Raw genomic sequence first — 72,089 nt, 5'->3', positions numbered from 1 at the left:
CGTGGTTAATTGGGTTATTTTTATGTGTTATTTGCATCGAAACTGTTTTTTCAGTGTTAAGAACCATGGAAAACTCACCATGGAAAACAATATCGTTCGATATTGCAAACGCTCGATACTCATACTCTACCTTAGCGTTTTGCTCTTTTTGAATACAGCTTTTGAGCTACCACTGTAATGATTACACACGGCAATTAGTTCTACTATGCGTTGAAGTTCATGTGCATATATTCAAGCACGGTAGTTATTTCTAGTGCAGTCTGAATCTTACTGAATCATTAACACCGCTAGAAAAGCTGATGTTAGCTGTTCGACCCTCATTCTGATGCGTATTCGAGAAATTTCGATATACTGTTAGCTCAACTGATCCGGTAATTCAGTGCGCTTTCCTTCCCCCAACCATGGAAAAACTTTACCCTTTATTTGCCAGCTCCGGCAGGCACCAGTCACCAGGAATCAATTAATGGACTGGTTTCACATGAATATAACTGAAAATAATTATGAATATTGGTTGGTATGCTTCCACAGCTCCCTCACGAGTATAATTTTGTCAACATTTGCGCACGCCTCGATTTATCATTATTATTGCTCTCCAATCATTTTTTAAAAAGTTGATGAAGTATTTGGGCATATGACTTGATTCAAGTCTTCGTTTTTCTAATCACTTCTACTACATCTGTACTAAACTTCGCGAAGTCGTCTCTTGACTGTGCCGTATCACAATGTTTTTGCCTTTGACTCTCAGGATACTGCTGGTTCATTCGTTAGCCTACAGTGCACTCAGGTATGGAATTACAACATTTATTCGTTGTTTATTATCTGGCATCAAAGTGTAAATAGGTTACCAAAATGTACGTTAAAGAGGGCTACTTATAACTTGCAACTTCACAAGATGTCAATCTTTTTCAGATAATCTTTGTCCAAGTTTCGATAGCTTTTGGTTCTGACAGTAGTAAACAATTATTTCTGCGGCGATATATTTCAACTTCCGATTGTGATTTGAAGACTTTTACTTCATGCACCAGTATTTACAGTTCCTCATGGCCGTACCACATGTGACAAATATACTCTAGGCTATTATGTAACAAACGTATTTAATGCTCCTCCTCACAAATTATTACTGGGATTCCATATGTCTTAAGTGCAGAAAAAGTAAACTAGTTATACTTGGAGTTATGGGCTGCATATTTTCTTTTCGGTGTTATGAAAATTGTATTCTGTTTCTACGTTTTTATGCTTTGTATATTTATTGCTCGCAAATAGCTTGGTTTCAATGCCGTTCGTTTTTTCTATAAATTGGTCAATTTTTGTGTAACGTTTCGCGTGACGAGCCAGTGTGATCGCTTAAGCGAGCCCAATTTTTTAGTTGCACTTCTAGGTGTGTGAATAAAGTTATTGTTATTGTTAGTAATTATTTACTAGCCATTAGCCATCTTTGATATTGCGTATTATGTAGTTTTTCTGTTTTGTCTTGCATTGTGGTTTGTTGTGTTACTGCATTATCTTTGCTGTATTGTTGTATTTTTGTTGCTATAATTTTGCTTTTTTTGAACCTGCCCTTCCTGCTTGGACCTAACCATGGTCTGCAGTATGTACATAAATAAAATAAATAAATATTATGAACTAAAATTATTATTGTAAGAGTTTTGTAAGTTTCAGTTTATGATATGGATCTTATTTACTGTGTTTTGCAGTCCTCCCGTATAATTTTATGAAGGATGCGGAAGAACGACTGGCCATGGCAATGTATCACACATACTTCAAGCAGAGATAAAGCAGCAAGGGGGCTCATCCAGCAAGCAGATGTTGCGGGTCCTTGACACCCATGAAGGCCGTGTTGCTGTAATGGCACACTGGCGCTCATTTGGTGTCAATTGCACTGGCCAAACTTTAAGAACGCGCTTTCAGACTTTTAAGTCGTGAACACGAAAAGGGGGGGGGGGGGGGGGGGGGGGGCGAGATGCAATGTTGCATTTTCGGCCTCTGCTGAACAAATTTTTCAGAACTTCGTTCTATGTGTCAAGGCATAAATGACGCTCCATTTCACGCGTCGTGCTTATGTGGAGGTGTTCACCTGTAGTACTGAAACTGAGGTGGTCTCTTAGTGTTCGACATAGACATTAGTTTCAATTGCGCACATATTGTATATATGGTGCTTCAGTGCATTAGAAGGCAATATAGGAATTATTTATGCGGATGGTACAGATTTTTGGCCGATGCTGGAAAGGTGCAAGGCAATTATTTTCCCCTTGCGATACGATGTAAAAATGAATAAAAGCCCCAGTGCATGACCTTTAGAGACAAAATATCATGGCTGTAGGAACACTTTGCCTCAAGGTTGTTTGGAGCGCAGAAGCCAGCTCTTTGAGAGGGCGTAAAGGTCCTATAAATATTGGAGGGGACAGTTAATCTCCGCCTTAAGGGCCTGACGCGATAGCATAATGGGTTAATCACCATATATGCAAAAGGTAATTCTTTACATTCGCAGACCTGGGAGATCCCTGGGCGCTGTGGTGCAGCGGTTGAGCGATGTGCCACTGCCCTGCGATGGCAGGTGCTCCCAGCACTGGGCTTTGTGCGCCTCAGGTTGCTCTTCCCGAGCAACCAGTCATCAACTGCCACCTGCCACGGTGGGCAGTTTGCTCCCTCTTCGGTGGGAAGTTGTGATGTCGCCACAAGGTCACGTGCCATAGGTGGCCCACCTTCCGCTGGGGACCATCTGCCGGAGCCATGCTCATGATCTTTCGTTTACTAACGCCGACGTCAACAAATCAGACACCGGACTGTTTGGTGAAAGGGGCCTTCAATGCTATCACGTTAAAACGAGGAAATATCCACTCAGGTGTTGTTTTACAAGTCATTTCCGAGTTTTTCAGAATGGGAGCGGTGTGGTACTGTAAGACAAACACGGTTCTTTCGAAGTAAATGCCAGTGTTAGGACTTGGGACTCCTCTATGCGGACCTGTGTTCTGTCCATCGGCTTTAAGATAGCTAATAGCTATGCGGTAAAACCTAGGATAGCTGCAAACAAGGGATGGCAACTCGGAGCCAGAGCACATCACTCCCCAGGTTGGTTCAGTCCCTTTGGCGTCAGGCTGCTGGTCCGAAGGGCGGGATTTCGGTTGCGGCCACGGTGGTCGTATTTCGATGAAAGCGAAATGAAAAATGACGGTGTGATATGCGATGTCAGCGCACGTTAAGAAAACCCAGGTGCGATAAATTAATCAGGAGAAGTTCACTTGGGCGGCCTTCATAGGGCGATCATGTCTGCTTCGGAACGTTAAAGACAATCAAGTGTAGCACTAAGTTAAGCTGCACTAATAAATGCTAGCGTCACCCGATAGCATATATGTAACTGGTCCCAAAAACCGAGCACTGATAAGCCAGAAATGTGCGGAAAATTAATGCACGTACGCCTCATCACTGCCGCATTCCTCAGCTGCGCCTGGCCACGAAGTGTTCGCTTTCTCGCACAGCGCTATTTCGGCGGCAATGCGCAAGTACTCCCGGAGAACCTACCGCGTCTTATTACCAGACCACTTTTACATTTTTTTTCTTAAACGCGTTGAGCGAGCGGTTGGTATGAAGATGAGAAAGCATGCCCCAAGATGATGCCTTTCAGAGAATATACATACGCGCTGTCCGTACCACGAAATAGTGCTTCGCCACACTGAAATACGGCAGAAAAAGATTTTTTTTTTCAAAAAAACCTGATAGCTTAAAAAAGCCAGCCCAAGGCGACAGGTCACGTTAAAGTATTAGCGCGTGTACGCCGACCTCGAAACAGCTGCATTTCACTACTAATCGCTGTTCATACGTTTCCGTTACTCTTTAGTCAATGATATGCACAGCGCGAAGAACGAGAGGAGCGTCACAACAACAACCACAAAAAAGGGCAACCATAGGTAACCCCCCCCCCCCTCCAAATTGATCACGTTACCAAGTAATAGACATAAACAAATATGCACCGGCAGCAGTGCAAGGAGCGACTAAATTTATTCCCGTTTTTCTTCTCAAAGGGAACAAAATATTCTCGTCCGCGACGAACGGACAAGCACGGCGTACTCTTCTTGCACCTCACTGTACGATTGAAAACGATCTTATGTTGTTTCCAAAACAGGCACAGAACAATATTCACTCGGACGGGATGTATACATAAAAACATTCGCAACTTTAGGTTTTCTGGAATTTCCTTTAGCACATGAATGCGTGTGACGCGGGCTGAGACAAGATAAGGGACGCAGACAGGCTGCAGCCCCCCCCCCCCCCCCTCCCCACCTACACTTTTTTATTTCACGATTTTTGTTTTCCCGCCCCAGGAAGCTCTTGTATCCGGATCATGGATTCAGGTTCCGCACCACTGCAGGGTTTGCACTCCTGTATCTTTTTTAAAGTTTAGTGAAGAAGCAATGACGCGCACAAGCGCTCAAATTCCTGGGCTCGATGCGAAAACATGTCGAAGTACAAATCACTTCACTCGCTCTCTGTACGGTCTCCCTTGCTGAAAAAAGCAATGAGAGAGCATTCAAAGACACAATGCACACTAAATGGTTCATTGCAAAGACTCCACTCTCGGCAAGTCACGCTGAACGAAAAAGTAAAAAATTCAGAAAAGTGTTTCCCTGCTGTCCTTTGACGTTGAATTAGGCCTACTTCAAATCTCTCCGCTCACTTTCTGTGCGGCTTTCGACGTCCGAAGCGCCAACCCGGTTGCGTGCACATGTGCAAGGGACACTTGTTCATCGATGAAAAACCCGCACTACTGGTGCAGCATGCCTAAACACGAATAAACGCCAATTACGCGACACATTGACACATGCTACGAAATGCGACCCAGCTGATATATGGAGTCTCCATGAACCCCGGGTGCACCTATCTATTTCGGGAATTAATAAGAAATCTGATTTATCATTGCCTGCTCTCAAGCAACTGGCACTGCATCATTTGCATTTTAACCATAAACACCGCATACATGTCTACACCGATGGCTCGGTGACTTCAACAAGCTCTGCTGGGTCTGTGGTGATACCGGCCAGGTCTATTTTAATGAAGATGAGGACTACCTATCTCACCTGTTCAACTGGTGCAGAACTAGCTGCCCTACGAGCTGCAGTTCAGTGCATCAGTCAGGAATCTGCATATGACTGGACAGTTTTCACCGACTCTAAAGCAGCCCTTCAAGGCCTGCAAACTGCTTTACGCCGTGGGTCATACGAACAACTCGTTGCCGAAATCCGCAAGCTGTACCATGACGCCACATTGAAAGGACATGACATAATTTTCCAGTGGCTGCCGGGCCACTGCGGCATTCATGCAATCACCAGGCTGACGAAGCTGCCCGTTCTGCCCACAATGACGGAATCCCCTTAATATCCCCGTAACGAGAGCTGACGCAGAGTGTGGGCTTCGTTCCTTGAGACTGGAGCTCACACTTTCAGCGTGAAACACTGGAGAGTTGTGCAACCGTCGCCTCAGGACATTGGACCCTGAACTGTGCCTCCATCTTCCGCGTGATGTAGCGCGTCGTGAAGCAGCATTACTGTGTCGTCTATGGCTCGGTGTTGCCTTCACGAATAAGTATGCTTTCCGGATCGCGATGGCCGACAGCCCTTCTTATGTGAACTGCGCCTGTGATGAGACAATCACTCATCTCTTTTGTGAGTGCCCTGCCTTTGTGGCCGAAAGACATAAGCTGCTCTGTGCTCTGGACCGCCTGGATCCTCGCCCTTTCACAGAGGCCAAGATCCTCGGTCCGTGGCCACAACAGTCAACTACCATCAAGGCTTACAAGGCACTCTTTTGTTTTTTGAGAGACTGCCTTGACTGACAGATTGTGACTGTGTTTCCCGTTCCTTCTCTCTTCCCTCTTTAATCCCCTCATTCCCTTCCGCTGTGCAGGGTAGCCAACCGGAATCCTTCCTGGTTAACATCCCTGCATTTCCCTCTCTCTGTATCTATCTATCTTGAGTGTGTGTTTGTCTTTTGCTTTTTTTTGTGAATGTGCATATTGATACATGCATTCGAAGAGACAGAAGTAGTGCATGCACTAGAAGAGGAAGAAGTTAGTTGGCACGGGGGGGTCCGCCGCAGGTTTTTCGTCTCTGCGCTGGTGTTCTTTTTGGCGTTGCACGCTACAGTTTGGTGGAGCAGTGCTGGGTACGCTTCCCGACCTGCACACTCCGTACAGCGTCACTACGAACCTCACACCGGTTCGCGTGTTCGCCAAATGCAGCCGGTACAGCCAGCGATGACAGCGCCGCCCACCGGCAGGTAGCAGCCACCATTAAGGCTGGTTATAAATATTCATTCAGAACGACGGCTTGACATCGCCGCTATGGCGCAGTGGATTAGAGGCACGTGTTGCGTATGGAAGGTCGGCCGTTCGACTCCGCTCTCTGTACTGTAATTTTGTTTTTTTTTTTAAATTCCTTTTCATAATTTATTTCCCTTTTAGGTCGCAAATCGTGATGCTTAGTGGCATATAACGCCGTTTAAGATTTTCAGAACATTTTCTGCATACTTTAACACAGATTATTCACAGCGCTGGAATATCAGTTTTGATTTTAAACTAAACATAAGATGGTTAGTAACAATAGGTTGGTATAGAATTTTAAGCATTATTTAGGGAATAATTATCCATTTTAGGTAAGCCGTTGTGACAATCTTCAGTCACCGTGATCAATTCACCGTGGGTTCAAACCTTGTGGCTGTACAGGCTGCAGTTGGCGAATACGCCACCGGTTCACCAGCGACCCAGCCGCCGTCTCCGCGGAGAGTCGCCTGAATTTGGGCCCCTTCCCCCGCCAACAAGGACGACGCAGCCTCGACCGCCATCATCATCATCATCATCATCATCATCATCATCATCATTTATTTTACCCTTAAAGGCCTCTGTTGAGGCATTACATAACGGGGGGGGGACAAAGCAAATGCAACTGAGAATAATACGTTAATACAACAAAACATAATGCAATACAATAAAATGAAAAAAGATACATCACAATACAACGTTGGTCAATAATGAAGGGCGCAAGGCTGAATTGGGCGGTAACAACAACAACAACAACAAGAAAAAGAATAAGTGTAACTGGGTGAAGTTTGTGAAGTGTCTTTTATTCAGTACAGTGATTAATTAATGCCTGTCGAAATTTAGTAGCGTCGCGCTCGTTAACAATGTAGTCGGGTAGCATGTTCCAATTTTCTATTGCAGTCCAACTGACATGGCCACTCACCAGGACCCCGCCGCCCATCCAGCCTCTACCGTCGAGTCCAACTGCCATCGCCGCTGACACCAGGCCCCTGGCGCCGATCCTTTGCCACCCACCGCGAATACCGCCATCTTTTCACGGTGACGTGTTCGAAGACGCTGAGGACTGGCTGGAGCCTTCGAGCGGGTCGCACGCTACAACGGTTTGTGCGACGAGCGCAAGCTCAATAACATCTGCTTTGCCCTGGAAGAGTCTGCTCGGACGTGGTTTGAAAACCACGAGGCTACCCTTCCCACCTGGGAGACGTTCTGCCGGAGTCTCCTGGCTACGTACCCCAACGCTGACCGCCGGGAGAAGGCCTAAGCTGCGCTGCACTCCCAAAATCAGCGCACGAACAAAAGCGTGCGCATGTACACCGAAGATATGGCCCGTCTTTTCAAGCGCGCCGACCCCAACATGACAGAGGAGGAGAAGCTACGCCATCTCATGCGTGGGGTTAAGCAGGAGCTGTTCGCGGGCCTCGTGCGCAGCCCACCCCGCACGGTGGCGGAATTTCTAACCGAGACGCCCACGATGGAGACGACGCTGCAACAACGGGCCCGCCAGTACAACCGGGACATCAACTGCACGGTGCCCGAAGGCTTTTCGTCGTGTCTCGGCGGCAGTGCAGACGCCTTGCGCGAACTAATTCGCTCAGTTGTCCGGGAGGAACTTCAACGGATCCATCTGCCCCAGGTTACACCTGCGCCGCTGGCAGCGCTGACTGAAGTCGTCAGGGACGAGGTGCGACAGGCTGCGCAGGCACCTCCTGTCCCCGAAGCGCCGTCCCGGTTCGATGACAGACCCACGTACGCATCCGTTGTACGTCGCACGACAGGCTACGGTCCCATTACCCCAACGCCTGGCGTGAGCAACATCGGCACATGTCACACAAGCGTGCCTGGCTACGGTATGGCCCCGACGACCCCCGTGAGTAACATCGCCGCATATTCCGCAACCGCATCTGCTACAATAATAATAATAATAATCTTTATTCAACATAATCTGAACATACAAAAAAAAACGGAAGCGCCGAAGCCACAAGTGGGCTTGTGCAGCGACAACCGGCAGCTGGGCCACGCCCTCGCAAGTCGGATTTGTGGCGTACACCGGACCGCAGGCCTCTGCTACCACTGTGGGGAGCCCGGTCACCTCTACCGAGCATGTCCGTACCGCCAAGTGGGCCTTCGCGGTTTCCATCCCGACGCACCCTGCCCTCAGAACGGCGAACGACCGCATGAGATTGCGCAGCATCTCTGGGCATGTCAGAACCCTGCCTACTCTGGAAGGCGCGAGTCCCGTTCCCCTTCGCCTCTCCGTTATCGCTCTTCCAGCCCTGCCCGCCAGAGTAGCTCTGCTGGCCGTCGCTCGCCAAGTCCGCGTCGGGAAAACTAACACCAGCGACATCTGGAGGCAAGGCCGCTGACGTCGGGACGTGTCAAGATCCTCCATCGCGAAACCCTCGAGCCGACGATACCTGGACAGAGAGAGGCAGCGACAGTATCAGAAACGCTGCTTCCGATTTGCGTGTGACAATTGATGTCAGTGAGATTACCGCGCTGCTCGATACCGGTGCTGATTATTATGTTATGAGCCGTGTCTTTGCTGGAGAACTTCAGAAAGTTCTGACACCGTGGACGGGGACCCCCATTCGCACCGCTGGTGGCCACCTAATTTCCCCTGTGGGCAAGTGCACGGCTAGAGTTGGGAGGAGTGGTTTCGTGTACGTTGGTGAATTTGTCGCACTCCCCGAGTGTTCCAGAGACTTGATTCTGGGCATCGACTTCCAGCAGTCGAACGGCGCTGTGATTGACTTTCAGGAGCCAGAAGCCAACAGCCACGTGTCACGTTCTCGACCAAACAGGCCGCGGCGCGCTTTGACTCCCGCGATCCCTGCAGCAACGCCCTGCGCATTGTCGAGAACGACGTTACGGTGCCGCCGCGGTGCAGTGTTCTGGTGCTCGTGCGGAATGACCTCTTTCACGACTACGAGGGCCTAGCGGACAGCCATAGTCCACTGCTGCTTAAGCGGGGACTTGTCGTTGCAAGAGGTCTCGTCCAACTACGGGACGGCCGCACCCACGTCATCCTGACTAAGTCTGCCAACGAATATCAGCACCTGGCCAAAGGCATGGCTATTGCCTTCCTCCACGACGTTGCTGAGGTTCCAGGTTTGTGCACCGTGGGAGGATCCACTCCGGAGTATGCTGGCCCACATCACGTTCTTCAGTCAGTCAGAATAAATCCTGCCCTGCCGTCGGTTCACAGGGATCTTCTGTCGGACCTCTTGGCAGACTTTGCGGACTGTTTCGCTACGTGCTCGAAGGTCGGCTGAACTCCACTCGCCAAGCATCGTATCATCACTGATGAGACTACGCGACCCGTCTGCCAGCGCCCATATCGTGTTTCCCCGGTGGAGAGAGAAGCCATTCAGAACCAGGTTCCCGAGATGCTTGCAGACGATGTCATTCAGCCGTCCACCAGTCCGTGGGCATCGCCTGTGGTTCTTGTAAAAAAAAAGGACAATACTCTGCGTTTCTGCGTGGACTACAGGAAACTTAACAACGTGACCAAAAAGGACGTTTACCCGCTGCCCAGGATAGATGACGCGCTCGACCGATTGCGGAATGCCCTATACTTCTCGTCATTAGATCTTAAAAGCTGGTACTGGCAAATCGAAGTGGACGAGCGAGACCGGGAGAAGACGGCTTTCGTGACGCCTGACGGCCTCTATGAGTTTAAAGTGCTTCCATTTGGTCTGTGCTCAGCACCGGCCACGTTCCAACGCATGATGGACACTGTTCTCTCCGGCTTGAAATGGCAATCCTGCTTGGTGTACCTGGACGATGTCGTTATATTTTCGACCACCTTTGACCAACACTTGGAGCGGTTTCGCATTGTGCTACAAGCGCTCAAATCCGCGCAACTCACCATCAAAGCCGAGAAATGCCATTTTGGCTTTGAGGAACTTCGCTTTCTTGGTCCCGTTGTCAGCGCACAAGGTGTTCGCCCGGACCCTGAGAAGACCGCTGCCGTCTCAGGTTTTCCACGCCCAACTGACAAGAAGGCCGTTCGCCGGTTTTTAGGCCTGTGCTCCTATTATAGGCGCTTCATTCAAGATTTCTCGAAAATCGCGGAACCGCTGAACGCACTGACCCGTGACGACACGCCCTTCCTGTGGGGGACCGACGAAGAGGCTGCATTTATCGAGCTTCGCAGCCGTCTGCAAAGCATTCCGATACTCGGCCATTTCGACGAGCATGCTGCTACGGACATCCACACTGACGCCAGCAATGTTGGCCTTGGTGCAGTACTGATCCAGTGGCAAGACGGTGCAGAACGGGTCATCAGTTATGCTAGTCGAACACTTACGCGCTCCGAGACCAATTATTCTACGACGGAGAAAGAATGTCTTGCAGTGATATGGGCCATCTGCAAGTTCCGACCGTACCTCTACGGACGACCCTTCCGTGTGGTAAGCGACCACCACTCCTTATGCTGGCTGGCGAGCCTCAAAGACCCCTCAGGACGCTTGGCTAGAGGGAGCTTACGCTTGCAAGAATACGACTTAACAGTAGTTTACAAGTCTGGCCTAAGCATCAGGATGCGGACTGTCTGTCGCGCGCGCCTATCCCAATCAATACCGAAGAAACCACCGATGATTTTCCTTTCCTGGGCTCTGATAGTACCACCCAAATGGCGCAGCTTCAGAGGGCGGACTCGGAGTTGGCGCCGCTCATCGATTACCTCGAAGGCAGTGAAGCTCCCATTCCGCGTGTTTTTCTTCGAGGGCTTCACACCTTCACTTTACGGTCTGGTGTTCTCTACAAGCGCAACTTTGCCAGCAGCGAAGAAGTGTTCCTACTTGTCGTAACATCACAGCTGCGGTCTGAGATCTTGAGTGCCTGTCATGATGCACCATCCGCCGGCCACCTTGGAGTCACCCGTACACTCGGCCGGATTAGACAAAAGTATTATTGGCCCAGGTTACTCCCATAGGTGCGGGCCTACGTAAAAACATGCCGTGAATGCCAACGTCGGGAGAAGGGTTGGTAGAGCGACTCAACCGCACACTAGCCGACATGCTATCAATGTACGTTGACGTCGAGCATCGGACTTGGGACACCATTCTGCCGTACGTAACGTTTGCGTACAACACCGCCCTGCAGGAAACAACCCGACTGACCCCCTTTCAGCTTGTCTTCGGTCGCCAGGTGACCACTCCGTTGGATGCTATGTTGCCCGTCGACCCTTACTGCGACTCTGACGCTGACCTCGACGTAGATACCTTCGTTCAGCGTGCTGAGGAAGCGCGTCAACTGGCCCGCCTGCGAATCCACCGTCAACAGGAGACGACACCGCTAGGTACAACTTTGGGCGCTGTTTCGTCAATTATGCGCCCGGCGACCTTGTGTGGATTTGGATACCTATTCGTTACTGCGGGCTCTCTGAAAAGCTGCTGCGCCGATACTTCGGCCCTTACGAAGTAGTGCGCCGCATCAGTGATGTGACTTATGCAGTTGCTCGCGCCCCGACAGCTTGTTCATCGCGCCGGTTGCACCGAACTGAAGTCTTACACGTTGTTCGCATGAAGCCTTACCACGACCGGCTACTTAACTGAACGGCGCTCCACTGCAGCTGTGTTCCACTCTTTCGCTGACTTTTCTCTCCTAGCCGCATCGTGTCGATGCTGCAGAAGAGGGGGGGCAGTGATTCATGCATTCGGAGAGACAGAAGTAGTGCATGCACTAGAAGAGGAAGAAGTTAGTTGGCTCTCGCGCACGCGCTCGAACCACGGGGGGGGGGGGGGGGGGGTCCGCCGCAGGTTTTTCGTCTCTGCGCTGGTGTTCTTTTTTGCGTTGCACGCTACAATATTATTAAATATTTTGTTTATTGTTAATTATTATGTATTATATTCGGTCATTAACTATTTTTTATTCTGATCATGTTTGCTCATTGTTTTTAATCTTTTGTCCATTCGGCCCCAGTTTCCATGATGTGTTGATCGGGGTGTAGGCCTTGTCAGGAGGCATGCTTGGTCTACCTCTTTTAGCCTCACCTCGAGGGCATATTGTATATAATATGGCCAAATAAACATACTACTACTACTACTACTACTACCCAGAAACATTTTTTGGAAGTTGACGCATCATACTTGGAGCAGACAGGAAATGCAACGCCCGGACGCATGGCAAGCATTTCCTGGTTTTGAGTGTGGTTTACATTTCTATTTGTATTGGCGAAAACCGCTTTTGCTAGAGCAGGTCCTAAAAAAAATTGAGCAGCCACTCGAATGTCTCACAAACTGCTATCGAGAAAGGCTAAGAGAAAATAAGCAAGCTATGAACGACTATAGTGATATAAAACGCATTGAGGTAATCACAAATACAAAATTAGCCTGCTGGAATTGCCTGCAGCGCAATCGAAACAAATGTGTGTAGGATTGAAGAAAGTGGAACAGCTTAGCGTAGGTCGCTTAGTTTATTGCGTAGTATATCAGTTAAAAAAATCCTGTAATGAGAGTCGTCGCTTGACGTGGCAACAATTGCGCTGTAGTGAAAAATGTCGCCGTGAAGCAGAAGTGCTGGTCATGAATTGTGCGTGCTAACCGCAAGAGTGTGGATGAGGGGCGACATGTCACCGCCGGGACACGTTCCTTCAAAGTCGTCCAGGTCGATGTCATACACCACGATTGGCACGTCGCCCATGCCGTCATTGTAGGCGTTGCGAATCCGCGTGCGTAGTTCTTCTGGCCCCGCGAATGTTGCAACCTGGACGGAAAGTGAACAGGTGTCCCTTATGATGCTGAAATACTGCACCTAAGCGCCCTTTGCTTCAACAGTTCGCTCACCTTCCGCTTTGTCTGGAAACCAATAAATATTTTCATTTATCACCGCGAAGGTTTACCACATTACGTGAAAACAACAAAGAAACTAAAAGAGCTAGCGGTAATGAAGTATAATATCACTGTCTCAGCTCTCGAAAGGTAGGCCCATTGTTTAACCTATGCTGACTGAACTGGCTAGTTCAACAAAAACTGGAAGTGCATGACAACCCGATAACCGCACTATGTATTACAGGAACTAGGTTCCACTGGGTGATGGTAATCAAAAGTTGAGTAAAAGTTTTCTTTTAGTCTTAGCCTCTTCGGAAATTTTGTAGAGGCTACGATCTCCGGACTGTTCGCAGAAACTGCGAAAGTTGAAATGCCCCACGGGCAGCTGGGTGCCATTGCTAGCCGCGGCTCATGTTTCTGCTGCCGCCGTTACCAGCACAAGCAGAACAGTGAAATCAAGTTTTCCATGAGAAATTCGTTTTCTTTCTTCACTGCTATGAAAATGCACTCAAACACAGCGATTATAAAAGCTGAATATTTGGTTTTTATTATAAGGTGTTAAAACTGTCGCCGATAATATTTCGCCCCACTAACCAGAACCATCATCCTTCTAAGTGATGTTTCAAGCAGCTTCAGTTGTATAGTCTTAAGTTATATTGAGGCAATAAACTGAAATTGTTATAGAGAAACGTCATTAAATCAGGCTTTTCGCGCAGGAGTCATGTGTTGGAGCCGTCACGCCGTTTCATAAGCGTAACAAAGGCGCTGATGAAACAAGTTTTAGACCACTGCTTGGTGCTGCGGACGGTAGAATAGGCTAGATGCGAAATTCACAGCGCCATCTCTTGGCGCTCTGAGAACTACGCCCGCCATGTTGGTTCCGTCAAGAAAACGAAACAGCTGCCTATGCACCGTTCGGTTAAAACGACTGCGCTTTGAAACGTGAGATGCGATGTATTGTTCCCCTACGCTGGGCACTCTGCGAGGGTGCCACGATGCATGCGGGAACCAGGTATGTTTCACGTTCTCGCTCTTCATTTGTTTGCTCTATGGAAACGTTTTAATAACACCAAATGCCACGCGGGGTATCATGTGTCAGCATGCAGACCAGTGCACAGGTTTTGTTAGCTGCGCTGATTTGTCACAAAGCTACATCAGTTATTTGCGTTTAAACTATGACACGGATCGGAGTCTTTCTTGTGTGCGATCAAAATTAGGAGCCGATTTCAAATTCAATTCAATTTTATTTCTTTCTATGTAAAGAGGAGCTGAGGCAAAAGGCTGACTTGCCTGACGAAGGCCTCAGCACCCATACACGGTTAGCAATGCAGTGGCAAAAAGTAAAACATTTGAAAAAATCTTACTTATAATACAAGTTAGGAAAAAAAAAGAGGACGCATATGCAGGTTGTAACACAATAATGCGCAAAAAACAATTTGCAACACACTTTTCTACATAAAGTTCACAGAGCAGGCAACACAACTAACTCTCTGATCACTCATGTAGTCGGCCGGACGTGAACATATCGATGCGCACTTGAGCAGCAATCTAGTGGAGGGAATTTTTTCTGCCGTCCTACGCCTGTGTTGCTCAAGCACGTAGTCCAGTGGCGAAGAAGCGCTTTCATTAATTCGCTGGCAAATCGTGGCCATTGGCACCAGGTGCGCTTCTTCTACAAACCTCGATCGCTCGTGCTGGGGTGAGGTGAGTGCACTCAAGGAAAGATACGCCGATTACTGCTTCGTTTGCTACTTGTTCAGTTGAGTTTTCCCCTCGTTCCGTCGTTTTTAGAAAGGCTAGAGAGCTCTCGGGACCGTGGAGTTGTTGCAAGGGGCCACGCACTTCTTTCTTCTTAATGTAATGCCAACGCGCCCTATACCCACTATGTACGAAAAGTGAGGAACGATTGTTTTACGCTTTCAGGAATCCTAAATTTTACAATCGATATCGGCGGCAAAAAATTCTGTTCAAAAGGGAATAACGTAGCTACCTTATAATGAGCGTGGGATGCATTTCAAAGTTACAAAGTAGGACAGTGTGCTGAAAGGGTTTCAGGCCGTCTTCATTTAGTATCGCTGTGGCAAGCTGCGGCAGCTTGCTCCACGACAAAACCATTTGTCTAACTTTGGGAGCAATCCAATCAAAAACCGGAAGCAACCAAAGCATACGATTTTCACACCTGCGCAAATAGCTTGACCAGCGTATCGACTACGTACTTTGCAAATTCCTCTGGCGAGATTCATCAAAGCTTCACCGGTATAAAGAACGCACGCATAGGAAACGACGCCCCAGCTCGACGAATTCGGCGGAACCAAGATGGAAACCGTAAGCTGCCGGCGCGGTGTTGCCAGACGGCCAAGCTGTTTCGCATATCGTCTATTGGAGCCCAGCGAAAGCGAAAGCGTGAGGTGGAGGGTTAGCACAACTGAAAGGGTGTAGCGCTTGCTTAGCGCTACATTCGGCTACTTAGCCAAAGGTAACAAGATGTAATCCCGAGCTCGGCGGTCAGAATTTCTATGGAGGCGGAATGTAAAACGTTCCGCTTGCCGAGTGATTGCAGCGCAACTTATGAATCCCAGGTGGTCTGAATTAGCCTTGATGGCTTTATTACGGGGTTCTCCATAGCCATGCTGCGCAAAGGGGCGCACAAGCCCACACACCACTTACGAATCAAATGAGAAGCAATGAACGGAAAACGTAGCGGTGACATCCCGACATTAATGCTAGGGAATAGGGACACCAGGGGGCTCTGTGCGCTAGCTTTCGCTGGCGTAGTTTCTTGAAAAAAGAAAAAAAAAACAGATGCCTCTTTGCTTTGATTCGTCGTGATATGGCGCTTGCCGCTCGATTTTCGCAGCAACCAGGGGATTTATTAAGAATTTGTGAAGAATATTCTGAGGGCAAGCATTTACAACGTCCCCGTGGATTGGCAAGCTAGTTTTATGTAGCGGGAGCTATGGAAGTTAAGGAATAAGACATAGCTCGAAGAGAAGTAGCATTCCTGTATTGAAGAACTTTTACCTTAAACGACTCTGTAAACTAACGCGTGGAGCAGACAAGTTGCACGCCACTCAGGCGTGCACATCGCTACTGCGGCGAGCTGTGGCTGTTTATTTCAGCGGCGCACCTTGAAGCCTTGGCCGTCGATTGCGTGCGCTATGGCACACTCGGGATGCTGTGGGGATCGGGTGGCGTTCATTTGGCAGACAGCTGCGTAGTGGGTCTTCGCCGACTGCCTGGTGGTGGTGTCCCAGGACGAGGGACCAGAGCTGACGGCGCCCAGGCTCGCGTACCTCGCCGTGAATGTGTCCGCAGCGACCTGCGTTGTAGGGCGCGCAACCCGTGGCGCATCCTGTACATCGGGGTGTTTGGTTAATGGGAACAACAAAGAGACGAGCTCGCGGAAAGTCTCCCCACTGATTATGATAAATGACGCCTCCACTGACGAGTTTTCGCTGCTGCTTATCTTAATGCGACAAGGCCACTAAGCGCTCAGATATGGCACCTCGGTGTCGGATTGGTGGTGATACGAGGTGGGCAAAAAGTGCTTCCATCTCGTATAAACGGGCCATAAGCAAGCGGGGGACGTGAACAGGCCACTGCAGTCGGGCCTTTGCGTCGCATGAACATTTCATGTACAAATGAATTCTAGGTTTCCACCTCACACTTTTCGCCTTCGCGTCCATATTGTGAGGCCCGCCCATCGGTTAAATTTCGGTTCATCGGTCCAATCATCAGTGAAGCAGTATTTTTGTATATTTTCACTTTCTGTGGTTGGTAACACCACTGCTTAACAATGATGGTTTGGTTTGGTTTATGGGGTTTAACGTCCCAAAGCAACTGAGGCTATGAGAGACGCCGTAGTGGAGGGCTCCGGAAATTTCGACCACCTGGGGTTCTTTAGCGACGTTTCGACAGGTCCCAATATGCTTTAAACGCGGAACCTAATTTAGTACTGTCATTGTGAAAAAGAGTGTGAAATTGGGATTGTGGAAATAAATTTTTGGCGACTGCCTTGTATAAGTTTACGGAAAGCGGATGGTTTTGGCGTCACTTTCCCGAAAAAAGATTTCATCAGGTGCGACACGCTGTAGCAAAAGGCCGCCAAGCGCTTCGAAGCGCCTCCCGGTAGCTCTTAGTGCGCCTTTGTCGGGTTATAAGCAGGTAAAAGGAAAGCGTTGTAGCAAAACGTCCTACAGTAGGTGAACACCTGCTTCACCGTAGGAAAAGCTAAGTTTGGGAAAGCCGCTGTGATGGCTAAGTGGTTATGGCGCTCGGCTGCTGACCCGGAAGACGCGGGTTCTATCCCGGCCGCGGCGGTCGAATTTCAGTTGAGGCGAAATTCTAGAGGCCCGTGTACTGTGCGATATCAGTGCACGTTAAAGAACTCTAGGTGGTCGACATTTCCCGACGCTTCACTACAGCGTCCCTCATAGCCTGAGTCGCTTTGGGACGTTAAACACTCATAAACCGTGCACGTTCTTGAAGCCACTGTATAATACAAGTGTTCAGATAGATGCTCTTCCATGGTTTGCATTTCTTTATGAGGGACGTTGGGGCAGTGAGCACATTATAGTCAAGCATTAAATTCTAATTCAGCTCACCCATACAATTTTTTTCATCGTGTTGGATTGGACTCATTCAATTTTTTTGTTTGGTTCCGAAGCATGCCTTGCATTTCACTTATTATAAATCGAAAGGTTGGGTCTGGTTTGGTTTGGTTTTATGGGGTTTAACGTCCCAAAGCGGCTAAGGTTATGAGAGACGCCGTAGTGGAGGGCTCCGGAAATTTCGGGCAGGTTGCATGTAATCACGTGAAAACGTTGTTGCTCGCCGTTATTAACACATCGCTATGACATCGAAACACTGCTGGCCCAGGATTAAGGTCCACCCCTCCCCGAATTAGCACCTCTAAGTACTCCTTTTTCCCCAGAACGATTACAGACTGGAATAATCTAACTAATGATGCAGTAACCCAAACTTCACTAAAAAGGTTTGAAAGACACCTTTAACTTTTTTATAATGTCGTACCACTACATTTCTTTGTTCCGTTTGTACTTTTTGAAATTGTGTTCTTGATCTTAAATTGTTGATCAATTGTTCTTGTATTGTTTGCTTGTTCATGAGGTCGTTTTTGTTGTTTCCAGAATTTATGTATTGTGTGCCCACCCTGCGAAGGTCTTGTAAAAGATCGCAGTATCAATAAATAAAAAATAAATAAAAAAAAGATCCACTCTTCGCCTCACCGAGACCGAGTAAGCGAGCTTGTCCCACTGGGGTCGCGGTATGGAGCGCCGGATGTCTTCGAACGCACGCGCTGCGTATTCGCGCGCACCGCTGCAGTGCACGACCTCGCTGAGCCGAAGCGTGTGCGTCTTCACCACCAAGTAGTCGAGCAGCGGTAGGACCCGCGGTAGTTCGTAGAAGCGCAGGAGTGCTGGTATGGGGGGCACGGCGAGCACCACGGACATGTTGACGTCCTTCAGCTTGTGGATGAAGTCGACCAGGTTGTCGCCGTCGTTGGCGGTTCCACACGAGTCACCCGGGTGGCTCCAGTCCAGGTAGACGCCCTGTTGAGTGTAGAGAGCATTGTCGGGAGCGTGCCTACGAATATGAGTGTTCGGTTTTCTGCCCCGCCCTACTCGCTGACTGCCTGTCCCGGATTTGATTCTCTCGGGCTGCCACAAAGGTCCAGCCAACGTACTGACACGCTTCTGTTCGACCGCTGGTAGGCCGTGCGCCACATAGGGCTGGTAGGACGTTCATGCTCTAGTAGTTAGTGAATTGCCGTAGCTAGAGCGCAACAGACTAATGAACGAAGAGAGAGACAACGCAGTTTGTCAGTTAGTGGAGTGATGGGCATTGTTGTGAACATCCTCACTGTTGCTCTGCACCTATGCTTAACCCGAAGCAACGCGCTCGAAACTTTGTTTAGCTAACCGATGCCGGCTGATGGAAAGTGGCCCATTGGAAGGGGCGGCCAACTTAAACTAGATTCGCTGTGCATCTGCGCACGTTTCGTGCCTCTGCCAGATGATATTGGACGTTGAGCGTTCACAAGCTTCGTGTCTGCTCTTCCAGCTCCATCCTAGATTGCTTACGCACTTACTTATTACATATTTCTTTAAAAATCCCAGTACACTGCCAAACAAGCTGCTTCCCTGTACTGTCGAGAAGCTGCTCTGTTCTTTCGGCTGCTGTTTTCAAGATACGTTATTTTGAGCTTGGTAATTTATCGGCGAATTTCATCGTAAGCAAGCATTGCAAATACGGATGCTCGTGGGCTGGAGCCGCTACCTTATGTCCGAACTGGCGATTCGTGTTCTTCCCTGTGTGGTACATGTGGTTCTTTTGATGTCGCACTCCATGGTTGCGTAGTAAGCTGGTTAGCTGGGCTAGTTGGAGCACAGGCCCTGCTGGGATAATCAGCATGGCAGGACGCCTTTCCAGCGAGCTTTATTTCATTATAATGTATCACCCCAGGAATGTCACGCATCATTTGTCCCTTTGGAATATAAAATAGAGAAAGCAAGTTCCCGTGCACCTGATCATAGCGCGTTTTCGTCCGATGCGCTGAGAGACTGGGCTTCTCCGGAGGCGACGGCACGCTGGCTGCATTATATATTTCTTGCTCAAAGAATGCGCACCGCAAGTGGTAAATCTGCGCTCCAGCTTTCGAAATACAACGCGGTTCAAGCAAGCAAACACTGACATGAACATATGGCTAAACCAGTGTTAGGTGGGTGCAGGAAAACTACCTTTGGCTCCTTCGTTGTCATGACGACGAACGGCTTGTGCTTTTGCACAGGCACGAAAGAAGCGCGTGCAAAGTAACTGTCAACACATGTCACTAACCTGTACCGCACCATTCTTCACGACATACATGCAACTAAGTTTACAGCCAGATGGGTTGAACATAAGAAATGCTAACAAGAGAGGCAAGGCGGGACGAGCCATAGCTTTCAACGGAGGTTTATTCGAGTAGCAAATAATCATGCACACTTTGCTAGCCTAGGCATTGGAGGGTTGCAAAAAAACTGGTAAGAATGTTGAGAGGAAAGTTGGGCGAGTAGGTGTTGACCCATGGTCAAACCGCGCAAAAAAGAAGTCACCACAGCCTAAACATCACGCCTTATTTTGCCCGCACGGACACTTTTAAATACAGTTTTTTTCCGCGTGCAATCGAAAATTGGAATTGCTTACCCGGTTCTACTCGCTCTCTTCCTTTAGAGCTGTTTTTAGTGGCTATTGAATAGTTTTTCCGTTTTTCTTGTTTTCACTCATACTGTTTCAGATGTTTCGGACATTTGCCATTGTTGTGCTTCATGTTTTCCTACATTGTTGTTCACACCCACCCCTGCAATAGCCCAATAGGGCTGCAGTATGTATAAATAAATAAATAATAAATAAAAGCTAAAAAGAAAACACTACGAGTGCTCGTGGTGACTTCTTGTCGTTGGAGTCGTCGTTTTTTCGCACATTTTTATAACAGACACCAAAGAAGGTCTGTCTGACGTACGATTGATACAGCCTGCTTCTTTTTTCTTGATTAAATGTGCTTAGAGTAGTTCTTGTGCTTTTTCATCACTGCACCTGGGGAAAATCTGGAATGGTTTTTGCAGAGGCTGACATTTGTGTACAAACAATGCGCTAGTAGGTAACATCACTTCTAGTTTCCAACTATAGTTACCTGTTCGCCAGTGTGAACTCTGATACACCGGCCAAGTTCCCCACGTAGGCAATGCCAGAATGCAGTATGCGCAGGGCGCATTTTGTTTTACGACGCAACCACGTTCCTATTTGCTGGCACCTCTTCCAATACGCTTTTATAAACGATTCAGCTTAGAAGGCGCCGAGAATGGCAGCGGGCAGCCATGCTTGTGTGCTACTTGATTCAGATGATGTGCAGTTCATTAGGCACGAAGAATTACTGCTCCCCTGTTAGTTTTCTGAGCTATTTATGTGCGTGCTTTAGCAGATAACTTTAACTGCCTTACCTGCATTTAAGAAACCTCCACGATCACCACATAAAGAAAACCAGACACCTTCAACTCTGAAATCAAGAAATCTTTGGAGGCCTGCATGGAATGTGGACAGAGTTTTGGTAGAGCATTCTAGACACTCTGTATCGAAATCACCTTTCATTAGATTTAGAATGAGAAGAATCACAGCGAAATACGTGGTTTCTTGTACGGCGCTGAAGGACCAAGAAACACGGCCATGACAGAAGGTTAGCGTAAGCTGCGACAATTGCAGGCAGTTAATCATGCAGAAGTACAGAAGTTTGGTCTAGTTGGTGTCGATGCATAATACAGAAATCTGTCACAGCGCGAACGAAACGGGGGCCACAAGAGAGAACAAACACGACAGGACGAGTGCTGCTTGTCGTGTTTGTTCTCTGTTGTTGTCTTTGTGTCGTTCGGTCTGCGACAGATTTCTGTATTGTGTAGTTATTCATGATAGAGAGTTTTGGTTTGGGGTTGGGTATGAGGGCGAAACGGAAGGCAGACAGCCCCGCCGCGGTGGCTCAGTGGTTATGGCACTCGGTTGCTGACCCGAAAGACGCGGGTTCGATCCCGGCCGCGGCGCCCGAATTTCGATGAAGGCGAAATTCTGGAGGCCCGTGTACTGTGCAGTGTCAGTGCTCGTTAAAGAACCCCAGGTGGTCGAAATTTCCGGAGCCCTTTACTACGGCGTCCCTTAAAGCCTGAGTTGTTTTCGGACGTTAAACCCAATAAACCAACCAACCAACACGGAAAGGCAGACAGGACTGGCGCTAAGTGTTGTCTGCCTTTCGTGCTCTTGTTCGTTTTTTGGCGCCGCTTGGCCTGATTATTGATGATAATCATGTTGATTTTTAATGAAGGAAAGGCAGGATTAGCCAAAGAACGCCATTGCACACGAGATTTTTATTACACCACATTGCCATCTCAACGCACATAAGCCGAGCACCAGGCGAACGAAAAGCTTGTACACGACGGCACTGGGACTGGCTGTTCCTGACTGGGAGGTGATTGGTGAAAGTTAAACCCCAAGCGTTACGTCGGAAGGAATTTAAAACTTTAGCGAAAGCATCGTCATACATATAGTGGCGCCATTTCTTTAATAGCAGAGTAAGATCTTTAAAATATCTAGAAAGTTGCGCTCCTCCCGTCTTTCATTTCTTGTGAACGTGCCCTCATCCGCAACCCATCTGGCTGCACTCGATATGAACCAACCTGCCTAACACCGCCCTCTGTTGATATGCAAGTCTATGTTACCACGCCTTTTCAGGCTGCATTTTAATTAGGATTAAGAGATTTCATACCGAAGGATAGATGATGGCAAATGCAGCTGGGTGTTAAATCCGCAGGCTGCTACTGCAGTTAGGTCACGGAGCCATGGCGATATTTCCTGCCAAAGCAAAAGTTAGAGCTTCTGAGCGGACAGTCAGAGACCCATAAATTAAAGAGGCGCAGTGAGTGACAGGAAATAGACACGCTCCTTACGAAAGTAATGCTCGCAAGCTGCAGGTGGATAGTATTTTCTGTTGGCGAATGCTCACTGAATCAGCACCATTGGGCGCAGATTTTGAGCTAAGAGCACCAGCCTTATGCGACAGTTGTAGGAGGGACTCTCTGTTCTGGTGACCGACACAGTGGAAAAATTCCCGACGAGTCCAGTGTACGCTAATGCCGCCTGCAAGTAAACAAAACCACCACTCGAGAGGTGCAGAGACAAAGCGAAGAAAGAACGCAGCACAAGGAGTGCTAGCCACTGGTGCACGGTGTGCGCTGGTGTTAGGAATTCAAAGAGGCAGGCAGGCAGCACGCTGTCGCGAAGGAATTAGGCAAGTTGAGGGCCGACCTAAACTCACGGTGGTAGTTCTGCCGCCCGCGCGAAAAGAGCTGGCGATGTTAAAGCGGAAGGCCTCTGTGGACAAGAATTGGGAGAAGTTGCGGCTGTCTCTGCGTTCCCCGCCGATGGCTTCGTACAGTGGTACTTGTTGGCCCCTGCAGGGGTGAGGTGAGCATGACGCGCAGAGTAAGAAACGCCGCGATAATCAATTCCGCTTTCCAGCTTAGTACAGTACAAGCAGGGGAACTCAATTTAACGCTGAGCAGTTTTGTTTCGGTAGTTAATTACTGGCAAATTTTTAGTTATTTAGCTTTAGCAGCAGACAACATACACAGCCCGATGCAGAGAAAGAAGATTAAGGCAGTTGATACCTGATGGGACCTCTGACACTACGCAGTCTGCAGCAATACCGTTACAAAAATATATCAAACAATGTAAACAAAACACATTTTTTTTGCTTCCTGGAATAGTGCACGACACAAAGACGCGACTTTTGAAAATGTCTTAGTGTAATATCAAAGTACTAGCACAATAGCACACACAACCGCAAGCCGTGTACTTCTTGACGCTATCCTAAAATTACTTGCACATATCACAAGATAACGGTTGTACCACAGCACACACAAGAAGAAAAGAAATCAAGTAGGTACGAAGTTTCTTGATATTTCAGAAATATTATCGAGCATATGGCAGCTATCGGTTATAACCACTCATTTGGGGAGGAAAAGGCACATTGTCTTTATTAACAGTACAGCTAATATTTAAAAAGAGCGGCCACCGGTTGAAAGGCTCTCTTGTTCGGTTCTCCGCAGTTACTGCAGCTAGCAACCTTATTCGGCACGCAGCGAGCGTAAGCAGTTCCACTTCTGATAGCGCTTTTCGGTTCGAACTTTTAGTTCCTTCATGAGGCCTGTCTTCATAGCTGCTTGCTGTACGTGCCGTTGCTGCATGAACCACGGCACGAACTTACTAACCATGGCACGCTTCAGAGATGTACGCGCTGATGCTGAATATGGACACTATTTTAATCATAGTGTACAAGATGGCATATAATGCGTATTTCATACACGGCATGGACGACCATACCTTCAAAATAAGGACCGGTTACGTTACCTGTGCTAAAAGCACCGAATAAATGTTGACTATGTCATCAAACAGCTTATATATCGGGTGACCTAACGTGCCGGAGGTCTTTTCATTCCCCTTTTCAGCTCTGCGGTGGGGGATGTTATCGGCCAGTGAACAGCAATTTATCGGGCGTTTAGTGTACCCGCCTTTCTTCAGGAAGGCTGGAAATTTCGATGTTAACGTGAAGGTCAGAAACACTAGGATAGAGTAGGGTAGGGTGCAGGGAGTTAAAGGAAAATTCGGCGAGAAGTACAACAGACCAGCCGAGATGGCGTGTCAGGCGGTTCGCTTCCCAACCTCCTGCCGCTTCCGTAACGATTGAAGTCACTACTATATGAAATCAAACTAGAATGAATCGCTAGTATTGCAGTCATTGCTACTGTTCTGCTGTGTGCAGGTAGTCTTATTCTACTATGGGAACAAGAAATTTTGGTAAGTATGGCGTTCTGTACGTGCTACTATAAGTACAAACTGGAAGCTTCACTATGTGCTGCTGACCAGTGATTCCTTACACATTAGTTATTCGCTTGGAGGCCGTGCAATTAAGTCCATGCATAGATGGCTTGCCTGTGTACAAAAGATCCGGTACGCTGCCTGTCAGTGAAGGGTCGTTTGACGTTGTCGTAGCTAGTCTGGTCGCCTTTGGCCTGCGGCTGCCTTACGTTGGTGAGAGCTTGCGAACCGAGCACAAAGGCCGTACAGTAGGACAGCGGGAGATATCCATGGTGGTAGAACCGGTACACCCTCCAATACCTGGGAGGAGAATGCCCAATGCCTTCCCACTTTAGTGTATAAGCCTGGGCCAGATAAAGCTTTATTTGGCGGCAAACACAGTGGGAGCGCAGACTGCTGCATTCGTCATTTTTTTTCTGCACGAATTTAGAGCCGTGCAGCGCTTATTTCTCGTGTTAGCGATTCACGCTAAGCACTGCTACTAGCGCTTGCATTTTTGAGGCAAAAGACACGCCCCAATTATGCTAGAAAGAACAATGTACAAAATTAGACTAGGCTGGCTGATGCAGGAATATTTGCTCTGTACAGCTGTCATGATGATGCGCGCTTCGTCTCGAGCTATTTTTCCAGGTCTCTCTGTACATAGGCTCTAAAGTGCGTCGATCAGGAGTCGGCATCTGTTGAAGCCAACAGCTGCTATCGGCAATTAGCTTGAGGAATGGCGTGATTTTTATAGTTGCAGTTGTGCGTGGTTCTGTGACACCCCATGCATGTTTACTTATTTTTTGGGGAACATTATTTTTTCCTTTGTGCGGATGGCTTGAGCATGTGCGTTCAGTTCATTTTTGTTGAATGATCTTAGAGAGAGAGTTTTTTATAAATTCAATTTTTTTTCGTATAATGCGTGTATGCCGATGGAGGAGGAAGACACAATGATTACCCCGCAATAGCGGCGAAGAAACAAAACAATTTCAAAATTTCACACAAAGAGATAATCGTTCGGAATATTATAATCTTGATGTGGCGGTAACAACGCATGCGCAGTGTGTTCGCGAGGGGGGGGGGATGAAAAAAGACGAGTAAGACATACACTGCCGTAGCGCCTGCCTAAGCCGCACAGCGGAGTGCTAAGACCAGCGCTCCTTGAGTCACTGGAATAACTTTCCAGTGACTCTAAGCGCTCCGGCTGAGACATCTAAAAGAAGGGAAAGAATGAAGATGAATGGCGCATGCTGCGCGCGCAAGCACGGCATAGGCAGTCACGCGACAGCGTTGCTGGTGTTAGCACGGCCCACGAAGACCACCCGCGCTGTGGAGCCCCTTCGCGAAGGAGCCTCTTCACCGCGACCTGTTGACCCCTCCAGTGTCCTGCTTCTCCTAGAGCTCTGCTGCATAGTCCTCTCGACTGTCATCGGTTCATGGTGAGGCAGTTCCGCAGGTGGAGGATTAGTCCAGGCTTTTTGTCCTGTGGAATTTAGGGTTGATGAACTGCTAGGCTGTTGACCATGGCTTCCACCTACCCAGGAGGAAGTCCGGCATCCTGGTTCGCCAGTTTGCCGGCTCAAAACGTTCCTATGGAATCATTCAGTGATAATGATGTCAAGGTAATCCATGTGGCGCTGTTCCCTACTGCAGATGGTGCATTAAGCTCTCGTATCATTCAGGAGCAGCTGAAGGCTGTGACCAGACGCGATTTGGAAATTTCAGGTGCCAGAACGTTTAACAGGAGGGGTATAGTGTGCAAGCCTTCTGATTTAATTTGTGTGGTGGACTTGCTGCAGTGCACATCTTTGCCTCATTGCCTTTCATTCAGTTATTCATGAAAAGCTTGCCTGCACTAAGGGTATCATACGCGGCGCTCATCTTTCCGCTTCACCCTAAGAGATTCTTGAAGATTTTCATAATGTCGCTGTTGGCACTGTCCATCTACCACTGTAGCAGGGAGGCTGGTGGTTCTCCTGGTGCCCACAGAACCTGTTATGCTGACTTATTTAGGGTACTCTTGTGAGTGTGAACTAAATGTTTGGACCATAGTCTATCGTGTAGACAGACTGCTACCCCGGCCATTGTAGTGTGGGAACTGCTGGCGATTTGGCCGCATCACTAAGTCACGTAAGTTGGCAACGGACTGTCATATTTTCGAGAGAATCATTCATCAGTTACCAGCACTTCTGAATCACCTAGCTGTTGCGGTCGCCGCTGTGCTCACCCAGCTGATGATCCCAAATGTCCGAAGCGTGCGGATCAGCAGACTGTCCTGGATATCATTAACCGGGACACGTGTTCACGAGATGTGTACGCCCTGCTGGACCGATAAAGCCGCTCATATTGTCACGTAGTGGTGACTGCAGTCCGGAGAACAGAAAAAACAACGAGGGTGTCTTCGAAACGGAACTCTTTATTCGGGCTGACTTGCGCCCGCAAAAAACTGAACCACTCGGCGGCGGCGTAGCAACAAGCGTGCTCGGCGGTTGTCGAACAGAACGACCGCCGCTGTCGGCCGTGCTATTTTCAAAGCTGATAGTGAACATTCGAGATAAAGCTTGGGAAGTTACTAGAACGTTCTAGCACAAAGTAGAATCGGCTCCGCCCGGACGCGATCAATCGAGTTAAATCTAGGCGCGTCTTGCGTCACAAACGAAGCGATAAAGCGGCGCGTCGGCAGCCTTGAAGCATGAACAAACAAATACTACAAATGAACGCTACAAACATTCGCGGCATTACTCCCCTCTCAAAGCAGCATCGACTTGATGCTTTAGAACATAATGCGGTTATAAACAATCAAAAACGGATTGTGGAAAAATAAACACCGAATGTGGAAACACGGCGTCCTCTAGCGTGCATGATAGGGCTTTAGGCGCACGACATGGACTACTTCTGGTCGTGCGCGGCGTCGCTCAGATGCAGTCGTTTGGTCAGGAACGACTTCATAGTCCAATTCACCAAGCCGACAAAGAACCTTGTACGGACCGAAATAGCGGCGCAAAAGCTTTTCGCTCAAACCTCGGCGGCCAATGGGCGTCCAAACCCACACTCGGTCCCCTGGCTTGAATTCCGCGTTGCGTCTTCGTAGGTTGTAGCGTCTGGCGTCGGTCCGCTGCTGGTCTTTGATCCTTAATCGGGCAAGTCTTCGGGCTTCTTCTGCGCGTTGAAGGTAGGCGGCGACGTCGACGTTATCTTCCTCGGTAACGTTCGGCAGCATGGCGTCCAGCGTGGTCGTGGCCTGCCTGCCATGGACGAGCCTAAAAAGAATCATCTGGGTGGTCTACTGCACTGCGGTGTTGTAGGCGAAGACTACGTAAGGCAAGATGACGTCCCAGGTCTTGTGTTCGGCATCAACATACATGGCGAGCATATCGGCGATGGTTTTGTTGAGGCGCTCGGTCAGTCCGTTGGTCTGCGGGTGGTATGCAGTTGTTCTCCGGTGGCTGGTTTGGCTGTAATGGAGAATGACTTGCGTCAGGTCCGCCGTGAATGCTGTTCCTTTGTCAGCGATGAGCACATCCGGGGCGCCGTGTCGCAGAAGAATGTTCTCCACGAAAAATTTGGCGACTTCTGCTGCTGTCCCGTTCGGTAGGGCTTTTGCCTCGGCGTAGCGGGTCAGGTAGTCGGTCGCTATAATGATCCACTTATTCCCAGATGTTGATTTCGGGAAAGGGCTAAGCAAGTCCATGCCGATCTGCTGAAAGGGCCTTGAGGGGGCTTCAATGGGGTCCAGAAATCCTGGTGGTCGGGCTGGAGGGGTCTTTCGTCGCTGACAATCTCTGCAGGTTTTCACATAATGTGCGACATCGGCAGAGAGTCGGGGCCAGTAATACTTGTCTTGAAAGCGGCGGAGGGTGCGAGAAAACCCGAGATGTCCAGCTGTCGGCTCGTCGTGTGAGGCCTGAAGAACTTCTCGGCGGAGATTTACAGGTACAACAAGGAGGTAGGCTGTCTTGTTCGCTGAAAAATTCTTCTTCACGAGGGCACCGTTCCGTAAACAGAACGAAGACAATCCTCGCTTGAACGAGGCGGGGGGTGAAGAAACCTTGCCTTCCATGTAATCGATGAGGCATATTATGTCGGGGTCAGTGCGTTGCTGTTGTACAAAAGAGCTGGAGCTGACGGGTCCCAGGAAAGCGTCCTGATCGTCGTCCGGCGGTGGTGCATCTGCAGGGGCTCGTGACAGGCAGTCAGCGTCAGAGTGCTTTCGTCCGGACTTTAAACGACGGTTACATCAAACTCCTGGAGCCGCAGGCTCCATCGAGCGAGGCGGTCGGAGGGGTCCTTCAAACTATCGAGCCAGCACAGTGCGTGATGATCGCTGACCACCTTGAATGGTCGTCCGTACAGGTAGGGGCGGAATTTCGACGTAGCCCAGATGATGGCAAGGCACTCCTTCTCAGTTGTCGAATAATTAGCTTCGGCTTTGGACAGGGAACGGCTAGCGTAAGCGATGACCTACTCCACTCCGTCAATTTTCTGAACGAAGACAGCGCCTAGGCCCACTCTACTTTTGTCGGTATGAATTTCAGTCTCGGCGTTTTCATCAAAGTGCGCGAGGATCGGTGGTGACTGTAAATGGCACTGAAGTTTCTTGAAGGCTTCTATTTGCGGCGCTTCCCATTTGAATGGCACATCTGCCTTTGTCAGAGGGGTCAGTGGCTCGGCAATGCGCGAAAAGTTCTTGACGAAACGTCGGTAATACGCGCACAGTCCGAGGAATCAGCGAACAGCTTTCTTATCGGCTGGTGGCGGAAACATTGCGATAGGAGCTGTTTTCTGCGGGTCTGGACGTACTCCCTCCTTGCTGACAATGTGGCCCCGAAACAGCAGCTCTTCATAGGCAAAGTGGCACTTCTGTGCTTTCAAGGTCAGCCCGGACGATTTGATTGCGTCTAGTACTGTTCGAAGCCTTTTTAGGTGTTCCTCAAAGCTCGAAGCGAAGACGACGACGTCATCTAAATATACCAGTCAAATCTGCCACTTAAGGCCTGCCAGCACTGTATCCATTACTCGCTGAAATGTGGCTGGTGCGGAATAGAGACCAAATGGCATCACCTTGAACTCGAAGAGGCCATCTGGAGTGATGAATGCGGTCTTCTCGCGATCTCTTTCATCGACCTCAATTTGCCAGTAGCCGGTCTTGAGGTCCATCGATGAGAAATACCTGGCGTTGCTGAGCCGGTCCAGTGTGTCGTCGATGCGAGGCAAGGGGTTGACGTCCTTTTTTGTGATGTTGTTCAAGCGCCGGTAATCAACGCAGAATCGAAGTGCGCCGTCTTTCTTCCTCACTATAACAACAGGTGCCGCCCAGGGGCTCTTTGAAGGCTGAATAACGTCGTGGCGCAGCATTTCTTCCACTTGGTCCCGGATGGCTTGTCGTTCTCGCGGCGACACTCGGTAGGGGCTCTGGCGGAGAGGTCGGGCGTGCTGGTCGATTATAATGCGATGCTTGGCAATCGGCGTTTGTCGGACCTTCGGAGATGACGAAAAGCAATCGCTGTAGCTTCGAAGGAGATTGCGGATCTGGTCTCGTCTGTTCCGGGGCAGGGCTGGGTTTATGTCGAAAGTGGGCAAGTTCTCTTGGTCAGCAGAATCTCCTACGGATGGGTCGGAGAGCGCGAAGAAGACTCGTACGTCGGATATTTCGTCGAGGAATGCAATCGTCGTTCCTCTGTTAACGTGCCGGTATTCTTCGCTAAAGTTAGTCAGCAGTACTTCGGTTTGGCCTTTGCGGAAATGTGCGATGCCTCTTGCGATGCCGATTCCTCGGTCGAGGAGCAACTGCATGTTCCCCTCGATAATGGCTTCAGTGTCACTCGCTTCCGCGGCGCCTACGGTGACGATGACGCTTGAGCGGGGTGGGACACTCACTTGTTCCTCCAGGACACTAAGCGCAACGTGATGTTCCGGAGTTCTCGTCGAAGGGATGGCCTCGTCTGTGGAAAGTGTGATCATCTTGGATCGCAGGTAGATGATCGCTTGATGCTCATGAAGCAAATCCATGCCCAAGATCACTTCGCGGGAACATTGCCGTAGCACTAGGAAGGTCGCGGGATAGGTATGTTTCTTGAGAGTCACTCGCGCTGTGCATCGTCCTAGTGGCGTAATGAGGTGGCCCCCTGCTGTGCGAATTTGTGGGCCGTCCCAAGCGGTCGTTACTTTCCTCAGTTGCGCTGCGAATGGTGCGCTCATCACCGAATAATTGGCTCGTTTGTCGACTAGAGCGGTGACTTCCCGGTCGTCGATAACCACTTCTAAGTCGGGTGTCCTGGCTTTGGAGTTACACGTCGTCCTCGGCGTCCGGTTACGGCTTCGTCGGGTATGTGAATCGTGGGTGGGGCGTGTGGTCGGAGCTGTTCTTGATGGCGGCGTAGTTTTGAAGGTGGTTTGCGTCGTGGTCGAGGTTGTTGTATGCGTCGTGGGTGTAGTAGGTGCGGCGTCTTCGTACGGCGTGGTCGCTGGAGGATCTTCGTCGTTTCCTCGGCAAGCAACCTGACCTCCACAGGTTGCTTTGTTTATTTTCCCCTACGGGGGCTAGGGGACCTTCCTCAGACAGACGCGGCGTAGCTGCGGCTTGGTGATGGAAATCGTGCGGTGGACGGCGACAGGGAGCGGAAAGGCGACGGGGAGCGGGAAAGACAGCTTGAAGACACGTATTGCCCTCTGCGAAGGTAGTCGTCGATTTCTCGTGGTCGCTGGCCGTTGAGCGGTCGAGGTGAGTCGATGGCAAAACCGCGCAGGCCGATGCGTCTGTACGGGCAGTGGCGAAGTATGTTCCCGGCATGGCCACAATGGAAACAGAGTGGGCGGTTGTTGGAAGTCCTCCACTGCTCGCATTTCCTAGTTCCGTTGCTTCGCTCGTAAGGTGGGCGGGCGGGAGCAAAGGGTCGCCGTTCTTGTAGAGCTGGTGACTGTTGAAGAGGGCTTGGTCGTTCCCGTCGGGGCGCAGGACTGCGTAGTGCGGCGGCGAAGTTCATGGCTTCAACTTCCGTTGGAATCGTCTGTGACGGGGAGCCAAGTGCATGCTGCACTTCTTCACGTATGATGTCCGTGAGCTACGCCACCTGAGTCTGCTGCGTGTGCAAAGAACGGAATTAGTCGGCGGTTGCGTAGCAACAAGCGTGCTCGGCGGTCGTCGAACAGAATGCCCGCCGCTGTCGCCCGTGCTCTTTTTAAAGCTGATAGTGAACATTCGAGATAAAGCTTGGGAAGTTACTACAACATTCTGGCACAAAGTAGAATCGGCTCCGCCTGGATGCGATCAATCGAGATAAATCTAGGCGCGTCTTGCGTCACAAACGAAGCGATAAAGCGGCGTGCCGGCAGCCTTGAAGCATGAACAAATAAACACAACAAACGAACGCTACAAAGATTCGCGGCAATAATGTCAGGGCTATGCTTAAGTTAGAGCCTGTGTAAGTCATGGAAAGAAGAACCGATTTAGCTACATTTCCACTGAAGGACTGTTATCCCACCATGATTATTGTTTTAGAAATGAAGCGGCAACAGCCTATTTCAACACGTCGGTTTTCTCGTGATACCCGATGAACCTTTTTTGGTCTTCACATGAGCACGATCAGATTTTGACGGCGAGGACGAAGCGCGACATTTCTGAGTTGGACATAATATCTCTATGTCACCGGGGCAGACGTTAGAGGGAGGCTGTCAGTCATATGCATCAACTCTGACGTTGATGTAAGAGAGGTAGAAGATTGGGCTGAGTTAACAGTGCCATAGGAGGAAGGACATGTTGGCGGGATTCGGCTACTCACAGCAGATCACTCAGCCTAACTGAGATGACCTGGGACAGAGCATTGCTGAACGCGCTGATCACATGATCGGGGACACCAACAAGAGCCTTGTCCACGGCAGCAACGTGTGACTTTGTCACTACGGCTTGTGGATCATTACCAGTTGTGCGGGCACTACCTGCATATTGCCGCGAATGTTTGTAGCGTTCGTTTGTAGTATTTGTTTGTTCATGCTTCAAGGCTGCCGGCACGCCGCTTTATCGCTTCGTTTGTGACGCAAGACGTGCCTAGATTTAACTCGATTGATCGCGTCCAGGCGGCGCCGATTCTACTTTGTGCTAGAACGTTCTAGTAACTTCCCAAGCTTTATCTCGAATGTTCACTATCAGCTTTAAAAAGAGCACGGCCGACAGCGGCGGTCATTCTGTTCGACGACCGCCGAGCACGCTTGTTGCTACGCCGCCGCCGAGTGATTCAGTTCTTTGCGGGCGCAAGTCAGCCCGAATAAAGAGTTTCGTATTGAAGACATTCTCGCTGTGCTCCTGTTCGCCGGACTGCAGTCACCACTACGTGACATCTGGCGGAGGTGCTATCCAGCTATGCCCCTCTGCTATCCAGCTATGCCCCTCACGATGGAACCTGGTGCACAGCCAACGCCTGTCGTGCTTCGCCAGCCCCGGAGCCACCGACTTGTGGAGAACCACACGAAGATGTAGAAGACTGGCAGGACATGTACGACCGTGTAGCAGCACTGAACGCCTGGAACGACAGCCATAAGTTCTGAAACATTTACTTTGCATTGGACGGGCTTGCCAGAACGTGGTTTGAAAACCACGAAATTTCTCTCACGACCTGGACGACCATCAAGAAGCAGCTCCTGGGTACGTTTACTAGCGTCGTACGCAAAGGAAGAGCTCAGCTGCTTCTAGAATCACGCATCCAACACACGAATGACACTGTGACCGCGTACGTAGAAGACATGAATCGCCTTTTTCAACGTGTCGATCCTGACATGACGGAGGAGAAGAAGGTACAGCTTTTGATGCGTTGCGCTAAACAAGCACTTTTCGGTGGTCTGACCCGCAATCCACCGAAGACAGTCGCGAAATTTACCACGGAAGCAGTCACCATTGAGAAAACCATGGAAGCACGAGCCCGCTATTTTCCTCGACTGCCCCAAGTGACCTCGACTGCCCTCTCGGATGGCACAGCATTCGAAGGCAACCTGCGGGATGTTATCCCCGAAATTGTACGGGAAGAGCTGCGTCGCCTGCTACCATCTTGCAACCAGCTTCAAGTCGCGACCCTTGAGGAAATCGTACGCGAAGAAGTGCAGCATGCGCTTAGCACACGGACACCTCCGCCTCCTGCTGAAGCTCCAGTGTTAACCTACGCCGGTGCACTACGCATTCCTCCGCCTCGATGAGACCCCCCAAGCCGTCTTCGACGCGCACCAGCTCTACAAGAACGACAGCCCCAAGCTCCCTCACGCCCACATTACGAGCGACGCAACACCTTTAGGAAATGCGACGAGTGGCGGACTCCCGACAACCGCCCACCGTGTTTCCATGGTGGCTACGCCGGGCAAATACTTCACCACTGCCCATACAGACGCATCGGCCTGCGAGGTTTCGCCATCGACGCCACACGACCGCTCCCCGGCCACCGACCACGGGAAATCGACGACTACCGGCGCAGAGAGGAGTACGTGTCGTCAAGCCGTCTTTCCCGCTCCCCATCGCCGTCCACCGCACGTTTCGCATCACCGGCCCGCAGCTACGCCGCGGCTGTCCGAGGAAGGTCCCCCAGCCCGTAGGGGAAACTAAACAAAGCAACCTGTGGAGGCCAGGTTGCTTGCCAAGGAAACGACGAAGATCCTCCAGCGACCACGCCGTATGAAGACGCCGCACCCACTACGCCGACGCCGCATACAAAGACAACCTCGACCACGACGCGAACTACCTTTAAAACGACGCCGCCATCAAGAAAAGCTTCGACCAAACGCCCCACCCACGATTCACACACCCGACGAAGCCGTGACTAGACGCCGAGGACGACGTTCAACTCCAGAGCCAGGACATCTGACTTAAAAGTGGTTATCGACGGCCGGAAAGTCACCGCTCTAGTCGACAAACGAGCCAATTATTCGGTGATGAGTGCACCATTCGCAGCGCAACTGAGGAAAGTAACGACCGCTTGGGACGGCCCACAAATTCGCACCGCAGGGGGCCACCTGATTACGCCACCAGGACGATGCACAGCGCGAGTGACTCTCAAGAAACATACCTATCCAGCGACCTTCCTAGTGCTACGGCAATGTTGCCGCGAAGTGATTTTGGGCATGGATTTCCTTAATGAGCATCACGCAATCATCGACCTCCGATCTAAGATGATCACACTTTCCACGGACGAGGCCATCCCTTCGATGATAACTCCGGAACATCACGTTGCGATTAGTGTCCTGGAGGAACAAGTGAGTGTCCCACCCCGCTCAGGCGTCATCGTCACCGTAGGCGCCACGGAAGCGAGTGACACTGACGCCATTATCGAGGGGAACATGCAGGTGCTTCTCGACCGAGGAATCGGCATCGCAAGAGGCATCGCACATTTCCGCAAAGGCCAAGACAAAGTACTGCTGACTAACTTTAGCGAAGAATACCGGCACATTAACAAAGGAACGAAGATTACTTTCCTCGACGAAATATTCTACGTATGAGATTTCGCCCTCTCCGACCCATCCGCAGAAGATTCGCCTGACCAAGAGAACCCGCCCACTTTCGACATAAGCCCAGCCCTGCCCTGGAACAGAAACGACCAGATCAGCAATCTCCTTCGAAACTACAGCGGATGCTTTTCGTCATCGCCGAAAGTCCGACAAATGCCGATTGCCAAGCATCTCATTATAACCGCCCAGCACGCAAGACCTCTCCGCCAGAGCCCCTACCGAGTGTCGCCGCGAAACGAGAAGCCATCCGAGATCAAGTGGAAGAAATGCTGCGCGACGACGTTATTCCGCCTTCAAAGAGCCCCTGGGCGGCACCTGTCGTTCTAGTGAGAAAGAAAGACGGTGCACTTCGATTCTGCGTTTATTACCGGCGCTTGAACAACATCACAAAGAAGGACGTCTACCACCTCCCTCGCATCGACGACACACTGGACCGGCTCTGTAACGCCAGGTATTTCTCATCGATTGACCTCAAGAGCGGCTACTGGCAAATTGAGGTCGATAAAAAAGATCGCGAGAAGACCGCATTCATCACTCCACATGGCCTCTTTGAGTTCAAGGTGATGCCATTTAGTCTCTGTTCTGCACCAGCCACATTTCAGCGAGTAATTGATCAGAAGAGCAAGTTGCTGGGCTAGTTGGTGCTGTTGCATCGTGGTGGAGCAGCGCAAAGGACGGGACACAAGAAACAAGAAAGGACGTACATAGGCGCAGACTATCAACTGAATTTTTATTGCGAAATACAGAGAATATATAGCAATCATGAGGGGGTGGAACATAGATAAAAGGTTGCTCGGTCACCGGAATCCAGAAGACAGTCACGCCAGTAGATAAAGTATGTTGGTGAATGTGGTGGCGGTGAAAGACGATAAAGAGAAGCGGAGGGTGTATAGGGCCAAGGCGCGAAATAACGGATGATCGGTAAAGAAAGATGAGGTCGCCCAAAAGGGGCTAAAAGCTATAGATAATCAATACCAGAAATGATGGCATTAAAAAAACATAAAAATCGTTAAGAATATTAAAAAAAAACACTTTAGAAACGTTAATACCTGGTAGGCTGGGAGGTATGAAGGGCCGGCAATCAACAAACACATTAAGGCCTCACGGAAGATGAATTTTTAAAGAGGCCAAAAAAGGGGGCTAAAAGCACGAAGCAACTAAAAGGAGGAGTAAAGGCCTGCGACGAATAAAAAACTAACCCTATGTCACAATTAAAAACCCGGGGGAAAAAACACTAAAGAACAGGAAGGGATAAAAAACAAACGCCAAGATTCACAACCCATGCCCTGCTGTTCTCAGAAAATCCAATTCTTTCTGAGATAAACTAATGGAAGACGTACTGACACAGTGGTCTTTTGCACGACGGATGTTGCAAGCCTCAATTATTTCTCTCGACGTACGATCTCGTCCTTTCCCAATGATTGTACATTGGTTAAAAATTGGGGCGCAGGTTTTGCTTTCACATTTTTTGCAGTGCTTGGCCAGATTTCCAGTGATGGCTATATTACCTACATTATTATTATGTTCTTGAAGTCTGACATTGATGCATCTTCCCGTTTGACCAATGTATTCCTTCCCGCAGGATAAGGGGACAGAGTACACAACACCGGAGGCACAAGGAACGTGGGGATATCCCCGAGTAATTGATACAGTGCTGGCAGGTCTTAAGTGGGAGATTTGTCTGGTATATTTAGATGACGTTGATGTCTTCGCTTCGAGCTTTGAGGAACACCTAAAAAGGCTTCGAACAGTACTAGACGCAATCAAATCGTCCGGGCTGACCTTGAAAGCACAGAAGTGCCACTTTACCTATGAAGAGCTGCTCTTTCTAGGCCACATTGTTTGCAAGGAGGGAGTACGGCCAGACATGCAGAAAACCGCTGCTATCGCATTGTTTCCACCACCGGCCGATAAGAAAGCTGTGCGCAGATTCTTCGGACTGTGCGCGTACTATCGACGATTTGTGAAGAACTTTTCGCGCATCCCCGAGGCAATGACCCACCTGACAAAGGCAGACGTGCGATTTAAATGGGGAGCGCCTAAGTGGAAGCCTTCAAGGAGCTTCAGCGTGGTTTGCAGTCCCCACCGATCCTCGCGCACTTCGATGAAAACGCCGAGACTGAAATTCATACCGATGCAAGTAATGTGGGCCTAGGCGCTGTTATCGTTCAGAAAATTGACGGAGTGGAGAAGGTCATCGCGTACGCTAGCCGTTCCGTGTCCAAAGCCGAAGCTAATTATTCGACAACTGACAAGGAGTGCCTTGCCATCATCTGGGCTACGTCGAAATTCCGCCCCTACCTGTACGGACGACCGTTCAAGGTGGTCAGCGATCACCACGCACTGTGCTGGCTTGCCAGTTTGAAAGACCCCTCCGACCGCCTCGCTCGATGGAGCCTGCGGCTCCAGGAGTTTGATGTAACCGTCGTTTCCAAGTCCGGACGCAAGCACTCTGACGCCGACTGCCTGTCACGAGCCCCTGTAGATGCACCGCCGCCGGACGACGATGAGGACGCCTTCCTGGGACCCATCAGCTCCAGCTCTTTTGTACAACAGCAACGCTCGGTCCCCGAAATAAAATGCCTCATCGAATACTTGGAAGGCAAGGTTTCTTCACCCTCCGCCTCGTTCGTCTTGCACACACAATATGGAAAAGAGTTTCTTAGCGCAACTTGACCGCTTGAGGTCAGCCTGCTACCCTGAGGACGTCCTCGTTTCTATTGCTGAGACCTTGACCAGTAAATTTAAGTCACAGTACAAAAGAGATGAAACGCCTGGTAAAGAATCCAGACCTGCTGTAATGCCATACCTGCATAAAGTCTCACATAACGTTAAAAAGGTAGCCATGGAATACGGTGTTAAGGTAGTCTTTTCTGCGCCCACCAAACTGTCGTCGCTTTGTTCACGTATCTCAAAAATTAGCACAAAAAAGAAATGCAATGTTAAACACCAGAGCATGTTCACCAAATGCACAACCGATGTTGTTTACTCGCTCCCACTGTCCTGTGGCAAGGCCTACGTAGGTCAAACGGGTCCATGCGTCAACGACCGTATGAGGCAGCACCGCACTTCGCTGCAGCCAGGTAACACATCAAATCTTCCAAGACATTGCAACCACTGCAAAGACTGCACCCTCTGTTCTATAATGTCAAAATCATCGGCCGCGGCAAAACACAGACAGAACGAGAAATCTTAGAAGCTTTTAAAATCAAGCCGTTAGGAATTGAATGCGTCAGCGACTGCTCTGTTAGGTTCGCGGCAAAAGAGTACACTTTCATGAATGGGACATAGGTTGCCACAAGCAATCTTCGCTCGCTTATTCAGTTTTGTGTTTGCTGTTTTTGATAGCATTTGTGGTGCTCTCGCTCATGTGTGCCCTGTTCTGATGTTGGCGATCCACCAAGTAAAGAATTTTCAGTTGTGTTTCCAGCGTTGTCCTGTGTACTTTTCCTCCTTGTGAATGCGTCCTTTTCGCTGGTTTTCTACGTAGCATGCACCAACTGGCCCAACAAGCTACTCTTCTTCAATTCTTCACTAAGGTTACAGAAATGCTAATTGGGACCCGTTTGATTAAATATCCTAAGAAATTCCATATTTCTTCAATTCAGTCTGTTTTTAGCCAAAGGTTTTCTGCAGAGCCAGCTCTTATTAGACTAATCGATCAACTGAAAACTGCCACAGAGGAGGATAAGTTTGCTGGCTCTATTTTTGTTCGTCTGTCGAAGACTTGTGACACAATCAATAATATAACATAATTTAATAGGTAGGAAGGAATAAATATATCTCGTCCAGCTCTGTTACTAATTAAGATTTGTTTATCTAACCGACCTCACTGGTGGGTCGCTGGTGTTTCTTCTGATTTCAGAATTCTGACATGGGTGTGTCAGAAGGATTGATTCTCGTCCCGATAGTAACTTTAGTTTATGTTAACGGCTTACTTAAGTGTCTGATCTCTTTCGAATGTATGATATATATTGATGGCACCACAATAAAACCACTATAATAAAGCATAACAACCGTTGCGTGCAAACGTAATAGATACTTAGCCATTATACCTATTTTCCTGGTGCTCTCAGCAGGTTACAGATTGATTCTGATAAAAGCAAGTTTTTACTGTACACTTCTCCTCTACGCGAAACCATTTGTGTTCCTCCCATTTGTACAGGACCTAACTTCATCGCAGTCAACGAGTCATAATTATTTTTAATAGTAGAGCGCCATCTAAAATTTCATTCTCATATAGCTCGCATGAGATCCGAGTTTGCTAATGGTTTAAGAGCTTTACTCCGATCCCGTTCATACTTCACACACCCTTTTCTATTAGAACTTTACAACTGGTTCATACATTCCCATCTTTTATATTGTATCGTATGCTGGGATAACACTCACAGCACTCATTTGACATCTTTACCAGAAATTCAAAATCAGGAAGTCCGAATAATAAGGTTCAGCTCTTTTGATTCAGACGATCTGTCTTTACTCCATTCATCGCAAATTCTTTCCGCGGCTGAGATTGTTCAACACAACCTTGGTATCTTCAGTTAAAAGGTAATTAATAGACAAACTCATTTGCTTCCATTCCACAGCTACAGCTTAACTTCGGGAGATTTGCGATCAGCAAGAACATAATTCTACCTAAAGTGCACCCCAGTTATGGGAGGCGAACAGTTCACTTTCCATCATATGATTTCTGGAATAGCTTACCAGCGGAAGCCAGAAAGAGAAATCTGGTATATAAGCATAACAACGAACTGAAAACCATAATGACACAAAACACTTACTAACCCGGGTTCCAAACACAGCAATAAACTTATTAAATTAACTGCACAGGTTGCGAATAGCATATTCGTGAACTGCAGATTATAAGTTTTATGCGCAACATTACCGATTAGTTTTTGCTGTCTTGTTGTTTCTTGTTTTGTATAGCATATCGTCTTTAGCTATGTACTATTTATATACGGGTACGTTTCTTTACACACACCTTTAATTTATTAAGCTGCTGATAGCGAAACTGCACAACTGTTCATTGAGTTTTTTTTTTGCAGTTGCTTTCCTTCATTGATTACTAGCGTTTTACTTAATGATATAGGAGGTCCCAGTACAGTCACTGACTACGGGACCTCCTTCTGTATAAATTTGTCCAGGTTATTTCTTTTATATAATAAAGTAACTGATTTTGATTAAAACTGCTTTTCACAAAACTTGTTTGGTTTATAATTTTGAACCAGTGAAAACGCGCCGACCGCAATGGAGAACCAAACCCGCAAACTAAACTTGGTAACCGCGTACCCGCAAACTTGGTAGCAGGTAGCCTTAGCCACACAGTTACGCCGTCAAATGGGTTACGAAATACGCACCAACTTCATTCTGTGTATTATGATGGCCTCATAATTGACAATCGTTAGCAGCTTCTAGTTTTAACAACAGCCACTCACAGAGAATCTAAAAAGCAGAACAGCTTTCGGTGCTGTAGCTCCGTGTCGTTTGGGAAGAACTGGATTGGGGGAGTACCGCTCAGCACCAGCAACTGTCCGTCGCGAATGCTCAGAGTGCAGATTCCGGGCACCGTTCCGTAAGGGCCAGGAGCGTCCTCGTCGTGGCTGTACAGGACACCGATCATCGAAGGCGGTGGTGACGATGATGCCGTTGTCTGCAGTACCAAGGAAAAAAATAAAGAGTATGGTTACTACAATCGAACCGGAGCGAAATCACGGATTTGTGCTACGCAGAAGACGACGGTGAGCACGCAGTGCCGCGGGACGGAGCAGATGGAAGTTGATGAAGACGACGCTCACCGATGCACAGCGCGAGAGTGTGGTGCAGTTTAACAAGAGGCGTGTTTTCTGCGTCGATAGCCTAATGGTGTCGCTGAGCGGCCGTTAAAGGAGATCCGTTCGCGCAGCAGCGGGTTTGGCGCCCACTCATGGATATTGATGTCATTTCTTCTGCATGGTTTAGTGGAATTCCGTGCATACACTATGAAGTAAATGAAAACCTTGGTATTAAACACAAAAGGGTACGACAGGCACTGCACGAATGGTAGGGAGGACATTACAGTCCAGAAAAGTTGGGAGAAAAAAAGAACCTGGAAAAAATTGCCGACGATTACGTTACTTCCTAATGCGAAATTTGAGTGCAGCTCATCAGCTGCTTCAGCATTTCGATAAATTGAGGGGAAGAATTCGAGCAAGGGCGCTATACCGGAAGGCCCGAGTTTGGCGCTCGCCCGAGTTTCATGCGAGTTTGCGATGACGGCAGTCAGTGAACGAAGTTAGCGCGGAACGTGCGCTGGCAGCAGACAATAAAATGTAGAGATAAAGCCACGTAAAGGCGATACAAGCGCACCCTGCGCAGCTGTTTCACACTTCAAACACAATACACTGCGCAATACCAGGCCGCAGCGCTACCTGAAGTTATCGGCGCCATATCAGCAATCGCGAAATCGTGACTTCTCTGCTATCTATCTGCACACCCGCCGCTAGCTGTTTGACACGCCTTTTCGGGCTCGTCAAAGGCGTGCATAAGGAGTGTCTTCTCTTTCAGGCTCTATCTGTCTCTCCATTTCCGAAGACGAACAGCGCGCACTAGGTGCAGTCGTGTATCAACCCTTTCTCTTCTCTCGAATACGTTAAAAGGCAACAGATAATATTATCAACATTTTGTTCATTTCCAAATGTATTTTAAAATCTGAATCCAATGAAGCGTTGTTGAAAAGCATAGCTTTAGGAAATTAACAAATATTTGACACTTTATGCCGCTAGTGGCGATAGCGAGCCCATTGCTTGCAGCGTGGCTTGCATACGAACTAGAGCGGCAGCCCACCGTGCCGAAAACGAGAGAGCTCCTGCGCTGACACGCCGCCGGTAGCGCTGCCTTCGACTGGAAAGACTGGGCAAATACTACACGCTGAATGTCTTATTTTTCGGCCATTGCGATAATATATTTTATTGTGTCGTATATCAAAATGTAACTGTCATGCATCTTCCGGCTTGCATAATACACAAAAGCAAAAAAACTGAACTGCACTGCACCCCCGCGTTACTGCTGCTCTCTGCAGCGACCTCAGGTGGAGTTCTCCGCTGCTACGGCCGCTGCCGCACCCCGCTATGGCCAACCATTGCTCTTAGTACGCTCTTGGCGAATCTCAGCGGTAGAAATTGGCCGTGCGAACGGCTGTGGTGTGGTGTGAGAAAAAAAAATTGCTGTTTGGTTGTATTCAATGATTCATTACGTATGCCTGTTGTGTGTGACGCCTCTTTAGTGTACTGAGGATGCGAAGAGCGTGCTACCCAGCGACACAACTCATCCTATGTCATCAGACGCTTACTAAAAGCTGTGAAGGTGGTGGCGCGCGTATCTGCGTAGTATTTGTTTACGTCGCGCACTTCAAGGTTTTGCGGACTGGTTTTGTCACTAACGTCGATCGCCGTTGTATACCGCAGTGACATCGCAATGATATCGTTCGGGCAAATGACGGATCCTGTTTGTAATAATGAAATCGGACTTATAACAGAGAAAGGTCTTACGGTTGTGTAGTACGAAGTGCTTGCGTGCTGGAAATTACAGACTCTTTATTGCACTGGGTCTGGAGCAGCGACCGTTTGTCGATCCCGGATGCGTTTGACACATTGATGCTGAACTTTATCACCGATGAAAGGACGGCCAAGCCAAACAGCTGTGATGTGATGTTGTTGGAGTAGGACGTGCTCCAAGCACCGTTTCGTCGTCGTGCTCCGTGATTGACGCCTTGCAAGCAGGTGTGACGCGCCGTCAGTGTTGTGCTGTGTCTTACATGGTTGCAACAGGCTATAGTGTTGTGCAATCATGGTATGCGAGCGAAGAAATCGGCGGCTGTCGCCACGTCGCGTGTCCTTCGCAGAGGTGCTTAGATTAATCAGCGATGACGTCCGTTTTGCCAGTTATATTTCGATGGTCAACATCGTCGATGTCTGCCAGCAATCAGCAGAACCGCGCAGCATACCTGTAGCCGGCAGGGATGTTGGGAGTGGCCTATCCATAGCGCGTACGCCTATAATTTATGTATGGCACGCCGGGGGCGTGGCCAATGGTTTTGACTGACAGGTGAACTCGGAGCTAAACTCGTGAACGGTGAAGTTCCCCGAATTCATCTCGGGACTGTCATGGCGGCAGCAGCTGCAGCCTGGGTCATCGCTTCCTCTGACGGCAAATGTCAGTACGGCCGGCTGGATCCGTTTACTGCCATGGCGGACGACGACGAATTCCAGCGACATTTTCGGCTGTCCATCGGTACGATGGTTGTGTAAAGAGTTAGGCGACGACCCGCGCCTGCGGAGAGTGCGTACCGGGCCTCATTCGCTTTCGGTCGAAGAGCAAGTCCTCTGCGCCCTCCGGTTTTTCGCGACCGGGAGCTTCCAGGGGAGTGTCGGCGCAGACCGCTTTATTGGACGCCACCAAAGCAATGTGAGCCGCTGTGTGAGGGACGTCTCCGACGCGCTTATCGACGCGGCTGTGCAGAATCGGTGGCTCGCTTTCCCCACGACTGCGGCCAAGCGTTCGTATGTTAAGGAGCGTTTCCTTCTGCGCGGCGGCATCACAGACGTCGTGGGATGCGTCGACGGGACCAACATTGGCGTAAAGGCCTCTTCGAAGTCCAGCCCTGGCGTGGTGAAGGCCAACTATTTCACGAGGAAGGCACATTATGCATTGAACACAAGGTTGTAAGAATGCTCTGTTTTTGCATTCATGCATGTCATAGTTAATAGAATGTTCTCCCACTTATTAGTGATAGTGGTCAGTGTACTGTGCAGTGTCAGTGGATGTTAAGGAACCGCATATGGTCGAAGTTATTGGCAGCCCTTCACCATGGCATATGCCTCATCGCTTGAGTTACTTTGGGGCATTAAACCTCAAAACCGCTTCCGTTTATCAGTAACTGGGCAGTTTTACACACAGTGTAGATAATTTTTTGTTTTACCTCATGTTTGCGCAAGTAATAAGTGCATGGATTTTTCCAGCTATTTCATGCGTGCATTTGAATGGGTTTTTAAACGGTAGCATTTGTGTCTCTTGGCAGATTGCATTCTTATGCAATATTCATAGTCGCAATAAATGTTTCACTTTGACTGAAGTGGAAAAGCTCCTACCGGAAGCACTGGCGTCTGTAAGCCAGGAAAACTGGCAAAACTGTTGTGTTCCTGTGGAGCAAGTTGAGGCTGAAGCATAGCAACGCGATATGATTGTTGACGCTGAAATTGAACTGGTTGTCGTCAGCATTTCTGACTCGTGCAACTCCTCCTCTGATGAGTCGAGCTCTGATTCCAGTGATGAAGATTTGAGTGGCATCGACGAACTTGCCTGACTTTGAATTGATGAGTAATACACATGCTACCGAGGAAAGAGAGAGGACTCATCGGCTTGCTGTGATCACCTTTGTGCGTCTGTGGGTGGAAATGTGAAAGATGTGTGCATGTGGGTGTGTGTGTTGATCAGTCTACCGATGTAATTGTAACATTTCCATCAAAAATTGTAACATTTCCATGAAATCATTGCATCATTGTAATTCATTGCATCATTGCAATTCATTGCATCAAATTGTATCGGACAGTAACTTGTAGTGTAGGTGGTGAGGTGGTCATGTTAATAGTGTCTCTATAGAAGTAGAATTTTTAAGGCAGTGCAAATAGTACTTTTTCCAGTTAGAATACGTATACTGGTACACGTCATCAATGTGTGAAGTTTTGGGAAATTAATTGGAGAAAAATACAGCGGAGCTTAATCAAGCGTTGTGTCAATTATTCGAAAATTATCTGAAAATTTGAGAGCAAATTGGATTCATTTAAAATAATTTTGAACATATACTGTTTGATTCGTTCGACTAACTCAACAGAAATTTATTCAATTATGCTGTCCAAAAAGTTGGAACATTCACAAACCCCTAGGCATTGTCCTCATTTTGTGTGTGAGGGTTGGGAATGGTATGTATGGGTGTCTGATCTACATGTCCTGAAAAGGAATTCCTGGTTTGGTGTTGTCTTGCATTACTGTCAATCTCTGGTCATTTTGACATGTTATGCAGTGCCAGTGTTGAGGTAGCCAGTACTGTATGTTTTGTCCTTAATTTTTCGGAGGTGTGAATGATTTCAAGCTGGCTATTGCTGAGTTGAGTGTCAATTTGTTTCGAGTCATGTCTTTGTTAGTACATTGGTCAGGTTTTCGTTTTATCAAATAGTGTTGTTCGATGGCTCCATATTTTTTGTTCAATTTTGGAACACTTGACTGATTGTGTGTTGGTGTACATCTACTGCACGTGTCCTTTAATTTGTATGCACTGTGATCCATGCCACTGGCTGTTTCCAGAATAAACCATTACTCGCAAACACTTCGGGGTCAGCATTTTTTATTGTCTTGTCTCATTTATTGTTTGCTCTTTCGAAATATTTTTTCCTAGCATTGTACAACTTTTTTTGCATTCTTACTTGACGCTCCCACAGCTTGGAACTCTTTTTACCTGGCTGCATGAAAATCCTGCCTGAGCAGCTTCTGATCTTCTAGGAGAGCAGGGAAATCGAGCCAAGCTGACTCTCGAAGCAGTACTATTTTCTGTCGTGTGAATCAACACTATGTTCAAAATTTAACACTTTACTCGGGAAAACAGCCCATATCGAGGTGGTGTGTGCAAAAATAATTTTACCAATCAGTTTAAATATACTGCTCTTTCGCCGCATATAATAGCCAAGTTATAGGGCTCTCTTCAATGACAAAGGAAAACGCGCTTTTGCTTAAGAACGAAAGATATTTTAACAAAAACAAAAGAATTGCAGATATGCACAAGATTGTGACACGTATACAGTGAGAAAATAGGCGATTAAGAAGTCTAGAACATGTTTTCTGCGCTCCTGCATGATAAACCAGCATTCTAAATTAACAGACATCTTCCTTCTGAACTTCGCGATCAGTAAAAAATAATTGTTCTCGCCAAGTCCTTCGGACTACTCTACAGCACAGTGCCAAAGTCGGTCCCAGACTCTTTTGGCGGAGACTGGATCAGCCGCTAACCGGTTGCACAGAACAATTCATAATATGCCAGGTACGTGATGAGAGGCCCACAAAAAAGTGGGCTCCTCGGCAACGGCGAAATCCAAAGTTGCAGACGGCCACTTGTTAATAGGGCCACTGCAGAGCACTCACCACTGTCCTAATTAATTAAACCCGACGAATGAACGTCATATTCCGCACAAACCTCTCGCTTGCATCTAAAAAGTACAGTCATAATGCTGCAGAATCGGGAAGAAAACCGCCACTGCTGACCAAAAGCCGGTGCGAGCTCATTGACAACGAATTTCGGACAGCTCACATTAACGCGGTATGCATCAAATGAACAGATGCATGCAGTTCATTTCAGAACACGGCATAGTATTCAAGCGATTCTGAACAAAACGAGTTTTCTCATTCAAGTCATGTGAAATTCAACTTGCGATGAAAAAAAAAAATGTGCGAAAAAAACAGTTTCACCATGGGTTTGGTTTGGTTTATGGGGTTTAACGTCCCAAAGCGACTGAGGCTATGAGAGACGCCGTAGTGGAGGGCTCCGGAAATTTTGACCACCTGGGGTTCTTTAACGTGCCCTGACATCGCACAGTGCACGGGCCATGGGGGATTTGAACCGAAGCACTCCCATTGCCTGGCTCTCCGGAGCGACGCTTAGACCACACGGCCACAGAACAGCGCGGAGTGATACACCTCTTTTAAATTTTTTTTTTGCGGACTACTTCCGTAGCCTTCACAATGTTGCACATGTACCTCGTCGCCATTGGCAGTCAGCTGATGACGGGACAGTGGCGTTCGTAGCGTTCCCTCGCGGTACAAAGCGAAAGTTCATAATCCATCCAAATCCAAATCTTGCACACTATAAAATGCTTGTAAAGGTGTACTAAGTGCATTATAAAATTCAACAAACCTTGTTTGTCTAATTGCACACGCAATGCACTTGGCGGAACGACACACAAATGAAAAGTGCACCGGCGGTGGGCTCACGTGACCCGTTCTTTGTAGACCGCCCAAGAAGCCCATGAGGTGGCGCCGTGTGATGATAAAGCACGGAATATATCCAGATAACCCAATGAAGCTGGAGGCGTGACGAGGGTGGGATTTTGTCTCGCTACCATTAGTTCACTCATCTGAGAGCGTCGCCAGAGCTCGGGAAGATTCCGAGTTTCAGCAAACTCGGGCCTTCCAGCATAGCGCCCCAAGACATGCATATACAATTAGACAACTTGTTATTTTTCACACATTTTGCTTCATCAAGAAACACTCCCCTGACAGTTCTTGATTGTAATGAAGGAAGCTTTGTGGTTGGAGAAATAGATGGATATATGCACGACTTGCTGCATCAATCCTGGTACTGAAAGACAAGGCCTATACTAGTATTTCGCGAGTTGTCACAGCCGTGGGAGGCGTTACGAGTGAGAATAACGGGATGCTCTCCTGCGTAAGTGGTGAGAAATTCCTGTTTGTCTCTATACGTACATTAAAGTCATCACCCACCCTGGCACCCTGACAGGTGGCAGTTAATGGTTGATCGCGAGAGTTCGCTCACAGTTGTCAGCGCTAACGGATGCAGCCCACACCTCTCCTCACCACCCTACGTATAACCGCGAGTCAGGCGTCCACTGCGAGGCGGATGCTCTACCACAAGGCCATGTAATCTAAACAAGGCAATTGCAACGTGGATGCGGCTTTTGCTGTATCTCTGCACAGCGGTGGAGAGTGGAGCCTAGTGAGAAATAGCATCTTGCCTAAAACGTTAAAACTAACTAGTATACGAGATTTCGTATAAATATCTTCGGTTCAGTATGAGCGTGATAGTAGCGGTGCACTGGACAAGCCAGTGAATGTGTGGACTAGATTTCCATCCCAAAAATTATGAAACACGGTTGACTACAAAAACAAATTCTGTCGCCGAAACATGAAGTTCTTACAGTTACGAATATTTTAAAAGAAGCGTCTATCTCCTCTGTTTTCTAACACTAGCACCTCCGATGTCGCGTTTGAAAGCCTCCTTCCATAGCTAACTGCATCAAGTTACTATGGTTTGCGGTGGGAATATCGCACCATTGACAGGAACGCATGTATTGTTCGAAATTTGCTTGGGAACTTGCGCAGCATACCCTGCCGCCAGAGAACAGCTTACACCATTTTTAGTTCCATACATGCTGACTCCTGTTCATAGATGAGCCCTGTGGACAGTCCTGGCACACCCCTGACAGTCCTGGCACACCCCTGACACCCCCCCTTTTCAGCGGCACTTACTGCAGTCAAGGTAGATGAATTCTGTATCGGTGACGTGGGCTGCGTGATGGCGCCACCAGGTGCTCTCGTGTTCTTGCCTACCACTACGGCCCAGTACGGCACCAGGAACAGAGCCAGCGGTATTATCAGCACGATGAACCCCACGGAAAGTGCCGTCAGCAGGAGGGAGACGCAGAAGCTGTGATTGTCGCCCAGAGGGCTCAGGGTCTGCGCAGATCGAAGCATGGAATCGCATATTCCTCTCAGAACTCTTCTTTAACTCCTTGAAGGGAGTGTGTGGTCACTGCAGAACAGTTTAATGCAAACGGCATACGTTTCACGAGCTTAGAAACGTGTCGCGGTAGGAGGCGGACGCAAAGTTTTTGGGTGTCGCTTTTTGGCTTGAAAGAGGCCTTGCTGCTTAGTAATCAAGCACATCAGCTCCAAATACCAGTGCGCGTCGTTTATAATTACAAATGATTTCGTGCTGGCAGTTTCCGCATCGATCGTAGCCAGCCCTGAAGTCCATTTTGCCGCCATGGTCGACCGCCAAACTTCGACTATCACATTCCTGATGACGTCGGCGTCGTCGCAAGTACTGGTTGCTCCTCTGTATAACCGCTGGGTTTGGTGACGTCACACTAATTGTGATGTGTTCACCTTGACGCCACTCGTTGCAAGAGGAGTACCGAGTTGCTGCTCGGACAAAATTCAAGATCAATAATAAATTATGTTCCACTATACGGCAGCGACTGAACCTTACTAGAAGGCATCCCCATTTGCCCATAAAACAAATCATATCAATTGTTTGAGTTCAAAGTTTTCTTTGTACCCATCCAAGATTTAAACAGCTACACAAAAAGAATGGCCTGAGGGGCGAGTTGGTGCATTATGAAATGAACGGGGGTTGCAACAAGGACAGTAACAAGAAAGGGGACACCACATGCGCATTTGGTGTCCCTTTTCTTGTTAGTGTCCTTGTTGCGCCACCGTTCATTTCAACAGAAAATTTTATACGTTGCCCATTCGCTTCCAGGAGGTGCTGTACAACATCCGCTGCTGTACGCAGCAATAACAGTGCTTCATGCCTGTTGAGACGCATTCATTGCGACAAGTGTTCGTGGGCACTGTCCAAAAGAATATTGCTATCTTTCGTCAACTGTAGGCTGGTTCACGTTTCTAGTGAGTGGTGAGGAGCCAGTGCGATAAAGGCTGGCGGAAAAAAAAGAAGGAAAAAGTGTGGAACAGTATGTTGAAATGATTTATTTCGTCCTCTACTGTTGTTTCTGCTCACGGCGACGAAGGTGATGGGAGTTGATGCATACTTGCATTTACTTATGCACTTACTTGCATAACGCGTACCACGGCCATGACACACAGACGGACCGCCGCTGACAGTGACGAATAACTAAGTATGAGGAAGAATAGCTTCTGACTTGACCAGAGCGGCTAGCGGTAGCGCCGCAGCCGGACCAGCCGTGCTCGTGATTGGGCGTTTGCTTTTCGGCATCATCTTTCTGGCTCATAATGGCGGTTAAAAAGCGCAAACACACACAGCCCAAGAAAGAGACAAGACACACAAACCAGCGTTGATATCAGCGCTGCTTTGTGTGTCTTGTGTCTTTCTTGGGCTGTGTGTGTTTGCGCTACTCAACCACCATTATGAATCAACACGAACTAGCCCAATATGCAGTTCTTCTACTGTCTATTTCTGGCGTCATGATCGACGTAACGACCAATTAAAAACAGGCTGAATCATCATATAGCAAGGCCCATGCTCTCAGCAGGTTGTGCACTGGTCGTTCTCGCAGGTTCCGCCTCGTGGCCTATGGCCCAGATTTTCAGCGCATAGCTTTTGAATTCCCTCTGCACTGTTTACCTCTATAAGAATCCAGGCCCAAACGCGCCTTGAAAACTTGCCTCCTGTCTTTGTAACGTAATGACGTACAGTGTACACATGGCCACGTGTAGCGTACACTAGATACATAGACGCGTCGTTTAAATAGGTCATCTGCGCCATCCATGTGAGCGCAGAGCAAGATAGAGCAGAAAAAAACAAAGAACAAAAAAAGTTCAGTAAAGTACGCAGGCCTGTGCGGAATCAGAGCAATGCGTTTTTGGTAAAATTTTACTCAATGGTTCGCGTGTTTTTATCAATTGCACATTGATAATCTTTTGTGTACGTATATGAATTCCTTGACGAAAACTTCAGGGTCTTCATTGCGTCTGAGGTAAGCTGTAGCATGGAAGGGTGTAAAATAAAGTGCCTCATGCTCTCCAGGAGATAAACTGCATACCGTTGGACCAAGCCGACGGCCGCACAGGGCCACATTCTGATCTACGATCGTAGCGTCACTACGAGCCGATTGAGAAATGAATGAACAACGTTAGTAGTGCTTGCGCTCGTTGCCACCTTGCGTGATGGGCAGCGCAACTGCTTCACGCCTGATGTTTAGGCAGAAGGGAGGCGTTCTTAATGCTAATAGCCTCCATGGCCTCAGTGAAAAATTGGCAGGCGGAGAGTTACGAATGCCACTGTTTTAGTCAAGCTGTTCGGTTCGCGCAAATCTCCCTTGCGTAGCCTATGTTCCCGCAGTTCCAGAAACGTATCCACGCATTCGAGATACATCAAGACCTCAAAACTTACAGCAGTCAAATGTTTCCGGTGTAGCCATCAGATCAAATGAACTTCTAGTAACTGCAGTGACCGCATTCTAAAAACTAAAATGCTCATCGGCTGCAAAAAAAAAAAGAAATTCAATCTGTTGATCTCCTTGTTCCCATTGGCCGTGCACATGCCATTTGAAAATATCAGTTTTTTTGTATTGAAATGAGCCAGATCTATAATCAAACTAAATCATACTTTGCTGCAAGAACCGGGCACGAAATTTGTGGAGCAGGCGGCGGCGCTGAGAAAGGGAGTAGGCGCTGCAGCTCGCGTCAGCTGAGTCTCTGCGTCCACTGCACGCTGATGCTTTCCTCCCCGCGGTCTTCCGCTATCGCCGTCATTTGCCCTGCGCTGCGCTCTACGCTCGCTCTCTTTCATACCCCGATGCGTTGTTTCTTCGATTATGCCGAGGCCTACACCAAGCCACGCAGCTCAAGGCAGGAACGTGCGCCTACGGGATGTGCTCTAAAATTAGCCCGTTCCTGGTGATGTACGGATTCAAATTAGTGAAATTCGCTTGTCAGAGCTTTCTTCGTCTGTTTCAGCGTCCTAGGTCGGACTGTTTGAGCGTGGCTACATTTGTTGCTTCCCCAGCACTACTTTCACATTCAGAGCGAAGGATAAGAAGATATCCGAAGGCCTGAAACCAGAAAAAGACAATAACGATGTGATCATTAGATGCGTCGCCCATGAAGCACGGATGCCCCTTTGCTACAGTGAGAGTTGCAGCGTTTTGTTGAACTAGTTGTAAGCGGCTTTGTCCATTGACTATTACAAGCTAAAGAGCAGACTACACTGGGGGAAATTCGGGCTACTTGGTTGTTTATGGTAAACACTAATAAGGGCGGCACAGACAAGAATCGGATGCGCGGCGCTATCATCTCATTCGTTACCTCAAACATTCAAGGAAAAAATTGCAACTATAGTTTCAGACGCTGACAATCTTTCAATGAACGCACTCACTAACGTAACAAGAAAGCGGTTCCACTGTTTTTGGACGCTTTTTCAGACCACATAAAGAAAATTGGACATAAACACCGAGTTAACAACTTATTTTTCCCTCTTAACAAAACTAATAAATTTGGCTAGGCACGTAAACTCGCCTCGTGCTTCGGAGGCTGCCCGGATTGTGTGCCACGTAATTTATCAAAACCGGTTTGTTTTATTCGAAAATCGAGCAATTTTTCTTAACCCTTCACGTGTGATGCCTTTCATGTCGGGTAGACGGACAAATGTGTTAATGTACATCTACAAGGACAGAAAAAGAAAGCAGACAATTTAGTCTTATCTGAGAACTTGGCTGCCCACAGTTAAGTACGAAGGAAAGAAAAATTCCAGCCGATTTATAGAGACGGTCAGAGGTCCAGCTGCTTGCAAATCACACTGGTCCACGTGTGACACCCTAGTTTCTTTTAGGAAATGAAGAAATTTAGCACTTATCTAATAAATAGTAAATATAGGCTTTCATGTCACTTGGAGACCTCCTTGTGTGCTCTTCTCATCAAGAGTTCGTTTTTCCTTGCAGTGATTGTTGTATGAATTGGCGACAGTTTGAATAAACTTATAAGTTGACAGTAAGGGCTGTGTGTGTCTGGTTCTTGTTCGTGCTGCCATTTTTTGCGCACTGACTACGCTTAAGTAGCAGAGGCAGACAATACTAGCCGCTGCCCTGTCGCTATGCGTGCTGTAGGCGCTTACCATTTCGCTACCATGCATAAATTTAGAAGGGTGCAGTGACACAAAGGCTATCATACACTCCACACAATTAAGCTAGTTTTTTTTCTCTTCCGCTGGCGGAGTGTCAACACTCCAAACGAAGGCCATCACATGAGTGCTTCCAACAGAAGCTAGTTATTCGCATTTACTTGCTTGTGCTGAAGCCCAGAGGTACCCCTGATTGCACACAATGAATCTTGTAATTTCGTTTGAGCTGTATTCTCAGCATAACCATTTGAAAGCGTTATTTTCATATCAAAAGCGCGAAAAACCTTTTGAAAAAGTTTTCGGAACGAAACAGCGGCAAATCCAGAGTTTCACATCGAAAAGGATTGAAGTTTATATGCTGATACTGACCAAAATTGTTTACATTTTTCATTTCATCCTTGTGCAGAGGTGCTCTAACGTGCAAAGCCTATAACATCTGCGATAGCGCTAGTTTTTGTGATTAACAAACTTGCAAGTTTTTCTTGGTTTTTGTTACAAAATCCTCGACTATGTTGACACTCTGGAGGCTTGCAGAGAAGCTTGCACGCGACATTATTTTCAAGTCACGTGAAGCAGATGAAATGCATTTCTTGAATCACAAATTGCATTTACATGTCCTATGCCCCACCTTTTGTAAAGCGCCTTTTTAAAATAGATGTCAGCGCAGTTAAAAACTAAAATTCCCATTTCGTTGCCCGGTCTTTAATCTTGCGTTCAGAGATGTTTCGCACAGTCAGAATCAGTTCCGGAATTCAGTTATCGACCCTGAAGAAGGCAGAGAGTACAGAAAACATACCTTCAGGAATTAATTTGTGTCCACAGGACAGCGTAAAACAGGCAAGTTTTCTTCTGCTTAGTAGGCAGGGTGTAAAAATAAAATAACCCGATCGTGCAGCAATTTGTATCTTTACTCCGAGAAACCATAAAAGGTCGGCTTGCGGTGCATGCTTTTCACGAATACGCGAAGCTGACTTGTCAGCCTCGCTATGAAAAGGAAATTGGAGGAGTTTTTCGTCTTAATCCCACCCAGAATCTGGTGAACTTAGACAAGCTTTGAATCTCGTTGAGCCTAAGCTTGCCGTCATTTTTGATGTGCCCGCATTGTACAACCGCGCATACGGAGGGCCACCGGTCGGTGGTGGAAATTCTCGCTAAAATAGCGGAACAAGGTCGGCTGCACAGGTGCGTCAAATTTTTCTTAGAGAATCTAACAGCCTATTGTTGTCGCCAACTTCCGGCAGTCCGGTGGAGCATCGAAAGTTGTGGTAATTCTTGTCCTGTTGCTCTTAGGTGCCCATGTGTCCCTTACTGGCCAGATGATTTTGCTGCATGACCGGAGCGTGGAATCAAGATAGAAGCACCAAAGCAACGTCAGATAACTTCGCCGTAACCGCCTACAGATAAACTGACGTCATGGACCACGCCATTTAGGCACTACGAAAGGAAGCAGCGAAAGGCGACCCTGCGCAGTCCGGTAGAGCTTCGAAAGTTCTGGTATTTTCTTGTCCTGTTGCTCTTAGGCGTCGATGTGTCCCTTACTGGCCAGATGATCCTGCTGCATGACCGGAGAGTGGAATCAAGATAGAAGCACCAAAGCAACGACAGATAACTTCGCTGTCACCGCCTACAGTGAAACTGACGTCATGGACCACGGGATTTAGCCACTACGAAAGGAAGCAGCGAAAGGCGACCCTCTGCAGTCCGGTGGAGCATCGAATGTTGCTCTAATTCTTGTCCTGTTCCTCTTAGGCGCCGATTTGTCTCTTACTGGCCAGATGATCTTGCTGCATGACCGGAGCGTGGAATCAAGGTAGAGGCACCAAAGCAACGACAGATAACTTCGCTGTCACCGCCTACAGTGAAACTGACGTCATGGACCACGGGATTTAGGCACTGCGAAATGAAGGAGCGAAAGGCGACCCTCCGCAGTCCGGTGGAGCATCGAATGTTGCGCTAATTCTTGTCCTGTTGCTCTTAGGCGCCGATGTGTCCCTTACTGGCCAGATGATCTTGCTGCATGACCGGAGCGTGGAATCAAGGTAGAGGCACCAAAACAACGACAGATAACTTCACTGTCACCGCCTACAGTGAAACTGACGTCATGGACCACGGGATTTAGGCACTACGAAAGGAAGCAGCGAAAGGCGACCCTCCGAAGTCCGGTGGAGCATCGAATGTTGCGCTAATTCTTGTCCTGTTGCTCTTAGGCGCCGATGTGTCCCTTACTGGCCAGATGATCTTGCTGCATGACCGGAGCGTGGAATCAAGGTAGAGGCACCAAAACAACGACAGATAACTTCGCTGTCACCGCCTACAGTGAAACTGACGTCATGGACCACGGGATTTAGGCACTACGAAAGGAAGCAGCGAAAGGCGACCCTCCGAAGTCCGGTGGAGCATCGAATGTTGCGCTAATTCTTGTCCTGTTGCTCTTAGGCGCCGATGTGTCCCTTACTGGCCAGATGATCCTGCTGTATGACCGGAGCGTGGAATCAAGATAGAAGCACCAATGCAACGACAGATAACTTCGCTGTCACCGCCTACAGTGAAACTGACGTCATGGACCACGGGATTTAGGCACTACGAAAGGAAGCAGCGAAAGGCGACCCTCCGCAGTCCGGTGGAGCATCGAATGTTGCGCTAATTCTTGTCCTGTTGCTCTTAGGCGCCGATGTGTCCCTTACTGGCCAGATGATCCTGCTGCATGACCGGAGCGTGGAATCAAGATAGAAGCACCAAAGCAACGACAGATAACTTCGCTGTCACCGCCTACAGTGAAACTGACGTCATGGACCACGGGATTTAGGCACTACGAAAGGAAGCAGCGAAAGGCGACCCTCCGAAGTCCGGTGGAGCATCGAATGTTGCGCTAATTCTTGTCCTGTTGCTCTTAGGCGCCGATGTGTCCCTTACTGGCCAGATGATCCTGCTGTATGACCGGAGCGTGGAATCAAGATAGAAGCACCAATGCAACGACAGATAACTTCGCTGTCACCGCCTACAGTGAAACTGACGTCATGGACCACGGGATTTAGGCACTACGAAAGGAAGCAGCGAAAGGCGACCCTCCGCAGTCCGGGGGAGCATCGAATGTTGCGCTAATTCTTGTCCTGTTGCTCTTAGGCGCCGATGTGTCCCTTACTGGCCAGATGATCCTGCTGCATGACCGGAGCGTGGAATCAAGATAGAAGCACCAAAGCAACGACAGATAACTTCGCTGTCACCGCCTACAGTGAAACTGACGTCATGGACCACGGGATTTAGGCACTACGAAAGGAAGCAGCGAAAGGCGACCCTCCGCAGTCCGGTGGAGCATCGAATGTTGGGCTAATTCTTGTCCTGTTGCTCTTAGGTAAGCGACACTTTTTTTTCTTTTTTTCTACACTCCACTGGATTGCACCTTTTTTGTGAACTTCTTTGTACTCACCAATGGCTCTTCAGCAGTGTTTCTCTTGTTCGAAGGGTTTTGGAAAAAAAACTACGTTTTTATCATGCAGTAACTGTTAAAAGTCTTTCCACCTAAAATGCTCAGGTACAACTAAATCAGGTCTTAAGAACATAGGTTCAGGCAAATTATCGGCCAGGAAGTGTGTTGACTGCAGGGAAACAAAGTACTGATGATAATACATCAAGCAGCGAAAATGATGAGACAATGCAGGGTAGTTGGCCCACGTCTCCCAAGACAACCGCTATGAACACTCTGATTGAAGGCCTCAGCCAGAAGCTTACAAAAAATTTGAGCCGTCTAGAAACACTTGAAAACAAGGTAGACAAACGGAGCGCTACCACACAGGCAGTAGAAAAAGCAATGGAAATGCTTGCTTCCAAATACGACGAACTCTTGTCAAAGATTACCAGTCATGAAAACGAGATAGCTGAACTAAAGAAAAAACAACTGAACAACTGAATGAAAAATTGGCTGAAAAGGGCATTGAGCTTGCCAGGCTGAAAGATTGTGTTGAAAGCGCAGAGCAGTACACAAGGCGCAGAAATGTAGAAATACACGGGATAGCTGAAGCCCCTGATCAGGTCCTTTATTTACCAAGTTCTGACTGACCTCAGTGAAAAGTTGAATATACAGACACCGGAGTGACAGAAGATAGAAGGGCTGCATCGTCTCAAGGCACAAAAAGATAAGATTGCGCCGATTATTCTTCGCTTCGTGGACCAAGCCACACGGGACATGTGGCTGGCGAAAAAGCGCGCTGAAAACAGAAAAAATCTACATAAATGAGAAGCTGACAAGAACTCAAAAAATGCTGCTTTCGGATTGCAAGAAGCTTGCGAAAGATCGAGGGTTCGAATTCGTCTAGGTGAGCAACGGCAAAATCCTTGTCCGAAAAAGTGAAGGTGCATCGATAATTAGTGTCAACTCTGATAGGGATCTTGATAAACTAGCGTAATGGCGTCCTTTGACTCATTTAGCGAGTGGAACGTTCATGTTGAAACTCCAAAAAGCGATGCAGATTTGAACCACGAACTCGGTTTGCTGCACGTCGACATCAGAAGTTTGAATAAATACTGGGATGAATGAGGATTGATTTTAAAGACTGTTGCGGTTCCATTTGATGTTATTCTCACAGAGGTAAATATAGATGTGTCGAGAAAATGTGCATTTATATTTGCAGAGTACACATGTACGCATTGTGCCGTGAAAACCGTAAAGGAGGCGGTGTTATGCTGTTCATAAAAAATGAGTGGATGACGAATAGAATTAACGTCAGCTTCATTCACGCAGAGGCGGTCACTCTTTCTATTTCTAAAGGAAGTACAGATTAGACTTTCTGTGCAATATACAGGCCCCCAAATCTGAATGCCAGTGCATTTCTAGATGAGCTGCATTATTTTTTTCATAAATATGTGAATCAGAAGTACTTCATCGTTGCAGGGGACCGAAACAGACATTATGAAAGAGACAAAAGGTATCACAGCTGATTACCTCAATTTGCTGGCAGAATTTAGACTTGTGAATGTAGTTAATGGATGTACGAGAGAGGAATACTTAGGTGTTAAATTACCAAGTCATGCACTGACCACATAATTATTCGTTTGCAAAACCAGCAATATGTTTCGGGAGTTATCAAGCAAAAACTAGCTGACTTTGTGACGGTTGCAATTATGTCTGAGGATCATACAACTGATGGAAGTATTATTACAGGTTCTGTTCTAGATAACAGAAAAGTAGACAAATTAACTCGCAATGTTAACTGGTGTTTCTTTTAAGATTGAGATCATATCAGCTTATATAGCAAAATGTTGTGTCCCCGTATTGCTTTTGTGTGTGTGCGCCCCCTCCTAACGACCACTCGCATTCCCCTCCTAACGACCACTCAATCCTCCTCCTAACGACCACGACAGTTGCCCCTCGTCGCACGCTGTCACCAGATGCCCCCCCACGGTGCGCCCCCGCACCCTCCTCCTGTTCTGGGAAGCCACTCCCTCCCGTGGACGCTTCTCAGCTCCCTCCTTTCTTCGGGCGGCCAGTTCGGCTGCTGCCTCGGTCGACGCTGGTCGCACCCTCTTCAGCTTTAAATAAACAAAGTCTAAAAGTACCGTGTGCGTCTTTCGCTGCATTCAACACAGCGACCGGACACGACAGTGGCGACGAGAAAGTGGATTCGACCCGCGCTACGCAACGCTATTGACAAGCCATGGCTACGCGAGGGTTTCCCAATCAGATACCAAAATTCAACGGCTCATCGTGGTCATCGTGGGTTGGACGCCTTCAGTTCTACTTTGAAGCTAACAACATCACAGACCCAGCCTTGAAGAGGGCCAACCTGCTGACGCTGTGCGGGGAGCAGACCTACGATACTGTCTGCGCCCTTATTCAGCCAAGCACACCAGCGGCAGTGTCTTACGACGACATCGTAAAAGCGCTGCAAAAGCACTACGACCCAAGGCCATCCGAGGTCTACAGCCGGGCTCGCTTCCAACGACGAGATCAACTGGGAGCAGAAACTGTGAGCGCCTACGTAGCCGCGCTCAAGAAGCTCGCTGCCGACTGCAATTTTGGAACGCTGTCGACAACAGCTACCGGGCAGGAGGGAGACGCAGCTTCTTCTGCTAACACCACCATGCTTCCCTTGGACGTGATGTTACGCGACAGATTTGTGTGCGGACTGAGTGACGAGTCACTGCAGCAGCGCCTGTTCGCTGAGAAGGACCTCACATTCAGCAAAGCTTACGACATCGCCGTTCGAGCGGAGAGCGCCGGTCACCAGCAGAGAGGGATTCGCCGGAACACCGAGCCGGTACACCAGACAAGCAACCAGGTGCGCAAGCCTTCTGTTGTTGTAAAATCGGACAAAAAGGCACAACGCTGCTGGCGGTGTGACGACCAACACAACCCCCAGGGATGTCGATTCCAGTCAGCCACGTGTAATTTTTGCCACAAGCGAGGGCATATCGAAAGAGCATGCATTACGAAACGGAGACTTGCCAAGATAAAGTCACCTTCCCAGCCTAATCACAGCGTCAACGCCTCAGAGAATACGCCGCTATCTGATCTCCATGGAACAACATCAGCAACACCATCTGTGTTGTACGACCTGAACACCATGAATCTCGGCACGCGACCGAAGATTTTTACAGAAGTAAGCGTACATCACCAGCTGATTAAGTTCGAGGTGGACTCCGGCGCAGCCTGTACTCTGATCAGTGAGGACACGTTCCGAACTTCATGGCCATCTGACGCACCCGCCCTGCAACAAGACGACACGCACCTGCGAACGTGGTCAGGACAGAATCTGCCACTATTGGGCTCTGCCAACGTGCAGGTTAACTACAACGGCCAGACCCATACGCTACCTCTGCTTGTTGTGAAGGGCACAGGATCAAGCCTTCTAGGGAGAAACTGGTTTTCTCCACTAGGCGTGATGATATGCGGCATACACCAGACGCCGAGCCAGAACATGGTTGGTAAACATCAAAACGCCGATGCGCTAAGCCGTCTGCCACTAGACGCAACTGTTTACGAACCATTTCCACCAGGAGACGTTCTGATGTTCGAAGCACTGCCAGAACCTCCGCTTACAGCAGGCACAGTTGCAGCATCTACGCAGAAGTGCGCAGCTCTCCGGCTAGTTTACACAGCTGTTCAACAAGGCAACGTGCATAAACTCAAAGGGGACAACTTCGACGCTTACCGCAGGCGATCTACAGAGTTGAGCACCCATCGCGGCTGCATCATATTTGGGTCCCGAGTTGTGATGCCGAGAGAACTACGCGCACAAGCTATGTCTCTCATCCACGCCGGACATCGGGGCATCGTTGCAATGAAAAAGTGTGCCAGAAGCTACATGTGGTGGCCTGGCATTGACAACGACATCGAAACAGTGGTGCGAGAATGCAAGCCTTGCCAGAGCAGCCGGAGCGCCCCGCCGAAAGCTCCTGTCCCAGAATGGGAAAAGCCAGACACACCATGGCACACACTGCACATTGATTTTGCAGGACCATTTGAGGGCTGCACTTTCCTTGTGGTCGTAGATGCCTACACAAAGTGGCTTGAGATAAGGCAAATGGGACAGACGACTTCGGCAGCAGTCATTGACAACCTCCGATCACTATTTGCAACGTTCGGCCTGCCGCGCAAGGTAGTGTCGGACAACGGAACACCGTTTGTGTCTGCGGAGATCCTCAAGTTTTATCGCGACAACGGGATCTCATCAGTTACATCGGCCCCCTACCACCCAGCGACAAACGGACAAGCCGAGCGCTACGTAGCCGAGCTAAAACGCGCCCTTGAAAGAGATCAGACAGGCTCGCTGCAGCGCCGCCTTGCGCGCTTTCTCTTCAAGCCGCACACGACGGTTCAGAGCACAACAGGCGAGACCCCCTCGAAAATGATGTTCGAGCGTGAAATGCGAACCCAGCTCACAGCCATCCTCCCCGAGCCAAAGGCAGAGACGTTCCGGGAAGAAAAAGCAATTCCGCGCTGCGGCACGCTTAATGAGGGGCAGCGCGTCCTCGCCCGACAGTTTCTGAAAAAGCCACGCTGGGAGGAAGCTACAATTGTCAGACGCATAGGCCTGCGCTCTTGGCTCGTCAACATACATGGCACAGTAGCACGCCGACATCTCAACCAGCTGCGTAGATTTACGACGCCGTCTGAGAGCTGTCCGCCAGCGGAGAGAACACGTGCACCATTTTCCCACATAGCCTGGCACCTCTTCCCGGAAGAAGAGACTTCGCCCAGGACCCTAGGAGACACAGCGAACAACAGCCAGCCTACAAGTGTTTCTCCCCCGAGCGCACAAAGCCAGCGCGCCTCCACGCGTGAGCGCCGACCCCCTGCACGATACCAGGCAACTTTCTAAGGGGGAAGGAAGTGTTGTGTCCCCGTATTGCTTTTGTGTGTGTGCGCCCCCTCCTAACGACCACTCGCATTCCCCTCCTAACGACCACTCAATCCTCCTCCTAACGACCACGACAGTTGCCCCTCGTCGCACGCTGTCACCAGATGCCCCCCCACGGTGCGCCCCCGCACCCTCCTCCTGTTCTGGGAAGCCACTCCCTCCCGTGGACGCTTCTCAGCTCCCTCCTTTCTTCGGGCGGCCAGTTCGGCTGCTGCCTCGGTCGACGCTGGTCGCACCCTCTTCAGCTTTAAATAAACGAAGTCTAAAAGTACCGTGTGCGTCTTTCGCTGCATTCAACACAGCGACCGGACACGACACAAAACTATAGAAGTCTTTCACAACCTCTATGCACACTCAACTAAATCTCTTAACATCAAAATAAGGAGACCAGACTAGAAGTGGATAACTCATGAGATAGCAGAGTTGTGCTGTGCGAAAGATAAAGCGTGGCAAAAATGTAGGAAGCAACCTGAAGATAAAGCTCGAAGAGATGAGTATCGCGCATTGCGGAATCAAGTAACCTCGAAAATGCGACTGGCGAAAAGATCCTTTTATTCACGACTGTTTTCACTGAACAAACATGACGGAAAGGAAACATGGCAAATTGTCATTGAACTGATGGTTAGACAGAAAAAGGCTTCCGTTGATGAAGCAGTAAAGAAAAATTTTCCAAAAGAGAACGTGAAAGTGCTGTGTGATAAATTTAATGACGTGTTTATACACACAACAGAAAAGTTGCGGAATATAGCAGTCAGTAGGCCTGTACCGCATCGACCTGAAGCGGACATGTGTGCGTACTGCATATCTGCCACTGATATCAGTGGACGAGCTATGAAGCATTATGTGCAGAATGAAGCAGTTCAACACACCTGGGTATGATGACATTCGTCTGAGAGATCTTTACAGAAAATTTGACGCTTTGAATGAAGTGCTTATGAACATATTGAATGGTATATTTGAAACTGGTGATATCCCCAAAGAACTTAAAATATCTGTTGTCAGACAGATGTACAAACGCGGGAAGAAAGGTTTGGTTTTATTGGGGTTTAACGTTCCGAAGCAACTTAGGCTATGAGGGACGCCGTAGTGAAGGGCTCCGGGAATTTCTACCACCTGGGGTTCTTTAACGTGCACTCACATCGCACAGTACACGGGCCTCTAGAATTTCGCCTTCATCGAAATTCAGCCGCCGCGGCTGGATCGAACCCGCGTCTTTCGGGTCAGCAGCCGAGCACCATAGCCACTGAGCCACCGCGGCGGGGCGGGAAGAAAGGTGATTTTACAAATTACAGGCCGATCGCAATGCAGTCATCAATAGCACATATTATGGAAAATCATGTTGTATATGTTATGGAATCATTCTGTGAAAAATACTCCTTAAACAATGCTGCGCAATCTGGCTTCACAAGGAATAGAAGTAGGACTACACTTCTTTAAGAATTTTCTGACTATGTTTGCAATGCACTAGAAAATAATCACATCGTGTTAGCCTAATTTCTGGACTTAACTAAGGCATTTCACACGGCCGCAAGCTAAAGGAAACCGATTTTAGCATCGGACGTGATTATTCGCCTGCTGTCCTTAACAAACGCCGCCAGCTGCTGCAGTTCTCGAAAACGATTAAAAAAGATGGTGACCGCGTGCGCTTGGCTTTCGATAAATTGCATATCAATAAGGATACGTATCCGTGGGATGTCGCCAGTGGCCGAGCGGTGCCAGTTAGTCTTTCCACGACCGACTGACCGGTTCCAACAGCCACCTAATCTGTTCCAGCGTCTTCATCATCCTCGTTGAACACTCATCTTAATTCAGAGAATAGCAGTAGTTTCCTTTTCACTAATATCCGAAGTGTACTTTCAAAATCTGTTGCTCTTTCTTCTCTCGTCGATTCAACGTGCGCTTCAGTTCTGATATTAACTGAAACTTGGTTGGACGATTCTATTCTGGATGCTAACATTCTTCTCAGTGAATCCGAATTTTGCTTTTTTCGTTGTGATAGGAAAAATAAAAAAGGTGGTAGAGTCCTTATTGCTACAAAGAAAGAAATATCTGCTGTCCCCATCACTGTCACTACTTTTCTTGAATGTGTTTGGATACGGTGCAAAATCGGTATTGTTGATGTTATTGCTGCCATCTACCGACCGCCAGATATGACTGCCACATTTTCAGGTGAATTTCATAGATTATTGAGTGACTTATATGTGCGTTTTCCTAACTCCATTTTCCTTGCATTTGGTGATTTTAACTTCCCAAACATCGATTGGCCTAATCTTACTGTTAACCCCAGTGACCAGGAAGCTCACATGTTCCTTCATACCTGCTTAGATTCTTCGCTTGTTCAACATATCACTGATCCTACCCGCCGCTCCGCCACAACGGCAAAGATTCTTGATCTCGTTCTAACAAATAACCCTGAGGTTTGTTCCGATATCTTGCATTTACAAGGCCTATCCGAACATGATATCATCACCGGGTACATCACTCGTCCATTCGGTAGAAAGAAAGCATCCACTAAGCGAATTCATTGCTACAACTGCGCTAATTTCGATGGGAATAACTCTGCACTGCAATCATTTTCGGAGGACTTCCTAGCTCACTCTTCATCTCGCCCAGTCGAAACAAATTGGACACATTGACTACTCTTGTTGACCAGTTTGTGCCAGTCATCACCATCAGATATCATAAAAATGCACCGTGGTTGACAAATCGCCTTCGTCGTCTTAATAATAAGAAAAACGCTTGTACCGCCAAGCAGTCAAAACAGGTCGTCCATCGTCATGGACAAAGTACAGGCATTGCGATTACGAATATCAGTCACTGCTTAAAACAACTCGTCATCATTTCTTCAGTAACGACCTGTCCACCATGTTAACCAATACCCCTCAGATTCTGGCGCGTCATCAATCCGAGTTCTCACCCCGAAATCGTACTAATTAGTCCTGACGGTGATCCAGTAACTAAAACTGAGTGTGTACAGCTTCTTAACGACGCATTCGTTTCAGTGTTCACCCATGAAGACATTACTTCCTCGCCCATGTTACATCCATCTTCCGTCACTTCCATGCCAGAAATTATCATTAGTGAATCAGGCATTCTTGCCCTTTTGAATAACCTCAAAGTTACTACTAGCTCTGATCACCTTGGATTGAATAACAAAATACTAAAAAATGCCTCTCTAAACCTCTATCAAGTATTGACATCACTTTTTTCACAATCATTATCATCTGGTACAATTCCTGATGACTGGCGTACAGCGAAAGTAATACCCATTCTCAAATCCGAAGAGCGCACCATTTCACTTAACTATCGTCCTATCTCATTAACCAGCAACATCTGTAAACTCCTGGAACACATAATTCATACTCAAGTAATTAATTATCTAGAGGAGCACGATATCATTCTCAAATAGAAGCACGGTTTTCGCAGGGGTTATTCATTCGACACACAACTCGCTGGATTTACTAACGACATATTTTCCGCAGTAGACGCTGGCTTACAGGTTGACGCAGTATTCTTAGACTATTCTAAAGCTTTTCATCGCGTTCCCCATCACAGGCTCCAAACCAAAATTGACAGACTTAAATCTCCATCCCAACGTTATTTCATGGATAAAACAATTCCTCTATAACAGAAAACAATTCACCTCAGTCAACGGCTTTAACTCGTCTTCTGTCCCCGTAACATCTGGAGTCCCCCAGGGAAGTGTACTGGCCCTCTGCTTTTTTTAAATTTTTATTAACGATCTACCCAAGTGTGTATAGTCCCAAATTAGGTTATTCGCGGATGACTGTGTAATATATCGTAATATTACTAATGAAACCGACCGCCATTCACTTCAAACTGATCTTGACGCTGTAACGGCTTGGTGTTCCTCCTGGCTGTCTCTAAATACATCTAAAACACAGTTAATGTCGTTTACTAACCGTTCCACTCGAATTACTACAGCTTACTTCCTCAATAACGATAGAGTAGAACTTACAACAACTTACAAGTACCTAGGAGTTCACTTTCAGGGTGACCTAACTTAGCATCACCATATTAACACAATCTTAGCATCAGCAAATCGCGCACTCGGCCTTCTTAGGCGTAATCTCAAAGACGCGCCTTCACACTTAAAAAAACTTGCTTACATCACGCTAATCCGCCCGAAAGTTGAGTATTCTTCTGCCATATGGGACCCTCAACAAGCTTACATCATAAACAACATTGAATCCTTGCAAAACCGTGCTGTTCGCTTCATATTTTCAGATTATTCACGCATCAACAGTGTTACAGCATTAAAACAACGTGGCGAGTTGGAACCGCTATCAAGTGGACGCCATTTCGCTCGCCTAACCTTACTTCACAAACTGTATCACCATCCCGCCCTCCACGACGACTTCTTTTTGCCACACACGCCGCGACCACGATAACAAAATAAAACGCATCACATGCCGTTCATTGCTTTACGCGAAATCATTAATTCCTCGCACTATAATAGATTGGAATAACTTGCCATCACACATAGCTACTGAGGTTAACCTACAATCGTTTCAGCATTCGTTAAAGCAAACCATGGACTAACAGATTTGGTATTTTTGTTGTATTATGTGCATTTACTGAGTATTTTAGTCTGCGTTGTTTGTTGTGTTATTTGTGTACATTACTAGCTTTAATTCACTATTTCGTGTATTTTGTTTCAAGTGCCTGTGCCATATTTTTATGCTTGTATCGCCCCCCCCATGTAATACCCTCGCACGAGGGCCCTTAGGGGTATTGTAAATAAATAAATAAACAAATAAATAAATAAATAAATAAATAAATAGATCATACACTACTACTCGAAATATTAAGCTCACTTAGGTTCCGCGGTCATTTTAACAAGTTTTTTGTCAATTATTTTACAGGTAGATTGCAGTGTGTAATGCTTGATAATACGCACGGAGATTTAAAAAAATGTTAAATTCGGTGTACATACCTCAAGGAAGTACACTTGGCCTTCTACTTTTTAACATATATGTCTCCGATTTGGGTTTATTAAAGCTTAAGTCAAACGTTTTTCAATACGCTGACGGCACAGCGTTAGCGCTTGAAGCTACTGATTATCGTTCAGGTGTGGAATCATTTCAAATAGATATAAGTGGAGTCGTTGACTGGTTCTCGCAAAATTTCATTTTTTTAAACGTGAACAAAACAAAGCTGGCATGCTTCAAAAATCCTCATAAAATTGTGGCTTTCAACCAACCACTGTATGTTCATACATCCCATTGTTACCAGTGTAATTGTAAAGATATGCAAATAGAACGAACAGTTCTGTATCTGGGTATCCACTTTGACCAAAACCTTACATGGAGCAACCACATCGTCTACCTCTTTAGAAAGATAAGGGGCATTGCAGCTATGATGTATTACCTTCGTGGTAAAGCTGCGCTTCATCTTAGACGACTGATCTATACAGCATTAGTAGAACCTGTTTTAAAGTACGGCATTACTCTATATGGTAACTGCTCCGAATACAAGAAAGAAACATTAAATGTTATCCTAAAGAGAATAGTGAACACTATATCGTACGGCACCAAAACTACACTCGGTTGATATGAAAGAGAAATACGATGAGTTAGGCATCCTTCAGATTCGTTAACTATTTCACCTTGTTGTGTTAACACGGTATTATTATTTGAATGAATATAATACTCCCATAAAGAAAGATGTCACCTTAAGAAAAACGGAACGTTTCTTTAAGCCACGGGTTTACACAAACTATGGTAAAAAGATGCGCAGTTATTATATACCGGCTGTATTTAATGGAATTCCCGATGAGCTATGTATTGCAAGTAACAAACGTAGGATGATGAATGACATAAGAAATTGGTGTGAAAATGTATTGCCCTGTGTATAGCTTGAGTTCTTTAGTATGTGCTATTTTGTGTTGATTTTTTTTTCTGTATGTTAGCATGACTGTTTAGACAAGAAATGTATGCCTATAGAGGTATTTCTCCACCTGCTACCTGATCAGCCAACAAGCAAAATGCGCTTAGGCAGATCAGAAATTAAGAGTGTGTACGCATACAGACGAATAAAATTTGATCTGAAAAAAAAAAACTTCACGCCAAGACGGTGGTTCTAGCAATGCATGCTGACCACAAGAGTAGTGGTGGAGACAATAAAAATTTGAAATCGCGTTTCACTTGCGATAATTCTCGCCGGTTCCTGAAATCTCGGTAGTGAATCAAATGTTGCCTGTATGCTTAACTCTGCCTTTTCTTCTGTCTTCATCAATGAACCTGCCGAAAGCGTTCCTGACACTCCATTTTTGATCATCTGATAATGGAAAGCACTTCTTTCGAATCGCATCGCATTGCTAAAATTATTGACTCATAACCAATACTTCGTCCTCGGTTATTGATGGCAATAGTGTAAAGGTGCTCAAGAATACTAAAATATCAGCAGCTTCATTCTGCAAGGCATTTTCCAGCAGTTGTTACAACAGAATCATTACCACGTGATTTCCGGATTGGTAAAGTCATCCTAGTATCTAAAAAAATAAGTTATTCCCCCTAGAATTATTGCCAGATTTCAGTCAGGTGTGTTTTTTGCGAGCTCATGGATCATTCTTTATACTCCCGTGATGCAACTTAATAAGTTCCATAAATTTCTTCGTTCTTAGTCTGCATATTTTCCTCAAAGGTCGTTCATGTGAAACGCAGCTTGCCCTCCTTCTACATGATTTGCACTTGTACTCAGACCACTATGTTCCATATGATGCTCTGTTGCTAAACTTCGAAAACGTAGTTCTATAAAGTTCCGCATGGCCACGTAATTCACAAACTAACCAATCTGAATCCATCTCGAGATCGTTCACTGGATGTGTGTCGTTTTAACTGGCCGTCATCAGCTTGTCCATGCTAAATGTCGCTCATAATCCCTTCTAACATCCCTTCCTCCAGGGCCCTGCCTTCTTTTTACCATATATATTAAAGGGACACTGAGGAGAAATTGAAGTTGGCTTGTATCGACAGAATACCAGCTCCTGATTACAAAAACGCCACTCATACTGACAACAAAGCTCTTGTAACGTAGAAAAGAGCAAGAACCAAAATACAGGTATCGCCGCCACAGGCCAAACTCGCAAGTACAAGCGTGATGAGATCATAGAACAAAACAGTGTTGCTAGAACGAATGGTTCTAGCAACACCAGGAACCGAGAAACCATGCATCACTGAGGCGCAGCCAATGCATGCGCAAATCTCCTTGACATCGCCAGATGGCGCCACGTGCCCGTCTGCTACGGGCGCTCCTGAAGCATCGGGACAAATCAGCGCCTGTTTTCCGGCGGTAGGCGGGCTCCCGGTATTCCGCTAGCGGTAACAAGGTACACGGTATGCTAAAGGTGTCTATTTGCGAGAACTTCGTTGACGACTTCGAGAACGAGATCCATCGTAACGCTGGCAAAACGCCAGTGCAAACGTAATCGAAGCGACTGTAGCGACGGCCGCAATAGCCGATAGATGCTTTCAACGTGCGGCCGGCGGTAGCTTTCTTTTCGGCTGCTGCTAGGCCGCACTGCTGGCAGCCAGAAATCACGGAGTCTGCGTTACGTCATGTGCACGTCATGTTTCACGTCTCTTAGTCCTGTGTCGTCATAGACGAATCCCAAGTTTGAATCAGAGCGGCGGGAAAAACTTTTTCAACTTCGAATCCAAATTTCTTAGAAATAAATGCATCTTTCGCTGCCGGCCAAGTGGCAACAAAGCCATGACATGCCGAACTATCGGATTTTACTATAAAAAAAAATATTAATAGTGCTCTCCTCAGTGTCCCTTTAATGGATCTACAACTGAATTTCTTTTGACATCCGAATCTTCGTTAATCATTGTGTCATAAACCGCCCTATACCAAATCCATTGGACACCATCGCCCTCCAAACTGGCCTTTTACGAGTGCAGCGTTTGTGTGACCAGTGGCTGATGTCTCCTTTTTCAGTATCTCACCGATTTCCTTTCACCATCGCTTTAACTTTTGCTCGCTTACATACAAATCACCCCCATAACTGTCCATATCACCCACATAACTAACTCTGCAAACAGCGTCTTTGAGTGCCTTCGGCGTAACCTTACATTAGCACCCAGCTCTCTCAGATCACTGGCTTACAGGACGTTCGTCACACAAGAACTCGAATATGCTAACTCTATTTGGGATACCCATCAGACTAATATAATTAATACCATTGACTGAATGCAGAATCGTGCCGCCAAGTTTATCTCATGTGACTGCTCTTATCATACGAGCTACTAATGGCTGAAATCACGATTGCAGTTTTCAACAGTCGTAACGCAGCATGTCTATGTCTATTTCATAAATTCTTTCACAGGATTCCAGCAGCCAATCAAACCATCCTACGCGCATCACATTTTCCGCCATAACCACCCGAACGTGCCCATACCACAACATTCCAGCAAAAGGTTTTCCTTAAAGACTGCCCGCGATTGGAATCACTTACAGACTGAACTGGCCGCAATCATCAACCATCGACTATTCATATCCGACATCCAGGAAGGACATTCATCGATGAAAACCATTGTCGATCATTGCAAATAATGTATAATGCCATTTTTTGCCATGCCACCCCTGGTGTAATCTGCCCCAAAGGGCACTTGAGGAATAACAGGTAAAATGATAAAGAAATAGATGAGTAAGGCAATAAAGAAATGGCACCAGCACTCACATTTAGCATATATTGGCGTGCTGCAGCGGTGTTTGGTTCGTTTTCCTGATTTATTTCGGAGTGAATTTGAATCAACTTTTATATCTTGATGTCACCAAACTGCCCTGGAAATTGTTGAAACAAATGTTTTTGTGATGCATTTTACTTTATAAGCCTCTGACTGTGCCTCCATGATGCCAGTTCTTTGAGGCCTGTGTGAACTTTTGGTCATTTTGTTTCCTGTTTACTCATATGTAGCGATTGACGCTTTTGTTTTCCTCTTCTGAGATAACCATTTGACATTCATGTTACTTCTTTGAATATGACGCTGTCTAGTGAGCCAATGCTGCTGTTGTGAGTGGGGCAGTCGCCTCGTCAAGCTGCTGTGCAGCAGCAGCTTTTTATGGCTGCTCCATCCTTGTACTCTGTACGAAGGAAAATAAATTTGATTTCATTTGATTTGATCTTGTGAGAGCACCGTTTCTGTGTGCCTCCTTTTAACGTGCACTGACATGCACCCTACAGAGACCAGTAGAATTTTGCCTCCGTCGAAATTTGATGGAAGCGAAATTCTAGAGACCCGTGTACTGTGCGATGTCAGCGCACGTTAAGGAACCCCAGGTGGTCGAAATTTCCGGAGCCATTCACTACGGCGTCCGTCATAGCCTGAGTAGCTTTGGGACGTTAAAGCCCCATAAACTACATACCATGAACAATCCTCCTATCTTTCTTTGTTCGTGCTCTTTCGTCACAATTCCCGCGCGTTGCTTAATTGGAAACACGCCAAGAGTGTATCTGGGCTCGTCTAGTACGGCCGCAATCTACACACCAGAGGGTTGCTTTTACGAATCATGCTTCGTATCTGCGTAACTGTCCGCTTTTCGAACGTATCTCAAGAAAAAAAAAAACATTTCGCTCTTCAGCGAAATCCCACAGTCACCGCCCTCGCCACCCTCTGGGTTGAAGTCCCTACTCTTTGACTATAGCGGCATACACACCAGAGTGCTCTGGCTCTCAGGTCCGATGTCGATCTCGGAAGCTCGCCGCCAGGCCTGGTCATGCTGCGACCGGTGCTGCTCAGCAGACATGGCGTCTCCCGGGGCAGCTGCCGCCTCAGGTGGCACTGTCGACCACATGAACGCCGCAGGCGAAGGTCCTGAATATGGCGCTGGGACAGCCACTTGTGAAGCCACTGGTTCCTGGGCATATGCTGCTGGCAGCGCCTGAACGGCTGCTTCACGCGTAGATGGTTTTAACCAGTTCCTGGGCCACTCCTTCCTGGATAGAGGCCCTAGCCAGTGCCTGGGCTGCTGCTTCCTGGTTCGGAACTGTGGCCAGTACCTGCATTGCTGCCCGAGCCAGCGCCAAAGCCGCCTCTTGAGCAGCGACGTGCGCCCTTTCCTCTGCCGCTGCCCGCTCAGTGACCAGAGCCTCTGTCTGCAGTGCTGCCGCTTCCCTCGTCTTTGGGCGCTTCGTCGGCCTGTGCCGCAGCGGCGGCCCGTGTCGCAGTGGACTTGTGATCTGCAGTGCAGAGGTCAATATAGTCGGACACAAGGGTGCATACTGCTAAGGTACCAATTCTATTTAGGGAGCAAATTATCCACTCGGTGCGTTTGAAAAGTGTCCCGGATATCACTCAGTGCACAAGCGCTGAAGCAAATACAGAGGGGCTCTCAATTTATTGAGCATAAGAAAGTTTAACATGGAGAAAATCGAGCATGCTCTAAGGAACGGAGGTAGCCTAAAATCAGCGAGGAGAAAGCTTGGCATAGGTAAAACTAGATGTATGCGCTAAAAGACAAACAGGCAATGTCGTAAGCAATATGGATAAGATAGTTGAATTAGCCGAAGAGTTCTACACAAATCTATACAGTAGCGAATGTAAGCATCAAGTTACGGAGGGAGGCAGTCGAGCACAGCAATGGGACATCCTGCCAGTAACGAAGGGGGAAGTAAATAAAGCCTTAGGAGCAATGCAAAGAGGGAAAGCAGCTGGTGATGATGAGGTAACAGCAGATTTGTTGAAGGACGGAGGAGAGATTGTGCTACAAAAACTAGCCTCCCTGTATAAGCAATGCCTTGTGACCTCGAGAGTACCAGAAGCGTGGAAGAACGCTAACATTATCTTAATTCATAAGAAAGGAGACGTCAAGGACTTGAAGAATTACAGACCAATCAACTTATTGTTCGCTTCCTACAAGGTATTTACTAAGGTAATCGCTAATAGAGTCAGGACAACCTTGGACTTTAGTCAACCAAATGATCAGGCAGGCTTTCGTAAATGATACTCGACAATAGATCACATTCACACTATCCATCAGGTGATAGAGAAATGCGCAGAATATAACCAACCCTTATATATAGCCTTCATTGATTACGAGAAAGCATTTGACTCAGTGGAAACCTCAGCTGTGATGCAGGCATTGCGGAATCAGGGTGTAGA

General features: G+C 47.9%; 1 protein-coding gene across 1 annotated transcript; it reads right to left on the bottom strand.

The window, feature by feature from the left end:
• Window positions 1-12,835: 12,835 nt before the first annotated feature.
• LOC149361086 (uncharacterized) lies at window positions 12,836-70,782 on the bottom strand. Its single transcript, XM_089567991.1, has 7 exons — window positions 70,645-70,782; window positions 48,256-48,462; window positions 40,401-40,615; window positions 22,940-23,075; window positions 18,330-18,653; window positions 16,211-16,402; window positions 12,836-13,018 (listed from the first exon to the last, which is right to left on the bottom strand). Exons 1-7 carry the CDS (start codon window positions 70,780-70,782, stop codon window positions 12,836-12,838), a joined length of 1,395 nt encoding a protein of 464 aa, XP_089424117.1.
• Window positions 70,783-72,089: the final 1,307 nt, after the last annotated feature.

Source organism: Amblyomma mixtum, chromosome 2, assembly GCF_055824585.1.
Source record: "Amblyomma mixtum isolate Tamu chromosome 2, ASM5582458v1, whole genome shotgun sequence".
Lineage (NCBI taxonomy): Eukaryota > Metazoa > Arthropoda > Arachnida > Ixodida > Ixodidae > Amblyomma > Amblyomma mixtum.
The sequence above is the reverse complement of the archived record's forward strand: the minus strand, read 5'-3'. Positions and strand labels throughout refer to the sequence as shown.

Bases quoted from the DNA above. Each gene is read 5' to 3' on its own strand.
- LOC149361086 (XM_089567991.1), bottom strand. From the start codon at position 70,782: ATGTGGTCGACAGTGCCACCTGAGGCGGCAGCTGCCCCGGGAGACGCC. The intron at 23,076-40,400 runs GTGAGTGGCTGT...TCACCCCTGCAG, and splicing joins TTCTGCTTTTTAGATTCTCT to GGGCCAACAAGTACCACTGT. The intron at 18,654-22,939 runs GTGAGTTTAGGT...TACACTCAACAG, and splicing joins CGGGCGGCAGAACTACCACC to GGCGTCTACCTGGACTGGAG.